This window comes from Mus musculus, chromosome 3, assembly GCF_000001635.26.
Source record: "Mus musculus strain C57BL/6J chromosome 3, GRCm38.p6 C57BL/6J".
Taxonomy (NCBI): Eukaryota; Metazoa; Chordata; class Mammalia; order Rodentia; family Muridae; genus Mus; species Mus musculus.
In genome coordinates, this window is record NC_000069.6 from 70758863 (window position 1) to 70830951 (window position 72089).

Here is a 72089-nt window from a genome sequence, read left to right on the forward strand (position 1 = left end):
CCAACATGGTCAAATGTGTTGTTTAAAATCTACCAAGTATAAAATTACTACTACGAAGGAGTTGAGCATGGAAGCAATTCTCATTGTAATTCCTGCTTTGTTTCCATTCTCCCTTGTGTTCTATGTGAACTTTATTAAAATTTCTTTGATGATCCTTGCACCAAGAGGGTGGGTGCCAGTGACCCAGCACTCCAGAAGAAAGATCGCTGATGTTACATGATCCGTGTTACAATTCTTGGCATATCAAAAGCCAGAAATGTGACAAGCAAAGAACATCAAAGACTAGCTGGGAAGGGATGAGTTCTCATGTCAGACCATATTCCATGCATCTGACTGTGGCAGCGAGATGAATTAAGGAGTGCTCAGAAAGAATTTTGTTAAGAAGCGCATGGGCTACATAAAATTCATTGAAACTTATTTCCCTGAGATGACTGTGAAGCATCGACTGACCCCTGGACACTGGTGTTCTCCACGCTGCCAGTAAAATCTAATCCCGAGATAAAAGAGAAATAATCTCTTCTAACTTGGCCCCTTAAACAAAGGCAGCTATAAATGCTAAAAGAACACTGTGCATGCTGGAGGAAAAGCGATGGTTGCAAGCCTTTGAGAACAAGAACTTTACTTCCTATAAAGAGTTTTTGATATCGTAGTGACCAAGCATGAGCAGCTGACTATGTCCTCAAGTTTCTGAAACCACAAGAAAAGCAAATCTTTTCTTCAGTACGTTCTTTCAGATTATTTGCCACAATGGAAATCATTCTACCACAGAGGTGGAATATCGACTCTTACTCTGTGAATCAGCAAAGGACTGAGAGAATGGTAAGTCTGTAGCAGAAAAACTGAAAACATTCCTTCTTGGTGTACATTGACCCTTCTCACAACTTTGAAATTTCTCATATTTTCTTAGATTTTACTTTTCTCTTCTGGTTAAAGGTCAAAATCACTCACGTAAGCATTCCCAACATACATGACAAACTTGTTTCTGTTATATTTTCCTTTAACCAGTTCACCCAGATCTGAAAACCCATAGACAAACATAATTCATCCCTTTTCAGCCCCAATTGTATTTATTTTGCTCAGAATATGTTGAAACACACGATTTATGGAAAGATGTCTAATTCAATAACATGTTTGTTTTATTGAGAAATAGACTGGTAAAGAGATATCCATAGAGAAAGGTAAACTTTCATTCTCAAGTGGTTATCAATTGTCTGTGTTAGGGATGGTGGCATGTGTGCACACATGCTTTAAAAAGTAGGTTCAGAGCCGTGCATGCTTCCTCAGTCTCTACGAGTTCATATGTGTGTTGCTCTCCTTATGTTTAAATTGCCTTGTTACCTTGGTGTCCCCCATTCCTTCTCACATCACACTCTTTCCAACCCCACTTCTGAGCCCTGAATGGAGAGATTTGGTGGAGACTTAGCATCTAGAGCCAAGGGTTCTAAGCTCTCTTGCTCTCTGCATATTTTCTAGCAGTGGATTTTTGTATTTGTTCCCATCTGTTTCAGGAGGAGGAAGCTCTATTGGATGATGTCTAAGGCGTCTATAATTGTAAAGCACAATGTTATTAGGAGTCATTTTATTGCTGTGTTCATTTAATACAACAGTAGTTATTTGGTTTTACCCCCGGATTCCAGCCTATCTAGTCTCAGGTTCCTGATCACTCAACCAAAGCTGTGTATGGGTTACATCATGTGTAATGAACCTTGTCAAATCAGATATTAGTTGGTCATTCACAAAAGCTTTATGCCACCATTGTAGCAGCATATCTTGCAGGCAGGACACCATTAATGATCTAAGGATTGTAGCTGGGTTTGTGTTTGTTTCTTTTTCATTAGCATATAGAGTACCTTCCTGTATCAAGGAAGGATCTAGAGTTAAGGATCTAGGAAGGCACCAGCTCAAATTCTGTGTGTTCAATACGTTTTGTGGGTATAATTTTCAACAATATTTCTTTCCATCAGTTTGTGGAGAGAAACTTACAATCACTGCAACAAGCTGGATTATTATGGAGTTCCAATGGGTCCCACTTGGCCAACTCATTTTCTTGATGGTAGTCATTCTCATATGACTGAGATAGAATCTCAAAGTAGTTTTAAATTCCTTTTCACTGTTTTCTAATACTGTCAAACAGGATTTAAAAGAATACAGTAGGCACTCATTTCTTTTTTCAGGAGCTCTGTCTCTCTCTCTCTTTCTCTCTCTCTATCTCCCACAAACACATACACAAGCACATACACACACACATGCATGCATGCATACATACATACATACATACATACATACACACACACACACACACACACACACACGTGCGTGCATGCGTGCGCACACACAATTTATTAAATTTATCACAATTTTTCCTTCTGTCAACCATCCCCAGATCCTTCTTAAATCCGTACCCACCCAACTTTATATTTGTTCATTCTCACAAAGTCTCTATCAAAACAAGTAAACAAAAACCCTAAAACAAAACACATAAAGGAAATAACATAACACAAAAATTTGCTAAACAAACAAACAAACAAACAAACAGCATGGAGTTTTCTTTATGTTGGCCAACTATCCTGGGAACAGGGCCTGCTATGGAGTGTGTTTAATACACCCAGATACACGCTATTGAAGAAAAATGATTGACACTCCATTGGAGAAAAATGATTTTTCCTTATGATCAGGTACATCTTTTTAGATCCAAGGTCTATTTTTTGGTTATTTGTTAGCTCATATTTTTAGTTCTTATGTACTAAAGATATTTTCACTCTATTTACAATATATCACAAATAAAAACAACATCATTGTCTATTAATTATTTTTTGTATTAAGACAATTGTGGTTTTCTATAAAGGTAGGAAAATGCCTGGGCCAGGAAGCAGGAGTGGGTGGGTTGGTAAGCACGGGGAGGGGAGAGGGGGTAGGGGATTTTCAGAGGGGAAACAAGGAAAGCAGATAACATTTGAAATATCAATAAAGAAAATATCTAATAAAAAAGAAGAAAACCAAACAAAACAAAACATATAAAAGCAAAGCTGAAAAGGTATGTTTGGGAAAAATGAGTATGTGTTAATTATTCTTTCCACATTTCTCACAGGTAAGTGAGAGGCAGAAGCTGACTTTGACAGTAGACAGAGACCTTTATAGAAAACCACAATTGTCATAATGCAAAAATTAATAATCATGGGGATGCCAACCCTAGTGGACATATTTATAACACAACTATAATAACAACTCGAGTCTCAGAAAATATCACAGTGTACAATAATTGTAAAAGCAAAAGAACCCGGAAATCTGCTGTGAGATTGTATCTCCTAGACATAATAGGGAGGCTATGCTTGGTGATCCTTAAAAAATATGGCTGCCTGAACAAGACCAAAACAATGAGCATACTAATAGATATGCTAACACAGAAAAGGGGAAGTCTCATGGGATCCTATCACTAGACAGAGAATTAAAGGCAACTAATCGCTGCTGAAATAAGAAGAATTAGTGTCCCAGAAAGAAGTCATAGCTAGCTGTTCAAAACAGTCATTATGAAATCACTTGTACTGAAGCAACACAAAGTTAATTCACCAATTTTTATTTATATATTTATTCATGTGCATTTTTGGTAACAATAATAATCAAAGAAAAAGAAGTCACCAGTGTTGGAGGATGGTTTGTGCAGTGTGTATTTCAGATGCTGATTTTTGTGCCCAGAATATGTTTGCAGTAGGGTCATTGGCATTGTTATGATTATTGGAGCATTTCCTGTCTCAATGATGTGGAAGAGTTGTTTTCCATCACCTCTGGTTGGCTAATAAAATGCTGATCAATCACTGGGCAGAAGAGGATAGGGCAGGACTTCTGATGAGAGACAGACAGACAGACAGACAGACAGACACACACACACACACACAGAGAGAGAGAGAGAGAGAGAGAGAGAGAGAGAGAGAGAGAGAGAGAGAGAGAGAGAGAGAAAGAGAGAGAGAACAAGAAGAAGGTCCAGGAGGAAGATTCACCTTGAAGTCACAATGTGAGAGTAGCCACAAGGACATACATGGACTAGAGCAAGCCAGGGAAAGATGCAAATGGCAAGTAATAAGGCTTGTGGCTGGAAAGTAGTCCAGAGCAGCCTAGCTGATAGAGAAAGCTTAGAACCTGCTCCTCTTAGTGCTGGTATCTTACTAATAAACACAAGGTCTCTGTCTTTTATTTGGAAACAAGGGGGGCATAGAAAAGCCCTGGAATTACCTTTACATATCAAGTTAAAAATAAGAATAAGATGGGGAACACTGTAGGTGTTGGAGAGAACAGATATCGGAAAAGTTGAAGGGAGGAAAAGGAAGAGGGAAGTGATGTATTTACATTTAATAAACAATTTTTTATGTTTGAAAAACTAAGAAAAACAAAATAATAAACAAAAAAGAAGAAGAAGAAGAAGAAGAAGAAGAAGAAGAAGAAGAAGAAGAAGAGGAAGAAGAGGAGGAGGAGGAGGAAGATGAGGAAGAGGAGGAGGAGGAGGAGGAGGAGGAGGAGGAGGAGGAGGAGGAGGAGGAGGAGGAGGAGTTAGATTGTTCACAGGGGCCAAATTCAGGCCTTCTAATACGTACCCAAAATACTGAAACATTTTAAGTACACCTCAACCAGTGACAGTGTTTTTGCTGTTGTTTGTTTAGTAGTTTGGATTATGAAAATGATCAATTTACAATAGGAATATGCTTTCTTTATGCTGTGTGCTGCCAATTCCCTTTGAATTCTTGTGGATAAGTCACATCTCTACATCTTTCAAGGGAACAAATATCTACTTTAAGCCTTTGAGAGATCATTATTAGTGGAATAGAATCTTATCTTGTTATTACTGTGTGTCTATAAGCACAGCTTTATATTCAGGAGAGAGATGTGAGCAGATATGTCACAGATATACCAATATTCTACTATGTATGGAAATATATAAAACAACTGAGATCAATATTTATTGTATGTTAAAAACAGTAAAGCCTATGGAAAAAAACAAGTAATGAAAATATATGAATTCTTGTAACTAGCCAGTTATGTCTCAACATGCTGAAAATCTACCTTTGCTTATCCAAATATTTGGTTTATCTCCATATATGCTAAATGTAGTCTTGAAACATCAAGAAAAGATGAGTTTCTGAATACTTCTTTAGTGGGCTTTCTATGTAGTTGGTTATAAACAAATTGTAGAAACTGACATGCAACATACATTCAAATGTTGGGCCTTGATTTCTGTATCCACTTAGTCAAGACTTAAGGATAGCCTATATTAAATCACTTTCCATTTGACTCTTTATACCACATATTAACATCTTAGATTAAATTTGATCTAAATATAAATTTATCCTCTGATATAAATGAATATTTTTATTTTTTTAAATTTAATTTTTTATTATTTTACACTCCATATTTTATCCCCCATCCACTCTCCAACTCTTCCACATCCCATACCTCCACCCTACCCTACCCCGTATCCACATGGATGTCCCCACCTTCACCCCACCTGACATCTAAACTCCCTGGGACTTCCAGTCTTTTGAGGGTTAGTTTCATCATCACTGAATGAACACAGACCTGGAAGTCCTCAACTGTATGTGCGTTGGGGCCTCATATCAGCTGGTGTATGCTGCCTGTTTGGTGGTCCAGTGTTTGAGAGATCTCGGAAGTCCAGATTAATTGAAGCTACTGGTTGTCCTACAGGGTTACCCTCCTCTTCAGCTTCTTTCAGCCTTTCCCTAATTCAACAACAGGGGTCAGCTGCTTTTGTCCATTGGTTTGGTTGCAAATAAGAGCACTGACTGCTCTTCCAGAGCTCCTGAGTTCAATCCCAGCAACCACATGGTGGCTCACAACCATCAGTAATGGCATCCAATGCCCTCTTCTGGTGTGTCTGAGACAGTGACAATGTACTCATAATCATTAAATAAGTAAATAAATAAATATATAAATAAGATAATATAAAATAAAAGGCTCCTGGATGTCCTGTTTTGGCTATTTTGTTTGTTTTCTTTTGTTAGTGGTGGTTTTGTCTTCAAGGATGACCTTGATATTCCTTATAAAATTATCTAATCTTAACAAATATACTTAAATAATAATCCCTGAAGAGCTTTAAGTCATATGTAAGAATAACTGTGTAGCTATCCTTTTATCTTTTTTTTCCTTTAATTCTTTTTTTTAATTAGGTATTTTCCTCATTTACATTTTCAATGCTATCCCAAAGGTCCCCCATACCCACCCCCCCAATCCCCTACCCACCCACTCCCCCTTTTTGGCCCTGGCGTTCCCCTGTACTGGGGCATATAAAGTTTGCAAGTCCAATGGGCCTCTCTTTGCAGTCTTGATCTAATCAGATATATGGTCACAAAGATAAAATAGGACACAAGCTAACATTTAATGAAATAAGGTTTTATACAATGAAATTATATATTAAAATTAAAGTAAAACTGTAGTGTACAAAATAAATTTTTTAAAAAAATTACATTTAATTCACAATCTGTCATGTAATAAATTTAAGAAAACGTATAAATACATGTATGAAAAAATAATTTCCTTGAAATTATAATGATCATTGCAAATGAAACAGAGATTTATGTAAGCCATAATTATATGAGAAAAATATTTTAGAAAATCATCTATAAACATTTTCATATTGTGTTGCAGAGAGAAGTAACCTGTAGCTTTTGAAGCTATTTTGAGTAGCTTTTAAAGTGAACTATCAAATCATAACACATAAAAATGTTATGGCACGTTCAAGGACAGCTCAATTCTCCTGGCGTTCTCATAAAGGGAGCAGAAAGCAGTCTCTTTGCTGAATATTTAAGCTGGGTGCAATATGAAGAAAAAATAAAGAGAAAAAAATCTATAACAAAGCTTTGTTAGGCTTTCGAGTTTAGGGTCACTGACCCTAAAATTTCTTTTCCATATAATGCTCTGATTTGAGAGCTGCTGTATTTTCAAACATTCAGAAATAACTTCCAACACAGATATGCTGTAGATACTCTGTACAGACACTTCTCTGAAGGTAAGATGAAACAGGACAGGGTATCCTTCTTTGCAGAACTCCCCTTGTGGTAGTGTCAGTCCTTAGCCACAAGAAAAGGGAACCAGTCCACTCTCCTACAAGCTGCCTGAGTATCTACTGAGCAAGGAATTTCATTACCTCTATCTAAAGGTGAATATGTGAAAGCCACAAATGTTCTGGTCCTCAAGAAGGGTAGTACGGTACCTCCCAAGCTTTCCCTCTTAAAGAGTCTTGCCTCATCTATATGTTAGTAGGAATTGCACTCATATTTTCTGTTCTTTTATTTTGATCATATCATACAATAGATTTTATAATCAAATTTCCCTTCCTCTGCTCCTCTCAGATTATTTCCCACCTTAATTCTCATCCCATTTTTATCTTCTTTCTCTCTCTTGAAATCAAGGAAACCATAGAGAAATCAAGGAAACCATAGAGTCTAGACATAGCAAGGCATTGCTCTTGGTTTGCCGTCAGAAGTATTTTATAATACCTTATTGCAGCATCCTTGAAGATAAAAAGAAATCAAGTAGATATTGAGCTGGTAGTTTCTTCCATGCTGAATAGCTCTCATATTTCATGAAGGTGCTAGAGATGGCTGCTGAAGGAGAAAGGCTGAGACAGTCTTTCCAGCTGGGAACTTAAATTGTCATTTAAGACATGCCCAGTAGTGATACACTGCTATGATTGCTGTAAGCATAAACAACTGTTCTCTGACTGGAATCCAGGCCAACATACAGGAGGAACTTCCAGCCTGTTACTGTAAAATAAAACAACATAAAACAAAACAAAACAAAACAAAACAAAACAAAAACCAAACAAACCAGCAAACAAAACAAAACAAAAAAGAATGTAAAACAACTTATGTGTCTAAGGAATACTTAATGTTGTGGTGTAGCTAAACTGACACAGCCCCAGTTGCTTTCTAAATATTTAGGTTGATTTCATACCCAATTATTACTCTCAGCTTTAAAGAGACACGTATCTTTGCACTTCCTGGTGATGATGCCAAACCACATTGTAGCTCAAGGTGATTTGAGTGACCATTGAGCATTGACGATTGGATGGGACATTTTACCAACTTATGTGGCCCTGAAAACATTGTGTAAGAGGAGGCAGAAGGAACATAGGATCTAAAAGATAAAAAGAAAGGCTGTGAAATATTATGTTGTGGTCATAACACAGTCAGTGCAATCGTGATCTCACAGCAAAGTAGAGGTGCTTACCTCTTTTGTACCCACCATTCAAGCAAGAATTGGTGAGGGTCTTTGCCATTCTTATTGATCTTAGTTACTAGTGGAATCTAGTTACTAGATGGAATTGTCACTGTCTTTAGTTGTATGCCCAGAGGTGATCCCATCTAAACCTATGATCATACAGATAGCTCTGGTTAAAGTTCTGTGAGTCACAAAACAAAACAAAAATATACACGTGTGCAATCAGCCTTGTAGAACATGGGGAGAGGGCTAACAGGTATTTACAGGAGGTAAAAGCAGAAAGCAATTAGAATAAGCAGATGGAATACATACATGTGCAGAAACATATATGAAATAGTTTTTTTTTTAAGTGTTCATGCTGCTGCTGCGGGCCATGTTGGTTTTATGTAGTCCAGTGCTGTGACTTGAAAGCCTGTGGATGTCCATAATCCATGCAGCAGTACCTCGTTATGGGCAAGGAAGCTTCCTTTGCAGTAGTGTCTATGACTGCAGAGTCAGTGTGGAGAATGACAGACATAGGAGGCTTCTGTGACAACTGCTCCCTCTGACAAAATCACCCCCCCCCACACACACACACAAAAGGATAAGAAAAGAAAAAGTCTAGATAGAATGCCATTGAAAAGCATACCTAAAGATTGTGTTAGGGGCTGAAATGTAGCTCTTCACAGTTGATGACTTCTGACAAGGTTGATGAATGGGCATGGGGGAAGAATTATATTTAAGGGGTTGGTGACTGGGAGTCTGGCCTTTCTCTTCTCCAGTGATTATATAGGCAACAGTAGCTGGACTTGGTATATTATTGAGGGTGGGGGGTGCACAAGGGTGGGAATGTGGATCTGGGAGGAATGGGAGGCAAATGTGATCAGGGTGCACTGTGTGCAATTTCCAACTAATCAATGCAAAGATTATGCTGGAAATTTAATACCAGTTATAATACTTTTAAACAAGTCCCATATCATAAACTGACTGTTGGACTATCTTAAAAGTGCTATGCATATTTGCTGGTCTATCATGTTTACTCAAACATTAAAGAATCTTATCTCTTAATTTGTTAAATTATTTGTTTTTTTTTTTTGGATATTTACCTTTACAAAGTAGAAAAAGAGCTTCATCAGGATGTTTTAAAATAAATTATGGATCTTCTTTACTCTGCTTAAAATTATAACGTTTATGGAACATGCAATTTGCTCTTAGTAAAAGAGTTATCACTATTTTGCAACTACTAATTTACTCACAAAATAAATTACTACAACATAATACTTATATAAAGTATTATAAAATACATAGAAGCATAAGAAGTAGAACCTAAAATCACAGATAAATAATAATATAAATGTAAATTTATACATATTGAGACCTTGACACATTTACATGTAATGGTTTATCACATATTATGATTAGCATTTTGAGAATATAAATGTTCAGCAGTTAAGCCCACATTTTACCATATGATTTGCGCATTTGCATTATTTTAGAAAATCAATGTAATGTAACATAAGCACATATTGTGAAGTTATATCCTGTTATTTTATTTTCATTTTTTGAAATATCTGAGCTTTAGTACTATGGACATAATAAAGTTCTGAAATAAATCTTCCATATTTATGTATTTATTTTAACATATTTTAAAAGAGAAAACAAACTTTCTTGTTTCTGATGACTTGATATGATGCCCTCATTGATGACTGAATTTCTGTATTCATTTGTCTAATTTCAAACACTTCATTATGTCAGAATAAAAAAACTACAATGGTTTTTAAAAGCATTTTTATCATTTATAACCTCAGTAGGGAGGAAATTCATTCTGAAAATTAAAAGTGCTCTTCTTACTAACAAATATATCACAATCCAAAATTTAGTTATTTGTTTAAATATAATTTTACAAAATGAGAAATGAAGCTGAAAATTTGCTTTCCCCTTTTGCTTAAAATAGTGAATGAACACCACAGCAAGCTTTATCTGATGGGGATCAAAAGTTTAATAAAACCTAGTTTAAGAACAGTGTATAAAACACTTCCTTTCTTGTGTTTTCTGAAGGACTCAGGTATCCTATACACTTTTTAAGAGACTGACAACATCTGAACTCCAGTTGGCAATTTTGTTTTATTGTCTCCGTATTTGAAATTTAGATATCTATAATAAGATACCCTTCTACTCAGCAAGCAGCAATAAATTTTAGTTCCAGATCATTGATAACCTAAAAATGAAGGGATGGCAGGAAGATTGTATTAAAAAACAAAACAAACAAACAAACAAAAAAACCAATAACACTGTGATCTGAGTGCTTGTCCAGTCTGCTTATTGTAATATGTATAGAGTGTGACATCATAGAATATGATATTGTAAATGTTTATGAAAGCATAAGCATTTCATTGTTTGTCAATTATAACTCATTGGTTAATAAAAATATAGCTCCTTAGAATAGGGAACAAAATACCCATGAAAGGAGTTTCAGAGACAAAATTTGGGGCGAAGATGAAAGGATGGACTATCCAGAGACTACCTCACTGGGGGATCCATCCCATAATCAGTCACCAAACCCAGACACTATTGCATATGCCAGCAAGATTTTGCTGAAGGGACCTTGATATAGCTGTCTCATATGAGGCTATGCCAGTGATTGACAAATACAGAAGTGGATGCTCACAGTCATCTATAGGATGGAACACAGGGCCCCCAATGGAGGAGCTAGAAAAAGTACCCAAGGAGCTGAAGGGGTCTGCAATGATATAGGTAGAACAACAGTATGAAGTAAGCGGTACCCCCAGAGCTCATGTCTCTAGTTGCATATGTAACAGAAGATGGCCTAGTTGGCCATCATTGGGAAGAGAGGCTTCTAGGTCTTGCAAATTTTATATGCCCCAGTACAGGGGAATGCCAGGGCCAAGAAGTAGGAGTGGGTGGGTAGGGAAGAAGGGCTACAGGAGGGTATAGGGAACTTTCAGGATAGCATTTGAAATGTAAATAAAGAAAATATCTAATAAAATTAAAAAATATAGCTTCATGAGTATGAAAAAATTGTCAAGAAAAAGAAAAAGGAAATCCTATGCATGGTATTGGTACAGTGATATGCAGGTAGATCAATGGAACAGAATTGAAGATCCAGAAATGAACCCACACACCTATCGTCATTTGATTTTTGACAAAGAAGCTAAAACCATTCTGTGGAAAAATGACAGCATTTTCAACAAATGGTGCTGGTTTAACTGGCAGTCAATATGTAGAAGAATGTAAATTGATCCATTCTTATGTACCTGTACTAAGCTCAAGTCTAAGTGGATCAAGGAACTGTACTTAAAACCAAATACACTGAAGCTAATAGAAGAGAAAGTGGGGAAGAGCTTCAAACACATGGGCACAGGGAAAAGTTCCTGAAGAGAACATATGGTTTATGCTCTAGGATCAAGAATTGACAAATGGGACCTCAGAAAATTGCAAAGTTTCTGTAAGGCAAAGGATGCTATCAACAGGACAAAACGGCAGCCCACAGACTGGGAAAAGATCTTTGCCAATCCTACATCTGATAGAAGGCTAATACCTCGTATATACAAAGAACTCAAGAACTTAGACTGAATAGAACCAAATAACTCTATTTAAAAAATAAGGAACAGTGCTAAACAGAGAATTCTCAACTGAGGAAACTTGAAGGGCTGAGAAGCACCTAAAGAAATGGTCAACCTAATTAGTCATCAGGGAAATGCAAATCAAAACAACCCTGAGATTCCACCTCACACCAGTCAGAATGGCTAAGATCAAAAACTCAGGTGACAGAGATGCTGGCAAGGATATGGAGAAAGGGGAACACTCCTCCATTGTTGGTGGGATTGCACTCTTGTACAACCACTCTGGAAATCAATCTGGTGGTTCCTCAGAAAATTGGACATAGTACTCTCTGAGGACCCAGCTATACCACTCCTGGGCATATACCCAAAATGTTCTCCAACATGTAACAAGAACACATGCTCCACTATGTTCATAGCAGCCTTATTTATAATATCCAGAAGCTGGAAAGAACCCAGATGTCCTTCAATAAATAAACTAATACAGAAAATGTGGTACAATGGAGTACTACTCAGCTATTGATAATGATGAAATCTTGAAATTGTTAGGCAAATGGATGCAACTAGAAAATGTCATCATGAGTGAGGTAACCCAATCACAAAAGAACACACATGGTATTCACCCACTGATAAGTGGATATTAGCCCCAAAGCTTGGAATACCCAAGATAGAATTCACAGACGACATGAAGCTCAAGAAGAGGGAAGACCTAAGTGTGGGTGCTTTGGTTCTTCTAAGACAGGGGAACAAAATACTCTCTGGAGCAAATATGGAGACAACATATGGAGTAGAGACTGTCCCACTTGGGAATTCATCCAAGATATGGTAACCAAGCATGGACACTATTGTGGATGCCAAGAAGTGCATTCTGAGAGAAGCCTCATATAGCTGTCTCCTGAGGGGTCCTGTCAGAGCCTTACATATACAGAGTAGGGTATTCACAGCCAACCATTGCACTAGTGTAGGGTCCCCAATAGAGGAGTTAGAGAAATGACGGAAGGAGCTAAAGGGGCTTACAACCCTATTGGAAGAACAACAATATCAGGCAATCAGACTGCCCCCCACCCCCTCAAGCTCCCATGGACTAAGTCAGCAACCAAGGAGTACACATGGCTTCAGCTGCATACTAAGCAGAGGATGGCCTTGTCAGGCATCAATGGGAAGAGAGGTCCTTGGTCCTATGAAGGGTCCATAGATGCCCCAGTGTAGGGGAATTGAGCACCAGGAGGCAGGAGTGTGTGGGTGGGTGGAAGAACACCATCATAGAAGCAGAGGGTGGTGGGATGAGATAGGGGGTTTCTGGGAGGGGGAAAACCAGGTAACAGAATAACCCTTGAAATGTAAATAATTTTTAAAAATAAAGAAAAAAAGATAAAATAAGACTATCCCATGCATTATCATTTGAAATAGTATCAAGCTGTGAATAGTCTTCTTTATCCCTATCTCTAAGAGCATCAATAGGTAAAATACTACCTTAGACCTACAGTCACATGTTCTCTCTCTCTCTGTCTCTCTTTGTCTGTCTCTGTCTCTGTCTGTCTCTGTCTCTCTTTGTCTGTCTTTGTCTCTCACATACATATACACACAGTTACATATACATACATGGACATTAATTGGAATGCAAACACAAATGCACACAACACACACACACACATACACACACACACACACACACACACACACACACACACACACACCGCAGAAAGAACCAAATAGTAAGAAAAATGATTAAACAATTTCAATTCTTTATTAATGGCTGGCTTAGACATTTTGATATACAAATATTGAATAGAGGCCCTGATTATTGAGTGTTGTTAGGAGTAATAATAAGCTTTACATTATGCTGTGGCCCAGCAGGACAACATTCTATTGAAAGCATGTAGTAAATGACTCACTATGTATTTGTGGATGGTCTATAACAGGTTGGAACATTTTGGTAGACCCATATTTTCTCTTTTGACCACATTTTGCCCAGACATTATATTCTGATTATAATTTTTCCTCTCTGAATTCTTCCCAAATTTTACACCTAGAAACCCACCAAAACCCTTAAAATTTTTCTCTATTATTTGAATACATATAGGTATTTATAAAGTAAAATTAAACACATTGAGAATAGGACAAAACAAACCGGAAAAAAAATACCCAAAGAAATAGCATAAGAAACACACATGTGCATAGACATAGTTACTCACACAAAATCCCATTAAAAAGAACAAGATTAGAAATATTTTCACAAAAGACTTGTCAGGTGAAACATACATATTCAGAACAAGTGTTATGAGACAAACAAACAAACAAAAGAAAAAAACAAAACAAACAAACAAAACAATCAAAAGATTAAAAAAAACAAAACAAAACTAAAAAAAGGCAGGTGAGTTTGTTTTATTTGGGGTATCAGCTTCTGGGCTTGGGCCCCCCTAAATGTGATTTATATATCCAGTGAGACTTCCTTGGAGAAAACTGACTTTACTTTTTAAGTTGTTATCAACTGCAGATAGATAGAATCTGCCATGGGGACAGGGACTTGGTTTTACTTTCACTCTCAGGGCTGGGGCAACATTTGGTTTGGGCCTGTGCATGCCCTGTGCATAGTGCCACAGTCTCTGTGTGTTTTTGTGCAATGGTTCTGTTGTCTCAAAGATGTTGTTTTCCCAATATATTGCATACCCACTGGCTCTTACAATATTTCTGCTTAATCTTCATCACAGTTCTCTGAGCCCTGAAGAGGGTATTTGGTAAAAACATCCAATGTAGGGCTGAGGGTTCTCTCACATTGTCTGGTGTGAGGGTGATTCTTTGTATTTGTTCTCATCTGTTTCAGGATGAAGTTTCTTTGATGATGGCTGAGAAAGACACTGTTCCATGAGTGTATCAGAATATTGTTAGGAAGTATTTCATTGCTGTACTCGTTTAACAGAACGGTCATATTTATTTTTCCATATGTCCATGGCATATGTAGTCTCAGGTTCTTGACTACCTGAGCAGTATCAGAATAAGTTCCGGGTCATGAAGTGAGCCTTAAATCCAATCAGATAATGCTTGGTTACTTCCATAACTTTTGTCCCACTATTTCACCAGCATATGCTGAAGATGTCACCACTGGAGATTGAAAGATTTGAAGCTGACTTGATGTTTATTTTTCTCCTCTGGTAGCCTGAAAAATTATTGCCAGAACCACGAACATTAGTCTGTAGAGGTGAAGACCCTAGGTAGACACCAGGTTCTTTTCTCTGTGTTCAATGTCTTCTAGATGTTGTCATAAGTAATAAGGCCTTACCATAATTTTGCAGAGAGCAACCTATATCCTTGGTAACAGCCTGATTTGCCTAGGTGAGTCTATGGGCCCCTTTGGCCAACAACTCAATTAGATTAACCCATTCTAGGCACTAAAGGTTTGATTTGGTGGCAAAATATACCTAGTTGGGGGTTTCACTCCCCTGTTATCTGGTGATTTAATTAAGATTTTTATAAAGAAACTTCTACTGTAGTAGGTTTCTATCAAAACACTTAAATGGTAATTGGTTTTAGCTCTCTCTTCCTGTATTTTCTCTCTTATTTTCTCTTTGGAAAAATCTTTATCTCCCCCTAATCATTTCTGATACACCTAAATCTGTGACTATGTGGATTGCAGTCTGATTATCAGAGACATAACAGCTAACATTCACATATAAAAGATACACTTCATATTTGTCTTTTGGGGTTAGGTAGGCTCACTCAAGATTTAAGGAGGTCCCATCCTCATTGGCCTATTAACCTTTTCCTTACACTACTTCTGGTGGATCATGGGTTAAAAGAGCAGTTAAAGCATTTAAGTAAAGTTATTACAGTAGGTTTTTAAATATATAAGCATATGTAGCTGAGGATGGCCTAGTCGGTCAATGGGAGGAGAGGCCCTTGGTCCTGTGATGATTATATGTCTCAGTATAGGGGAAATGCCAGTGACAGGAAGCAGGAGTGGATGGGTTGATGAGCAGGGGAAGAGGGAAGGGATAGGGGGTTTTGGGAAGAGAAACTAGGAAAGGGGAAAACATTTGAAATGTAAATGGGACCTAATGAAACTCCAAAGTTTCTGCAAGGCAAAAGACACTGTCTATAAGACAAAAAGACCACCAACAGACTGGGAAAGGATCTTTACCTATCCTAAATCAGATAGGGGACTAATATCCAACATATATAAAGAACTCAAGAAGGTGGACCTCAGAAAATCAAATAACCCCCTTAAAAAATGGGGCTCAGAACTGAACAAAGAATTCTCACCTGAGGAATACCGAATGGCAGAGAAGCACCTGAAAAAATGTTCAACATCCTTAATCATCAGGGAAATGCAAATCAAAACAACCCTGAGATTCCACCTCACACCAGTGAGAATGGCTAAGATCAAAAATTCAGGTGACAGCAGATGCTGGCGAGGATGTGGAGAAAGAGGAACACTCCTCCATTGTTGGTGGGATTGCAGGCTTGTACAACCACTCTGGAAATCAGTCTGGCGGTTCCTCAGAAAATTGGACATAGTACTACCGGAGGATCCAGCAATACCTCTCCTGGGCATATATCCAGAAGAAGCCCCAACTGGTAAGAAGGACACATGCTCCACTATGTTCATAGCAGCCTTATTTATAATAGCCAGAAACTGGAAAGAACCCAGATGCCCCTCAACAGAGGAATGGATACAGAAAATGTGGTACATCTACACAATGGAGTACTACTCAGCTATTAAAAAGAATGAATTTATGAAATTCCTAGCCAAATGGATGGACCTGGAGAGCATCATCCTGAGTGAGGTAACACAATCACAAAGGAACTCACACAATATGTACTCACTGATAAGTGGATACTAGCCCAAAACCTAGGATACCCACGATATAAGATACAATTTCCTAAACACATGAAACTCAAGAAAAATGAAGACTGAAGTGTGGACACTATGCCCCTCCTTAGAAGTGGGAACAAAACACCCATGGAAGGAGTTACAGAAACAAAGTATGGAGCTGAGATGAAAGGATGGACCATGTAGAGACTGCCATATCCAGGGATCCACCCCATAATCAGCTTCCAAATGCTGACACCATTGCATACACTAGCAAGATTTTACTGAAAGGACCCAGATGTAGCTGTCTCTTGTGAGACTATGCCGGGGCCTAGCAAACACAGAAGTGGATGCTCACAGTCAGCTAATGGATGGATCACAGGGCTCCCAATGGAGGAGCTAGAGAAAGTACCCAAGGAGCTAAAGGGATCTTCAACCCTATAGGTGGAACAACATTATGAACTAACCAGTACCCCTGAGCTCTTGACTCTAGCTGCATATGTATCAAAAGATGGCCTAGTCGGCCATCACTGGAAAGTAGGCCCATTGGACACGCAGACTTTGTGTGCCCCGGTACAGGGGAACGCCAGGGCCAAAGGGGGGGAGTGGGTGGGTAGGGGAGTGGGGGTGGGTGGGTAAGGGGGACTTTTGGTATAGCATTGGAAATGTAAATGAGCTAAATACCTAATAAAAAATGGAAAAAAAAAAAAAGATAGGAAACCAAAAAAAAAAAAAAAAAAAGAAAAAAATATAAGCCTATAGTAGTAAATGTCAAAAGTTGTCAGGAGCCCTTTTTTTTCTCTTTTTTTAAATTAGGTCTTTTCTTCATTTACATTTCCAATGCTAACCCAAATGTCCCCCATACCCCCCGCCACTCCCCTAACCACCCACTCCCACGTCTTAACCCTGGCATTCCCACTTACTGAGGCATATAAAGTTTGAAAGACCAAAGGCCTCTCTTCCCAATGATGGCCAACTAGGCCATCTTCTGATACATATGCAGCTAGAGACACGAGCTCTGGGGAGTACTGGTTAGTTCATATTGTTGTTCCACCTATAGGGTTGCAAATCCCTTTAGCTCCTTGGGTATTTTCTCTAGTTCCTCCATTGGGGGCCCTGTGATCCATTCAATAGCTGACTGTGAGCATCCACTTCTGTGTTTGCTAGGCACTGGCATATTCTCACAAGAGACAGCTATATCAGGGTCCATTCAGCAAAATCTTGCCAGTATATGCAATGGTGTCAGCATTTGGAGGCTGATTATGGGATGGATCCCCGGGGCAAGGTAGTCTCTAGTTGGTCCATCCTTTTGTCTCAGCTCCAAACTTTGTCTCTGTAACTCCTTCCATGAATGTTTTGTTCCCAATTCTAAAAAGGGGCAAAGTGTCCAAACTTTAGTCTTCGTTCTTCTTGAGTTTCCTGTGTTTCCCAAATTGTATCTTATATCTTGGGTATTCTAAGTTTCTGGGCTAATAACCACTTATCAGTGAGTATATATCATGTGAGTTCTTTTGTGACTGGGTTACCTCACTCAGGATGATGCCCTCCAGGTCCATCCATTTGCCTAGGAATGTCATAAATTCATTCTTTTTAATAGCTGATTAGTACTCCATTGTGTAAATGTACCACATTTTCTGTATACATTCCTCTGCTGAGGGGCTCCTGGGTTCTTTCCAGCTTCTGGCTATTACAAATAAGGCTGCTATGAACATAGTGGAGCATCTGTCCTTTTTACTGGTTGGAACATTTTCTGAATATATGCCCAGGAGAGGTATTGCGGGATCCTCTGGTAGAATTATGACCAATTTTCTGAGGAACCGCCAGACTGATTTCCAGAGTGGTTGTACAAGCTTGCAATCCCACCAACAATGGAGAAATGTTCTTCTTTTTCCACATCCTCGCCAGCATCTGCTGTAACTTGAATTTTTCATCTTAGCCATTCTGACTGGTGTGAGGTGGAATCTCAGTGTTGTTTTGATTTGCATTTCCCTGATGATTAAGGATGCTGAATTTTTTTTCAGCTGCTTCTCAGCCATTTGCTACTCCTCAGGTGAGAATTCTTTTTTTAGCTCTGAGCCCCATTTTTTAATGGGGTTATTTGCTTTTCCGGAGTCCATCTTCTTGAGTTCTTTATATATATTGGATATTAGTCCCCTATCTGATTCAGGACAGGTAACGATCCTTTCCCAATCTGTTGGTGGCCTTTTTGTCTTATTGACGGTGTCTTTTGCCTTACAGAAGCTTCGCAATTTTATAAGGTCCCATTTGTTGATTCTCGATCTTACAGCACAAGCCATTGCTGTTCTATTCAGGAATTTTTCCCCTGTGCCCATATCTTCGAGGCTTTTCCCTACTTTCTTCTCTATAAGTTTCACTGTCTCTGGTTTTATGTGGAGTGTCTTGATCCACTTAGATTTGACCTTAGTACAAGGAGATAGGAATGGATAAGTTCGCATTCGTCTACAGGTAGCAGATTAATTAGCTAGTAAAACTGATGCACATCATAAATGCTGGGGTGTCCTTTGGGAAGAGTCATGGTTCACACTGGCTGGCATAATTTAGTCATGGTTAGAATACTCCTTTGGATATTGACTAGCAACCAGGAAAGAATAGTTCAATATTATCTCATAATGAAAGTCAAGCTAATGCACAATTGTTTGTTCTTACATAACTTTGACCATGAACAATGATAACTAAAACTCTGGCTTTTTCTCCTTCTCTTATTTAACACAGCCCATGATAAATTCTGACTCTTCCCAACATCATTTCTTATTGTAATGCCTTCTTACTGTCCCCTGAGCTGCTCTCCACACCATGCTATTCAGGTTTCACAGCAGATTCATCCATTCTTGTAGGACATCAGGCAGTCTTTGTTATTTCTCTGTAGAGAACTCTTCATTAAAAATATTATTTTAACAAAATAAAAATTGAAGCACAAGTTATGACAGAGTTCCATAGTGCCCTGTACAATTGGTCGCAGACCTATCCAAGTGGTGACCACTAGAAGTTTTACCCCTTCCCTGCTTCTAACATGTGCCTTACAGTGTTTTGTATACCTATTATCTATGTTTTAAAATCACTTGACTTGGCCTGTATAAGTAAGACTCTAGGAGCCTATCCCTGTATAAAATCACAATTCCTTATTGTCTTGTCCTCACTATTCCTCATTTTTAAAATTTTTCTACAGGTAATATCTGCTAGCACAGGATGTATAACATTGCATTTATTTATTAGTGCATTACATGCCTCTCCCCCCTAGGTTGCAAATACATGGAAAAAGAATTAACACCTATATTGTTCACTGATATTATATCCACAGAGCCTATAGGTGTGATTAGAACTTAGTAAAATTTAACAAATATTTTTGAAGTTAATGGGCAAATTTTGTTATGAATAACTAGAGATATTAAAATGGGTTTTGCTGAATGTAGAAGGTGGTAAGCACTGATACAGTTCTTCAATATTGGTAGATTTATTATCAGCTCTTTAGATAAGAAAGTAGAGTTCTTTCTTTTGCAATTCAAGAGCTTTTATTATAAGTGTTTGGAGTTATTGCAAAACCACTGGGGTCCATCTCCCACATGTTTCTCATACTTATCTTTGTCTTTCCAGTATTGTGGCAATTGCCCTAGATTCTAGCCTCGTTAACTCTCAGCTTCATTATCACAGTAACTTCATAACTGACTTTCCTATCTGCCTCATCCCTCTAGTCTATCATGCACAGTCCTACTTAAGTAATCTTCATAAAGGGTATGCTAATTTTGTCAGCCCCTTGCTGATGTGCAACTTCATAACATCTTAAACCTCTTTATGATCTATTATTTCTGCCTTAACTACTAGGAGTGATTTCTCATTAAATCCCTTTCCTTTGTTGCAAATGGATTCTTTATCTTAATTCCTAAATACATCGGATTTTTTTCATTATCTATGCTTTCTTTCAGTCTTCTGCCTTAATATTTTATTTTAATTTGTTCTCTCATCCAAGTATTCCTAATTTTTAACTGAATATAACAAATTGAAATAGGTAATAGTGTCCTTTTATGAGGCCACCACATCCAGAGATGTGTCATATCACTCTTAGAACATGTAGATGAATGGTCTGAAAATATTTGTGGTCTCAGCTAAGCTATTTGCTGTAGATTGCCATCTATTTTCCAATCCCTGAAGAATTTTTAAATACCATGATGCCTCTTGCATGAAAAGATACAGACGGAAGGATAGGCATATCATCAACTTTACTATTATTTATATTGGTATTTAGTTGGTACTGATCTGAAACAATTCAAGATTTCTTCCAAGAAGAATCATTGAAGAATTTATCTTCATCACATGAAAAACATAGTAAAACTTTATGTACAGTGCCCTCCTTTGGATGTCATTGAGAGCAACTAGTATGTCTCTAGTAAGGGGAGGGGAGGTTTAAAGAACGTTACCATAAAATTCAAACCCCTACTAATCCGTAATTTTACAGCATGTATTCCACACAGGATGGTGTGATCTGCTCTGTTGAAGAGACTGTAAGAAAGCCTGGAGGTGCTGGTGCATGCCCTTAATCCCAGCACTCAGGAAGCAGAAACAAATAGATCTCTGTGAGTCCAAGGCCAGCCTGGTCCTCAGATCAAGTTCCTACCAGGGCTACACATAAAGAAACCTTATCTCAAAAAAGCAAAACAATTTTTTTCTTCTTAAAATTATTTTAAATGTTTATTTATTTATTATTTTATGTGTATGTGTATTTTGCCTATATGCACGCCTGTGTACCACATACAAGCAATGCCCTTGGAGGCCAGAAGAGACTATCAGAGCCCCCTGGGTGCTATAACCAAATCATAGTCCCTTGTCTCTTGCAAGAGTAATACCTGCTTTTAACTACTATGTCAACTCCTCTGGCTTTTCCCTCTTTCCTTCTTTCTTTGTGCCCCTCTCTTTCCCTGTCTGTGTGCTAGTATACATGTAGAGGTTACAATGTGAAATGACTAGAGATATAGTTAAAGTGGATTTTGTTATTTTTCTTGGGAAGCTTGGGTAGTTAAGGAAAAGTGTTGGGTTTGGCAAATATCTTATGATTTATGTTTCTAATGAAGTTTTTGGTTTTTTTTCCCACATAAAATGAGAGTTAGTGTTTTAAGTCTGCTGCCTAGCTCAGAGGCCTATTGTCATCATGGAATGATAATATTTGTCAAAGCATTTTGAAAAACTCATACATTTTAGACAGATTAAGGTATTAGGGACAACATTTAAAAACTCATTGCAGTTGCTTTATCAAGGTATTAGAAGATAAAGTTCTTAATCTCAAAATTAAATGCCATGGGTGCTATAGAGTTTATAGACTATAAGAGAGGTTTATGAGATTCCGAAGGCTTGGTTGGAATCTATGAGTTTAAAATATGGGCATGAGGCTGAGCAGATGACTCAGCATGTACACAATGTGTTAGCAAGCATGAGAATCAGACACAGTCACCAGAATTCATATGAAAGAATGAGAGAAACAGCTCCACAAATGTGTTTCCTGACATCCACAGGCATGTTCCGGCATGTATGTGCTCACACATACATCATACATGCAAACAACGATAATTACATGCCTTAATTTTAGAATGAAAAAATGTGGGCTGTTCTTAATCTCCATGTAAGACTCTTAAATTGAGCAATTCTGCCAATGGCATAAGTCAGTGTCCTGATGCATTTAACCATGCCTGTAAGGCTTGGTAAATCAGCCCCAGGAGTCATTATAAATGAGTCACATGATGCTCTCTTCTTAGCCTACTGTCTTAGTCAGGGTTTCTATTCCTGCACAAACATCATGACCAAGAAGCAAGTTGGGGAGGAAAGGGTTTATTCGGCTTACACTTCCATGCTGCTGTTCATCACCAAAGGAAGTCAGGACTGGAACTCAAACAGGTCAGGGAGCAGGAGCTGATGCAGAGGCCATGGAGGGATGTTCTTTACTGGCTTGCCTCTCCTGGCTTGCTCAGCCTGCTCTCTTATAGAACCCAAGACAGCCAGTCCAGAGATGGTCCCACCCACAAGGGGCCTTTCCCCCTTGATCACTAATTGAGAAAATGCCTTAGAGTTGGATCTCATGGAGGCATTTCCTCAACTGAAGCTCCTTTCTCTGTGATAACCCCAGCTGTGTCAAGTTGACACAAAGCTAGCCAGTACACCTACCTTGAACAATCACAGATGGTATAAGGATTTGTTATGTATTTTGGATAATAGCAATTTTTTGGATCTAGGGTTGATGAAGATGTTTCCCCAGTCTGTAGTCTGGCATCCTGTCCTGTTGACAGTGTTCTTTGTATTACAGAGGCTTTAAGGTTTCAGAAAGTCCTATTTATTCACTGTTGCTCTTAGAGCCTGAGACATTAGTGTGCTGTTCAGGGAATTTTCTCCTGTGCCAATGAGTTCAAGGCTATTTCCCACTTTATGTTTTATTAGATTCAGTTTATGTTGATATCCTTGATTCATTTGAATTTGAACTTTTTAAAGGGTAATAATTATGGATCTATTTGCACTCTTCTACATGCATACAGTTAGACCTGTACCATTTGTTGAAAATGTTTTCCTTATTACATTATATGGTTTTGACTGGTATGTCAAAACTCAAGTGTCCATAGGTGTGTAGGTTTATTTCTGGGTCTTTGATTGCATTCCATTAATCAACTTGTCTGTTTGTGTACCAACACCATATGGATTTTTTTCACTATTGCTTTGTAGTACAGCCTAAGGACTGGGATGGTGATTTCTTTAGGATTCTTTTGGCTATCTTGGGATTTTTGGTTTTTTCATATGAATTTGAGAATTGCTCCTTCAAGATCTGTTAAAAAGAATGCTGCAACATTAAAATTGCAACATTTTGGTGGAAATTGCATGGAATCTGTAGATTGCATTTGATATGATGACAATTTTTACTATGTTACTCCTACCTATCCATAAACATGGGAGTTCTTTTTATTTTCTGATTTCTTCAATTTCTTTCTTCAGGGACTTGAATTTCCGGTCATACAGATCTGTCACTTGATTGGATAGAATTACACCATAATATTTTATATTTTTCCTGGATATTGTAGAAAAGGGTGTTGTTTCTCTATTTTTTTTCTCAGCTTCTTTTTCATTTGTATAAAGAAGGGCTACTAATGTCTTTGAGTTAATTGTGTTTACAGCCAATTTGCTGAAGTTATTCTCTTAATTAGCTGTAGTTCTTCTCTGGTAGAATTTTGGGAATCACTTATATACACTATCATATCATGTGTGAAGAGTGATACTTTGACTCCTTCTTTTCCAGTTTGTATTCCCTTGACCACCTTTTATTGTCTACTGCTCTAGCTAGAACTTGAAGAACCATATTGAATAGATAGGAAGACATTGGAAAGTCTTGCTTTGTCCCTGATGTTAGCCAAATCACTTCAAGTTACTCTGCATCTAATTTGATATTGGCTATTGGCTTGCTATATCTTGCTTTTATTATGTTTAGGTATGTGCCTTGAATCCATGACCTCTCCAAGACTTTTAATATGAAGGCATATTGGATTTGTTGAAGGCATTTTCAGCATCTAATGAGATGAGCAGGTGATTTTCTTCTCTGAGTTTGTTTATATTACACTGATGAATTTTCATATATTAAACCATTCCTGCATCGCTGAAATGCAGCATACTAGATTGCAGTGAATGGTGCATTTGATGAGTTCTTGGATTTGGTTTGTGCGAATAATTTTATTGAGTATTTTGGTGTTGATGTTCATAAGTGAAATCGTTCTGAAGTTCTCTTTCGTTGTTGGGTCTCTGTGTGGTTTAAGTATCAGGGTGACTGTGACCTCATGGAATAAATTAGGCAGTGTTCCTTCTGTTTCTGTTTTGTGGAGTAGTTTGATGTGGGTCTGTGTACTGGAGGCTTTCCGTGGAGATTTCTGGCCCAGCCAGGTGCAAGGGTTCAGGCAAAGGGGAGAGAATATGATCAGGGAGGGAAAGTCCCCTCCCCTGTCTCAACTGCTGCAGCTGCTTTGACCTCTGCCATTGCCTCCTGAATTGGTCCAAGATGCTGCACTGGTTGCCCTGCACCAGGTGCCCTGCACTGAGCTCATAAAAGTCCTACTAGCCAGTGAGGAGTGATGGGGAGCTTCCGGCTGTGTTTCAGGAGAGAAGATCTCTTCCCAAGCAGCAGTGGTACAGCTCTTATGACAGAAGCTCTCAGACGACAGAGTAATTCTCACACCTTCGTTCCTTCCAGATAGGATTCTTATATGCAGTTTTGGGGTGGGTCAGGGGCTGAGAGCAGATACTCCTTATCTGAGGTCTTGGGGATACCTTATCTGCATGTGGGAGGGCTTGGTGCTGCTCCTAAGTGACTGATGGCCACAGACCTTTCTACAGGGTGCTATGGGAGGCTATAGCTATGTGACAAGTGCCACAGGCCCAGGAGAGTGGCAAAAACACCCTCTGTCCCTTCAGGGTCATTGTGTTTTCAACCAGGAACCAGGCTGGCTCTCACAGCCCACTGCCCCACAGTTTGAGGAGTATTGTCACTAGCTCTTCTTTCAAAGTCTGGTAGAATTCTGCACTAACATCATTTGGCCCTGCACTTTTTGAGGGCTGGGAAGTTTTTAATCATCGCTTTTATTTCTTTATATGGTTTATGGGACTGCTTAGATGGTTTACCTAGTCTTGGTTTAACTTTTGTATGTGGTATCTTTGGTTTATATTTTTCAGTTTTGTTGAGTGCAAACATTTGAAGTAAGAGCTAATAATTTTTTGAATTTCCTAAATTTCTGTTATGTTTCCCTTTTCATTTCTGATTTTGTTAATTTGGATACTGTCTCTGTATCTTTTAGTTAGTTTGCCTAAGAGTTTGTTTATTTTGTCGATTTTCTAGAGGAACTGGTTCTTGCTTTTGTTGATTCTTTGTATTGTTCTCTTTGTTTCTAATTGATTGATTTTGGGCCCTCAGTTTGATTATCTCCTGCTGTCAACTGCTCTTGGGTATATTTGCTTCTTCTTGTTCTGAAGCTTTCAGGAGTGCTGCTAAGTTGCTAGTATAAGACTTTTCTAATTTCTTTATGAAGGGATTTAGTTTTATGAATTTTCCTCTTAGCAGTGCTATCATTATGTCCTATAAATTTTGGTATGTCATACCTTTGTTTTCATTGAATGCAAGAAAGTGTTTAATTCTTTTCTTTATTCCTTTACTAAGTGATTATTGAGTAAAGAGTTGTTCAGTTTCTCTGAGTATGTGGGCTTTTTCATTGCTTCTGAATTTGTTCAAGTTCAGCCTTAATCTGTTGTTGTCTGATAGAATGCAAAGGATTATTACAATCTTCTTGTATCTGTTGAGGCTTGCTTTGTGTCTGTTTATATGGTCAATTTTGGAGAAGGTTAATTATGGTGCTGAGAAGAATATGTATTCTCTTGTATTAGGGTAGAAGGTCCTATAATCTATTAAGTACACTTGGTTCACAATATCTGTTAGTTTTATTGTGTCTCTGTTTATTTTCTGTTTCAATGACCTGCCCATTGATGAGAATGGGGTGTTTAAGTCTCCTAATATTATTGTGTGGGCTTCAATGTGTGTTTTGAGGTTTAGTTAATTTCTTCTGTGAATGTATGTGCCCTTGCATTTGTGGTGTAGATGTTCAGAATTGAGACTTCATCTTGGTGGATTTTTCCTTTGATAAGTATGAAGTGTCATTACATATCTCTTTTGATTGCTTTTGGATGAAAGCCTATTTTATTAGATATTAGAATGGGTTCTCCAGCTTGTTTTTTGAGTCTGTTTGCTTGTAAAACTTTTTTCTAGCCCTTTACTTTGAGGTAGTATGTACATTTGTTGCTGAGATAGTTTTCTTGTATGCAGCAGAATGGTGGATCCTGCTTACATATCCAGTGTGTTTGTCTGTGTCATTTCATTGATGAATTGATCCCATCAATCCTGAGAGATATTAATGACCAATGGTTGTTAGTTTCTGTTAGTTTGTTGTTAGATGTGATACTGTTGATTTCTATGATTCTCTTCTTTGGGGTTTGCTGTGAGATGATTACTTTCTTGTATTTTCTTGGGTATGGTTATACTCCTTGTGTTGGAGTTTCCCTTCTAGTGACTTCTGTAGGGCTGGATTAGTAGAAAGATATTGTTTAAATTTGCTTTGTCATTTAATAACTTCCTTTCTTCATTTTAATTGAGAATTTTGTTTGGTATAATAATCTGTATTGGCATCAGTGGTCTCTTAGTGTCTGCAAGATATCTAATCAGGATCTTCTAGCTCTGTTTCTGTTGAGAAGTGAGGTGCAATTCTCATAGGTCTGCCTTTATATGTTACTTGTTTTTGTTTTTTGTTTTTTCCCCTTACGATTTAATGTTCTTTCTTTCCGCTGTACATTTACAGTTTATTATGTGACAGAAGGATTTCCTCTTCTGGTCTAATCTGTTTGGTGTTCTGTAGGCCTCTTGTATGCTTATAGGCATCTCTTTCTTTATGTTAATGAAGTTTTCTTCTATGATTTTGTTGAAGATAGTTTTTGGCCCTCTGAAGTAGGAAACTAGGAATCTTCACTCTCTTAGGTTTTGTTTTTTTATTGTTCCCAAATTTTCTGGATGTTAATCACTTTGACTCTTTTTTTTTTTTTTTTGACTAATGTATCAATTTTTCCTGGTATCTTCTATACCTAAGATTCTCTCTTCCAGTTTCTTGTTTTCTGTTAGTAGTTCCTGTTCTCTTTTATAGAAAATTCTCTTTTATAGGTTCTCTGTAGGCTCCTGTGCTACTCCACAGGTCACAGCCACTTGGGGAGGCAGAGTGCAGGGAGTTTGACTATGTTTATCCCACACTGTCACTGGGGCATGTGATGTGCTAATCAGAAGCACCAAAGCACTGGGTGGGGGTGGGGGTAGGAAAGTGTAGTCTGAGATGTGGGAAAGCTGAACCTGGCTCAGGAGTCCCCAGGCCTGTGGAACAGCCAGGCTGTGGGATTCACTAACTCTTGGACATACAGACAACTCTGACAGTCACTGAAGAGCAGAGAATGGAGTTGGAGGCCTGTGGGATATGGGTGGAGTGGGGAAGGGGAGCTCGAGCTTGTTCTAGCAGGGTGATTGTCCTTAGCCTGGTGGAGGCAGGATTGGTGGCAGTTGTGGCTGGTATTGCAGAGAGGTCTTCTCCATGGTTACCTCCATTTATGTTTTCTTTATTGCTTCTACTTCCACTTTTACATCTTACAAATTTTTGTTCATTTCCTTCAACTGTTTGACTGTTTTTCGTAAAGAGATTTATTTGTTTCCTCTTTAAGGGCTTCTAGCTATTTGACTGTATTTTCCTGTATATCTTTAAAGGAATTATTTGTGTCCTTTCTAAAGGCCTCTATTGTGGGCTTAGATTATTTAAAATCTACTTTTAATAAGGATTCTCAAATGATTTGAGTCCCCTTCTAGCCAACCATCCAAATGTAGAGGAGAAAAGAATGGTAAATAGGACAAGGGATTTGAACCAGTTTAGGAGAAGTTCCTTGGTGTGATTCTAATTTCAGTTTGTCAGGATACCACAGTCCAGTTCAGTAGTGTCAGAATGCCAAATATGAATCAGCATCAATGGCATGATCTAGCAGAATCTACCAGTGCTCTGCCCAATCAGCAGGAGCCAAAGGGAGCTATCAGGACCAGCCAGCACACCAGGAGAAGCTCTCTGCCTTGCCTCTCTTAAGGAAGTTAAGATCAGCAAAGATGAAGATGAGAGACCAAACCAATGACTATGCAAGCATGTCATCATTGTCTGTTGAGTTCTATTTATACTTTCTCCAAATATCATGTATCCTCCCATGGTCCTTGCCTCAGCAAAACACTGCAAGAGTCAGCCTCACAATGTGAGGCTGTATCAGCAAGGCACCATGTTAGCCTGTATCACCTGACATGTCTAGAAACTTTCATTTCACATTATCATCTTCATAAGATAGGAATTAAGTTAACAATCTTGCTCTTTGGGTGTGTTCAGACATCCAGGGCTTGCTGTAGCAGGAAAGCTGGGTCCTGAAGGTGCTGTGTTGCATTGGCTTCTGTTGATTATGTTCTAGTGTTTGCCTTTCACTATTGTTGTCTCTGGTATTGGCTAGCCTGGGAATTCTGGGTTGGAGTAGGCATCCAAGAAGGCAAATAGAGCTGTGTGTCCCAGGTTAGACCAGTGTCCTGGGGGCAGATAAAGCTGTGTCCCTGGTTACAACAGACCTCCTAGAAGGCAGACAAGGCTGGGGTTGGGGGTTGGTGAGCTCCATGAGTGGAGAAGGAGGTGTGAACTGAAGGGGAGCCTATATTTTATTTTTAAGTTCTAACTGTAGAAATGTGCCATACATACCTATCTATTTTACAAAAACAATCACAAGAGATATTCCTATTTTTAATAAGATTTTATAAAAAGTACATTCACCAGAGGTCTGTGCTGCAGCCTGAAGCCATGCCAATGTCCATAGCCTGGAGCTTCCACCATACTGATTTAAATGGCCTTTGATGAAACCATGGTGATGTCTGGGCTTTGCTTCTGCCATGTCTGAATCTGGGGTCTGTGTTGGTGTTCCTGGCCCATGTTGTTGCCAAAAGCCGTGCTGAGGTACATGATCTTTGCTGCCATCTGAAGCCATGTTGATATCCACGGTCTAGACAGCCTCTGAGGGCCTATCTGTGTCAGGAGTCCTATTGTGGTAGGGAACCATGCTGGTCTGTACTGTTACCAGAGACTGTATAGAGAGACCTATGATTCATGTTCCTTGTGACTTTGCAAAATCAAAGAGGCTACTTTTGCTGAGATTGATGGCTACATACCTATGGTTGAGAGGGAGAGACAGGGAAGGCTTCTGAGACAATTTCTAGTGCAACAGTCAAAAGAGGAAGCCACTGAAAAGAACTCTTACAAAGTGTGACTAAGATGCAAAGAGTAGCTTTCCACAGTTGATGGCTTCAAGGGGAATTTGTGGGAGGGGAAGAACTCACTTCTATTTAACAGGCAGGCTACTGAGAATTTGACCATGCTCCAGTGAGTATATAGACAACACAAATATACTTGGATTGGAGGGGGGGTAGTTCATAAGGAGGCAGACATAAAAGGGATTGCCATCAGGCTAAATGATATGAAATTCCCAGATAATCAATAAAAATGGCATGTGGGAAAAGTTACATTCTTTTCTTATTGACACTCACAATGACTGTGTCTCCCAATGACTGAGACTAGTATTTTGCCAGAATTTTGAGACCCTCTACTAAGAAGAAAGTGTAAACCTTTGCCAGAATTTATAGAGCTAGCAAACTTGGGGTTATACTGCTTCTAAACACACTGGCATCAAATCCATCAAACTGCAGTCAGTTATTAGAAATTGATTTCATGCCTGACATTTTATGCTGTGGTTTATTAGTAAATATTCATGAAGGACTAATCTACTTGTCTTCTTTTAATACAACAAAGTACTCTTAAGTTCACCTGGTATAGGTGGCATTTGTGTAAATGGCTGTATTAGTTCTTTATAATTCTATTTGAAGTTATTAGGCTTTATGAATCACTTAATAGTTCTCCTAAATGTATTTAATCTTACTGGACAGAGTAAGAAAAACTTCATTAATCACTGTACACTCATTTTGCTACTAGTGCTTTAAAGTTCAGGTCATAAAAACACAATTAAAAAGGAAAGGAGAGAATGAAAAGAGGAATATTTCAAGTATTTTTTGTGAACATTTGCACTGTGAGATAACTGGTAACAAACCCACAGAACCAATTAGCAGATCTTTATTTTTCTGTATCTGGCCAAGTTAGTTTGAGAGAATATGGGATGCCACACCAATTAACAGAGCTGAGTCAGCCTCTCTTTTGACAAACACTTAATAAGCAATCAAATACAAACTTGAGATTTCAGAAGCTCACTGATGGGAAGGAGAGAAACTCCATTGCTTATCTGGAATAAAGAAGGGGCTGAATTAAACCAACAATGTGGGAGCAAGATGAAAAATAAATAAATAAAGAAGTAAAGCAAGAAAGCAGCATTTTACTTTAGCACTCAGATAACAGAAGGAAGGTATTTTGTACTTCTTTTCTTACCAGCCTATATTAAAGCACAGCTACAGAATCTAGTGCCTTCTTTTTTGTAGAGTTTCTTTTGAAACAATTGATGCCTGTGATATTCTTGATATTTATATTTAAAATCCTGATTCTCAAGTTTTTTTTATGACTTCAAATTCAGCAAGTCTCTTATAATCATTTTTCATCATTTGATGTAGTTGATGATGACTGTACCTCTTGCAACCCCCTTGCTAGATCTATAGGTTTATGAGTCTAATGCTATTCTAACCGGCTCACCAAATCTGAAATTAATTTGCCTTCCTCAAACATGGCATAATGAAGCCACATTTCTCATTTTTCTCTGGTGAAGAGGTTTCTTATTTAAAAAGTTATTAATAAGAAAATTAAATAAAAACAAACCACTGCAATGCAAACACAATGATTTAAATTGTAGAGAATAATCAACTGTAGTATGCTCAATGAAAATGAGACAATTACATTACAATAGTTATCAAGCTACAAGGAGAATAATGGGAAACAAAACAGAATAATTTTAGAACCAAATGTTCAATAGAGTGTCTTTAAACAGTACAGGACCATTGCACTATAAACTCACAGCAGCTATGGATGCCTGTATAAGATTAGCACAAGATCTTTAGGTTAGAGAAATTTTCTTTTATAATTTTGTTGAAGATATTTTACTGGCCCTTTAAGTTAAGAATAATTTAGTACAGAAAGACATTCTTTTTTTTTAAATATTTTTTATTATTACGTAGTTTCCTCAATTACATTTAGAATGCTATCCCAAAAGTCCCCCATACCCTCCCCCCCACTTCCCTACACACCCATTCCCATTTTTTGGCCCTGGCATTCCCCTGTACTGGGGCATACAAAGTTTGCGTGTCCAATGGGCCTCTCTTTCCAGTGATGGCCGACTAGGCCATCTTTTGATACATATGCAGCTAAAGTCAAGAGCTCCAGGGTACTGGTTAGTTCATAATGTTGTTGCACCTACAGGGTTGCAGATCTCTTTAGCTCCTTGGATACTTTCTCTAGCTCCTCCATTGGGGGCCCTGTGCTCCATCCAATAGCTGACTGTGAGCATCTACTTATGTGTTTGCTAGGCCCCGGCCTAGTCTCACAAGAGACAGCTATATCAGGGTCCTTTCAGCAAAATCTTGCTAGTGTATGCAATGGTGTCATCATTTGGAGGCTAATTATGGGATGTATCTCTGGATATGGCAGTCTCTAGATGGTCCATCCTTTTGTCTCAGCTCCAAACTTTGTCTCTGTAACTCCTTCCATAGGTGATTGTTTTCAATTCTAAGAAGGGGCAAAGTGTTCATACTTTGGTCTTCGTTCTTCTTCAGTTTCATGTGTTTTGCAAATTGTATCTAATATCTCGGGTATACTAAGTTTCTGGGCTAATATCCACTTATCAGTGAGTACATATCATTTGAGTTCTTTTGTGATTGTGTTACCTCACTCAAGATGATGCCCTCCAGGTCCAACCATTTGCCTAGGAATTTCATAAATTCATTCTTTTTAATAGCTAAGAAGACCTAATACCAATACTCTTCAAACTATTCCAGAAATTAGAAACATAAGGAACACTACCCTGTTCATTCTATGAAGCTGCAATTAAATTCATATCTAAACCACACAAAGGCCCAACTAAGAAAGAGGACTTCAGACCAATTGACCTTATGAAAATTGATGCAAAAATACTCAATAAAAGTCTCACAAACAGCATCCAGGAACATATCAAAACATTCATCCATCAGGATCAAGTAAGTTTCATGCCAGGGATGCAGGGATAGTTCAGTATATGGAAATCCATCAATGTAATCCACTATATAAACAAAAAACACATAATCATCTCATTAGATACTGAGAAAACATTTGACAAAATTTAACACCCAATCATAGTAAAAGTCTTGTAAATATCTACAATTCAAGGTCCATATCTAAACTTAGTAAAAGCAATATAGAACAAACCAGTAGTCAACATCAAATTAAATGGAGAGAAACTTGAAGCAATTCTACTAAAATAAGGGACTGACATGGCTGCCCATTCTCTCTCTACTTATTCAATATGGTACTTGAAGTCCTAGCCAAAGCAATTAGACAACAAAAGGAGAATGATACAAATCAGAAAGGAAGAAGTCAAATATCACCATTTGCAGATGATATAATAATATATTTAAGTGACACCAAAAATTTCTCCAGAGAACTCTTATAGCTAATAAACAACTTCAACAAAGTGACTAGATATAAAATAAACTCAACCAAATCAGTAGCCTTCCTCTACTTAATGGATTAACAGGCTGAGAAAGAAGTTACAGAAATGATACCCTTCACAATAGTCATAAATAATATAAAATACCTTGCTGTAACTGTAACAAAGCAAGTGAAAGACATAGGTGTTTCCTGAGAAGCTCTGCCAGAGCTTGGCAAATACAAGGGCAGATAACAATTGGACTGAGCACAGGGTCCCCAATGAAGGATTCAGAGAAAGGGATGAAGGAGCTCAGGGGGTTTGAAACCCATAGGAAGAACAACAATATCAATCAACCAGACCTCTCCCCGAGAGCTTCCAGGAAGTAAACTACCAACCAATGAGTACACATGGAGGTACTCATGGCTCCAGCTGTATATGTAGCAGAGGATGATCTTGTTGGATATCAATTAGAGGAGAGGCCATTGGTCCCAGTAAGTCTCTATGCCACAGTGTAGGGGAATAACAAAGAGGGGAATCAGGAGTAGGTGGATGGATGGGAGAGCATCCTCATAGAAGCAGGGTGAAGGAGGATGGGATATAGGGTCCCGGAGGATGATCTACAAAGGGGATATATATATATATATATATATATATATATATATATATATATATATATTCACAGTGGACTCGAAAGGGTTCATGATCTCCCACACTGAACTGATAATGTATTGGAAGTTAAAGTCCTCTGTGAAGAGAGAGTCAATTTTATTTAAGTATGTAGCTTCTGGTCAGTGGATCCACACCCATGGATATATAGACAGCACAATTGTAGTTCATAGTTCATTGAATTGAGGAAAAGAGAAAGGGGAAAATTACAAATAATTAATATATGTGCTTATTAGAAGCCTGTAACCAAATTAGTAATGTTAGAAGTAAGGGAAAGGCATCATCAATCCATTATCTGTTTCTGAGTTCAATTATCTATAGAAAACTTCTTATAATCCTAAGAAGAGCATAATTCTTTATTCAGAATATTCAGTCTGTGCATTTTCATTTGTTGAAAATAATATTTTATGCATTTATAAAATATGTGGGTTATAGATGTATAAGAAAGGTAACTAAATTGTTAATTATTAAAAATGTGTCACTCACTGCTGTGAAAGACAATTTTTTAACCTCTTTTGATCACATAATTTTACTTGTAATATATATATATATATATATATATATATATATACATATATACATACATATATATGTGTGTGTATACTAATGTATAGCTATAATTCTTCATTATGAGAGACATGTAAATCTTTAAAAACTTGAAGATTAAATGGATTAGAATTTATTTTATTTGTTGAGGAAGCAGAGTTCTGACTACCTCATCAGTATGTATATAATAATCTTACCTCAATATCCATCATAATTTTTCTATGCTATTATGTGATAGATTTTATTATGTATCATTATTATAATTTTATTGAATCAGTAACTTGTTTAGCTGCTATTTGTAGCATAATATCCCCCCAGAAGAGTATTTATGAAATAAATCAAGTAGAATAATAATAGCATATTTTAAAATAAAATTTAAAATTAAACTTACTTTGACAATGGGATACTTCATGACTTTATATAGATTACAGAACAAATTACTGGAGTTTTATATATATATATATATATATGTGTGTGTGTGTGTGTGTGTGTGTGTGTGTGTGTGTGTGTGTGTATGTATATATATATATAACTATAATTATTTTTCATTCATTCATATACCAAATGAATCATGACCAAATATACATAAATCACATTCTAGTTTACTTTTTTTTCCTATAAACTTCCTTTCCATATCTGTGGTGACTTGAATATGCTTGGGTCAGGCAGTTGCAATAATTGAAAGTGTGTCCTTGTTAGCATAGGTGTGGCCATTTTGGAGGAAGTCTGCCACTGTAGGTGTGTGCTTTGAGACCCTCCTCATAGCTGTCTTGAATTCCGTACTCTCCTGTTTGTCTTCTGAACAAGATGTAGAATGCTCAGCTCCTCTAGCACCTTGCCTGCCTGGATGATACCATGCTTTTCTGCCTTGATGATAATAAACTGAACCTCTGAACTTATAAGCAAGAGCCAGTTAAATGTCTATTTTAGGATTTGTCTTGGTCATGGTGTCTGTTCTCAGCAGTAAAACCCCAGCTAAGACAATATCACAACTGGTTTTGAAGATTTGAAACTATAATAAAATGTTTTCTTATGTTCTGACTAGTTTCATATGATCTAGTTAAAAAGATAAATGTACTGTCAACATGATATAAATTACCCAGATACTAAGACTTAGCTACTGTTTAGCAAACATGTAAGTCTATTAATTTGTATGTATGTGTGTATATACAGAATGACAAATAATCAAAAGTAACCACATTGAATTGATTTTTTTCTCAAATATTGTTTTATCTTTTCTTTTTAGTAAGTTTTTCTTGTCTGATCTTTAAAAGGCCACTTACAATTTCTCACCTTTGTGTATTTTTTATCCAGATTGTCTAGTGTTAATAAAAAGAGAATAACATTATAATAAGCAAAACTATTACCAAGGACAACAAAAGATGCTGAATGCTTCATTTATGAAATACAAAAATTAGCTGTTGACATTTTCATCTTTTGACAGTATCTTTAGATAACTTTATAGGATTCAGAGTGGTTTTTTTTTTTTTGGCCTTTTAGTGAAAAGAATTTTTCCTGCTTATTGATTTTCCAGGTGCAAGAATGATCTCAAGTTCATTAACATTAATATGAGACAGAGTGGCTTGCTAAAAATCAAAGCATTATTACTTTCTGAAGGCAGGAAATTTCTTTCAGAGTGAATTGGGAGTGTTACCACAGCAAAGGGTTTCCAATTAAACATTATTGTTTACCAAATGCTATCTTTTCATCTACTGTGATAAGCTTTGGTAATTGCTAAAACTGTAAGAAATTAGCTATGCAGTGTACAGAGTCTTTGCTTTGCCATCTAAGAACTGAGAAATGTGAACTCGTATTTAAATATTGAAAGAAAAAGCTTCACAGTTTGGTACAGAACTGATTTTGGAACTCAAAGCTCTGTTTTCTTACATTGATTTCCTCTTTAAATTCTGTTAATACTGATCTGTACTGTTTAGATATGTATGTTCACTAATAGTTCAGTAAAATAAGGTTTATGGACATAAGAGCCATAAATAATATCAAGAAGGAAAAGAGGAAACAAAAATGAAATTTGTAGTTTAACAGTTTCTTTTCCTTTCTGCTTTGTTGGAATGGGGAGTAAGACAGCTTCCCGAAAATGAAAACATGGCCAAGAATCACGCGGAAAATTGAAAGAGTTACACAGAGCCTGTCAGTGAGGATGCTAACTGCAGTGGTCAGAATCCATAAATGAAAGGGGAAGCAGGAAAATATCACCCAATTATAAGGAAATTCATGCTTTTCAAAGATTTAACAGACAGCAAATCTTGGTATGTGGCAGTCTCATTCCTTTAATCCCAGCACTCAGGAGGCAGTGGCAGGTGGATTTCTGAGTTCAAGGTCAGCCTGGTCTAAAAAGTGAGTTCCAGGACAGCCAGGGCTACACAGAGAAACCCTTTCTCAAAAAACAAAACAACAACAACAAAACCAAAACAAAACATAACAAACAAACAAAAAAGATGTCAGGGTCCAGATGTATGCCTAGAAGTCTGTGTGGTTAAGCAAAACTTACCAGCCACACTAGCAACTACACAAGGTTACTGGTACATTCTGTTGGAAAGAAACAAAATAGTTTGAAAATTATCATAGAATATTATTTGTGTTCTGTTGTTTACACATTTATTAGTAAATCCATTATTGAAGGTAGCAAAAAAATCACACGCAGTGTCGGACATAATTAATTTTTCATCTGGAGAGGAGATAATACATAAAAGTTCATCATAAAAATTTTCATTTTTAATAAGTGCCTCTAAAATGCTGTTCCAGAGATCCATCCCATGATCAGCTTCCAAACGCTGACACCATTGCATACACTAGCAAGATTTTGCTGAAAGGACCCAGATATAGCTGTCTCTTGTGAGACTATGCCAGGGCCTAGCAAACACAGAAGTGGATTCTCACAGTCAGCTATTGAATGGACCACAGGGCCCCCAATGGAGGAACTAGAGAAAGCACCCAAGGAACTAAAGAGAACTGCAACCCTATAGGTGGAACAACAATATGAACTAAGCAGTACCCCGGACCTCTTGTCTCTGCATATGTATCAAAAGATGGCCTAGTCGGCCATCACTGCAAAGAGAGGCCCATTGGACTTGCAAACTTTATATGCCCCGGTACAGGGGAACGCCAGGGCCAAAAAGGGGGAGTGGGCGGGTAGGGGAGTGGGGGTGGGTGGGTATGGGGGACTTTTGGTATAGCATTGGAAATGTAAAGGAGCTAAATACCTAATAAAAAATGGAAAACAAAATGATGTTCTGTCATTGATTACATACAATTTTGTACTAGAATATTACATACTACTTCATAAAAAAACAAGTGCCCAAGCAGTGACTCTAGATCTTTTGAATAATAAATGAGAAAGAAAATTTGAAGTACAGGATTGTAGTGGCAGATACTTCCTCTTCATTGGACAGTTCATTTGAAATGGATGCCCATACATCCCTTAAAATTAATGATGCCACAATGCTAATTGCAGCATAAACTAAATATAAATTTAAGATTTTTCTTCAATTGTGTGAATAAAGAATTGTTTATTTTAAACATTTTAATTCAGCTTTTGTTTTGTGGATTATATTTGACTTTGAGTTATTAGTAAGGTAACCTCAGCAATTGATAGAGCATTTACTGACAAAGACATGTAGTTCTTGAAATGACATTTTAAAAAATTAAATAATATTGAAGCTATTTGCAGTAGAGACAGATAGCAGGACAAAAATTAAAAGTTTATATGTTAAGAATATTATGCTGAGTTTACAAAAGCTCAGAATTAAATAGGAAAATATTTTCAGTTAATCCTAGCAGTCAGAAGGCTGAGGGAGGCAGATCTTTGTGAGTTTGAGGTCAGCCTCATCTACACACAGAGTTCCAGAACAGCCAAGAAAAACACTGACTGTCTCTCCCTCTGTCTGTCATTCTGTCATTCTGTCTTTCTGTCTTTCTGTCTTTCTTTCTTTCTTTCTTTCTTTCTTTCTTTCTTTCTTTCTTTCTTTCTTTCTTTCTCTGTCTCTCTGTCTCTGTATATATATAAAACACACACACACACATATAGTCTGTAAGAGTTTGAGTTGAACTTAAGGATCACCACTGAGTCTTATTCAAAGGTATTAGGGAATTTTATTAAAAATATGAAGTGGTTTATTTTCATATAATATACACGCAACAGCAGTGCAGAGGCTATAATCAACATAATCATAAAACAAAATGCACATTTTATTTTATTACACATGCTTGAATTTTTTCCTCCTCCTCTTCCTCCTCCTCCTCTTCCTCCTCCTCCTCTTCCTCCTCCTCCTCCTCCTCCTCCTCCTCCTCCTCCTCCTCCTCCTCCTCCTCCTCCTCCTCCTCCTCCTCTTCTTCTTCTTCTTCTTCTTCTTCTTCTTCTTCTTCTTCTTCTTCTTCTTCTTCTTCTTCTTCTTCTTCTTCTTCTTCTTCTTTGGTTTTTGAAACAGGGTTTCTCTGTGTAGCCCTGTCTGTCCTGGAACTCACTCTGTAGACCAGGTTGGCCTCAAACTCAGAAATCCATCTGCTGCTTCTGCTTAAAATTTTTTAATGTGTAATCATCAGTTAATCCCTTTATTTCACCTACTTTTTGGAATGTTGTCTAGTTGGCAAAAAAAAAATCGCCTAAAACTCTGTTTTACATAGGTGTATTAATGATAACTTATAGAGTGTTTTTACAGGCCAATTAGATGGCTTAGCAGTTTAATGAGCCTGTGGTCAAGCATGGAGACCTGAGTTCATCTGCAGGGGCTTGTATGTTAGAAGATGAGAAACAACAGCTGAACAGCTCCCCCCTCCCTTGCACACATACATACTAACTCCTATGCAAACATACACAGTCACACATGCACATAAATGTGCATAATATGTAATAACATATTTAAAGTTAAAATGTAACTTATAAATATAAGATATAAAAATCTGAAAGCTACCCAAATATACAGAATCTGGGGTTATTTGCCATTTTATAAGCATTTTCAGTTTATATTTGGCTAAGTTTGTTTATTTCACTTAAAAGAAAATTATAAAATAAGTTAGGCTTAAAAAGTTCCAGTGTAGAGGAGGGGAAATGGTTACAAATTCTCACCTTTAACCAAGAAGCTAGTTGAAAGTGATAACTTCTGGCAGAGGAAAAATCCATTTTCTTCAATGAAGTGACACTGGGTATTTAAACCACAATCCAGCACAGGTGCCATCCGTGCTCAGAACTAGTCAACCAACACAAACTGGACTATGTTTTCTATTTAAGAAAAAGAAAGGGCATAAGGGTTTGAGCTGTAGAGATGTAGGAAAGAATCTAGCAGTTCAGGAAGGAAAAAGATTATGACATAAAAGTATTTTATGAATTTCTCAGAGATAAAAATTAACTTCTTTATGTCTGTATCAAACTGTTAAGCAGATAGTTTTTTAAAAATTAATTAATTTTTTTTACCCTATATACCACTCATTGTCCTCCTACTGGTCACTGATTCCTGCAAACTTTCCCCTATTCCCCATTCCCTTGTCCTTTGAGCAGTCAGCATCTGTTAACTCAGACAGATGCAGATACCCACAGCCACATAGTGAATGGAGCTTGGGAACTATGGAAGAATAGGAGGAAGGATTTCAGCCTTGAAGGGGATATGAACTCTACAGGAAGACCAAGAGTCTACTAACCTGGACCTTTGGGGGCTCTCAGATTCTGAACCACTAAACAAAAAACACACAGGCTGGACCCAGGCCTTCCAGCACATGTGAAGCAGACAGTTTTAAGTGTCTTTGATACACCCATTCTCTCTCTCTCTCTCTCTCTCTCTCTCTCTCTCTCTCTCTCTCCCTCTCTTTTTTTTGATGTGTTTTAGTACAGCAACAGGAAGCAAACTAGGACATATATCAAACAAATGTATCATATATATAATAATATATATTATAATATACAGCATAATATATAAACATGTATAATATACTTTTGCTTCTTTATATAAACTAAATTAAAATGCAAATGTTTGTTTTTCTTAGGACAAAAGATAAAAGAACAACTTTTATACAGAATATATAATTTTGGTAATAAGCTTTTGCGAGCTGACAAATATTGTTATTATTTTTTCATTAAAAACCTCCAAAACCTAGTGGGGAAACATTCTGCTGACAAGTCTCCAATGAACAAGAGAAAAATTTGGGGTTTTAACTTTGGTAAGAAAAAATTATTCTAAACTAAAATGTTACTTTCTCAGATAAAATGACAACAATCATAGTATATTATAAATGATGATTTTATGTGCTGGGAAATATCCAAAACTGAAGAAAATGTACTATTTTAGAACTGATATAACAGAACAACATGTACTGACTGATTCAAACAAATCAGAAACAAATGTGTGTGTGTGTGTGTGTAAATATAAACACGTAGATTCTAGGCTAAATACCCAACATAAGGTTACCTGTAGGGATATTTCCTCATGTATATTAATGGGAAAAGAGAATCTTTTTTGATCCCATTTGTAGCTTCTGACAGGCTAGAGAAGAACATTGCCATTCTTTTTTTTTAAATATATTTTTTTATTACGTATTTTCCTCATTTACATTTCCAATGCTATCCCAAAAGTCCCCCATACCCTCCCCCACACTTCCCTACCCACCCATTCCCATTTTTTGGCCCTGGCTTTCCCCTGTACTGGGGCATATAAAGTTTGTATATCCAATGGGCCTCTCTTTCCAGTGATGACTGACTAGGCCATCTTTTGATACATATGCAGCTAGAGTCAAGAGCTCCGGGGTACTGTTTAGTTCATAATGTTGTTGCACCTACAGGGTTACAGATCTCTAGTTCCTTGGATACTTTCTATAGCTCCTCCATTGGGGGCCCTGTGATCCATCCAATAGATGACTGTGAGCATCCACTTATGTGTTTGCTAGGCCGAGAGACAAAGTTTGGAGCTGAGACAAAAGGATGGACCATCTAGAGACTGCCATATCCAGGGATCCATCCCATAATTAGCCTCCAAATGATGACACCATTGCATACACTAGCAAGCGTTTGCTGAAAGGACCCTGATATAGCTGTCTCTTGTGAGAACATTGCCATTCTTTTGCTAGCAGAAACATCACTCTTAGCTCTACATCATCTTTACCTACCTCTCCCTGTGTATACATCTACCTCTGAATTTCCTCTTTTAAACAAAGACTCAAATTATATAACTTATCTTCTAGTAAAATCATTATCACTTGACTCTTATAAAGATCTTATCTATCACTAAGATCTCATTCTTTGATCCTATGCATTAAGATTTCAAAATATGAATTCTCATATGACAGTTCAACCTGTAACATTAGATCACCAATTAAAGGCGAATCAGCATTCCAAAAATAACCAATCTCAAAACAGCAGTAAAGAGATTGCCTGGATATATTTTATTAAGAGAAATGATTATTTAGAAGTAGACTTCTGAAACTGTTATCATTTTTATTTCTGAGAATGATGATTAATTGATTTATGTGACACATGTTCTATGCATGGATATCACTGTCTGTGTCACTCGGCTTTGTAAGTGGCAGCTGCAAAGATGTTTTCGAACTGCCATCAATATAGTACAGAAGACAATTTTCTAAACTTGAAACTTTGAAGTTTTAATTGAAATTTAACTATATACAGCAGTTTTAATGACTTTGGGGTTTAATGCAGGAGATCAAAGACCCCCACTACCTACAGCTATCTCAAATGGCTTTACTTAGCATACATGCTGCTAAAGAGAAAATTATTGGCAGGATGTCAAGTGACAAAGAACTAATTCGCTAAATTATATTTTCTATTTGTTCTTTTTTCTTTAGTTTTATATTTGAACAGTATGTGCTCCTGACTAGATAACTGAAATTAGGGAAACCGCTATCATGTTCTTAATTGTATTTAAAGTTGTATTCTGATAATATTTTGTTGAAAGTTACGGAACAGACTCCGTAGCGTTTGCTCTTCAACCTGAAGAATAAGCCTTGAATGTGATTATAATTCCCACGTGAAATCCTTCTAATATTTTCATTCCTGCCGCTATGGAGTCTTTGGAGATGTATTTCACCTCTCAGGCAGTGATGGAGCTCTTAATATTTCCTTCCATAGCTAAAGCCGAGCGAGATGAGGTGCAGTAAGCCAGGCTGCCTGGGGAAATAGCATCATAAAACATGGGAGCCCAACTCCTGTTCTAGTCTGTGGTATTTTGAAAGACTCTATTATTACAGTACAAGAGAGTTGTACTTAACACAATATTGAAATTCACTGACACAAAGGCAATACTGCAGGAAACGGCTGACTGGGGGATAGGTGGCTTTTCACTTTGTATTTCTGTCTTTCCCATTCTTAAGTATCATGTGTTTTTCTTTATTAATCTTCCCACAAATGCTTTGAATGACAGAACAATTAGAAAGAAACCAGACTGCAGTATCTATATCTGTCACTTTAACTGCGTCCTTGCAGACACAAATTCCCTGCTGATTTTGCTGCAATGTTTGATATGAGAAGCAAACTAAACTTAACCTAGCTTATTTTTCTTCAGGGTAGCAATGCATTGTAAGGAATGCTCTCTCCATCGTGTGAAAGCTGCATTTCCCCTTCCTAGAATATGACAGATTGTTGATGGATAAAACCTACTTAGTTTGCTATAGAAAGTTTTCACTGGAAAAATAAATCTTACAGAACTACAGACACAGGTAAATATTGCCTAGACAGTGGGCTGAGTGTATGGGCTAAGGGGTCTCCTCATAACTTCAGAGGAACTGAAGAACAGCTTTAAAGGGCCAGTACTCTCCCTGGTACAAGGATCACTTTAATCTGTAAAGGCACTGGATTTATTGACTCTTAGTGACAAGGTTTATCGGCTTCTGTAACCTTCTAGTAGCCCACCATATCCAAGTGAAGTATATTTTAAATAAATATAAATAATTCTCAATCTATAAGAAAACATGGTTTTCTTGTCAATATAAACCCAGAAATATATGGTCTCAGGAAATACCATAAGGTAAAATTGTAATTAACCAGCAAGAGCTATCACACATACTTAGGAAATTTATTGCCTTCACTTAAGTGCAAGCATGTCCTTTCCTTTTTTCACTATAAGTTTGTTGGTGCAAAGAGGAAGGTGAGCCCTTTATGACATAATATAGAATTGTGGGTATAAAACATCATGCATCAAAGTGACCAATGAATGTTTTTGACCCAACCCATTGGATGCCCTCAGATAAAGAGATTTCTCCAGTTATGTAATTAAGAAAGTAACAGCAGTCCACAGTTATGCATAACTGATATGCCATCAACCACTTTATCCTTTAGTTGAAAGTATTTGTTGCTTTCATTTCTCTCAGGTTCTTTGAATTGAATGGGTTCATATGTTATAGCCTTGATCAATATTTCCTATCTCATTTTACAAAATGGCAAATAGAATTTCCAAGCACTTTGCTGTGCTGCAGAGAGCCCAGCCATCAGCTGCAGCAAGGACATTTGCATTCAGTTAATTGGTACAGATGGTCGCAGCACTGATTTCCTTGTTTCATTCAGCAGAGATCTGGAGACTGGGGCTGGAACACAGATGTCAGAACAGAACTTTTTTGGTGTTTGCTGGTAGCGCTTTCAAATATCATATTCTCTCCTCCCCCGCCTCTCTCTTCTCCTGTCATATTCTAATAAATCCTTCTGAATTAAAAATATAAGGCTTAGAACACTGTATATTAAGCGATATTTCAAACATGCAGTGGTTTCTGTATTGCTGTACTTCAATTTAAAATATTGGAATTAAGATACAGTAAATAAAGCAATTATGAATTAATAACACTTTTAGTGTTAGTTAAAGATCCATATTTAAAAGAAGATGACTACAAATTATTGCAACAACATACAATAATTTGGAGATTAGACATATACATTTATAATGTTGAAATCACCCAAAAAGTACTCAGCATGTAAGTGTTTTGAGGAATAAATCTGGAAAGAAGATGGAGTAGAACGAAGAGAGGAAGGAGAGAGGAGATGGAGAGAGTGGGGCCAGAAGAAAGAAAGAAGAGTAAGAGCGAGAGAGTGAGAAAGATAGCAAGGGAGTGAGAGAGCACAGAATGAAAGAGCACTAATTAGAGAGAGAGACACACACAAAAAACACAGACACACCCAGACATGCACAGACACACACATACACACACACATACACACACACACACACACACATACACATACATAGAGAGAGAGAGAGAGAGAGAGAGAGAGAGAGAGAGAGAGAGAGAGAGAGAGAGAGAGAGATAATGCCCTGAAGTTTCATGGCTTCAGAATGGATATTCTAACTATATAGAAAGAAGTTCATGAAGATATTTAGGACTGGGCAAGTGTCTTAATTTACATTAAATCGCATATATGGCATTTCTGTTTGTGAGTTTATTTCAATAAAATGGTCTTTATATTAAAAAATAGGAACAGACATGTCACTTTATTATTTTGGCCTAGAGTAAAATACAGACTCCTGAGAAACATATGTGTTTGCCTAAGGAATGGGGAAGAGAGAGTGGGATGCTGGTGACAGGAGAAACTAGAAATCCCAATGTGGTTTTTGGGTATGAAGAGAAGCAGAATGATCATCAGAGAAGCAAGGAATTCGTCCCACAGGAATCCCAGTGCAAAGGTAGATTAGCACGAGATTCAAGGCTAGAAAGCTCCACTCCAGAGACTCGAATGCGTTTCTGATGCCATTAGTGAGTCATCAAGTTTATGCAAGGAACTGAAATAGATACAAAGGAAATGGGAGAATGGGGAGGAAGAGAAGGGGAAAGACTGCATAAAACTATGTTGCATAGTTTCATTTCTCCTGTATTTGGATCAAACATCTGAAAGAGTGTTTATCAAAATTTTCACCTAAAGCCCTAGAAGGCTTTAGGTTTTGCTGACAACAGTCTTCATTATAGCTTCTTACCTCAATATTGAGACAGGAAGTCAGCTGAAGCCACAAGAAAGAGAATAAACAGGAATGGCGATATTCAGTAATAAAATTATAGTAAACATTAAACATTTAATATCTGGGAATGTTCACTTAATCATAAATGATTTTCCTTCTTTTTTTAACTACTTAAACATTTCAGAATCCTTTACTGCATGTGCTGTGTGCCAGCAGACTGTTCTAGCTAATGCCATGCTTTTGTTTGTGTTGAAGATGCTTTGGCTCTGAGTCATTTTCTACCAGTATCGTGTGAAAGAGTAAAGCCCTTGCTAAAAATGCTCTGCTAGACAAATCAGAGAATTCAACACTGCTCCATGTCCATAACCAGGGACCTCCATCTCCAGCGACTGGAGAGGAGAGGACTGCAATAAAGAAATGGATAGGAGAGCTGCACCTGTCAGAGTCATGGACACAAACATACTCAGGCAAGTATTAAGTGTAACCGCTGGAAATACAGCTAGGTGAGAAGAGAGCAACCACCACCCCAAGGCGAATACAAGCTAGAGTCATCCAGCATTCCCACTGAGAACTTCAGACATGGAAATATTGTGCGGAGACATGATAACCCATCATCCCATGGAGAACAATGTGGTATGGTGGGGAAAGAGGCAAAGTACTAGAAGTGGCAACCCAAATAAGGACTGTAAATCTGCTACAGAAAGTTGCCATTTTTTGTAGGGAATTAAGTTATTTTGAACTACATGTCTTCTTGTAGAGTGATCTGTAGAATATAATGTGTGAAGAGAAATATTTTCATTGCGGCAAACCAGAAGTACTCTTCCATTGATGGTATCAATTTTCTATTCTATTTATCTTGTACTTGAATTTTTCTTTGTTTCTAGGTTTGTATTTCAATGCTTTGTTTTGTTTTAGCTTTGCCTTGCTGAAATAGGCTTTACTAGATTCTTTTTTCTGCACCTACTTCAAGCTGTACCCTCTGCTACTTCCAATGCCTCTGTGGTCATTAAATAATCAATTAATTGATTAATAGCCTCTGCAACTGCAAGCAATTGTATGTACCACAGGTATGCAGGAGCAGGCTGGGGTCAGAAGACAGTGTCAGACTTCCTGGAGCTGGAGTTATGATTCCTGTGAGACACCCTATTTGTGCTGAGAACTGACATTGGGTCCTCTGCTAGAGCATGAAGTATTCCTAGCTACAGAGTCATCTCTCCCACCTCATTAGCTTAAAGAACAGCTTTAAAGGCATCTAGTCTAACTAACACAGTTCCTCTAATTCCAAACCAACCTTGAGTTTAAGTGAAATACAAACATGCATTTTACTGCATTTTGATAGCAGGATTGTCACATCAGTTTTCTCTTATTGTTCCCCGATCCCTGTCTCTAAATATTAGTGGTAATCATAAGCCCAAGTAACAGTTACAAACAAAGAAGAGCCACATAAGGTAAGGCAAGCAGTAACAAAAGTGGGAAATGAAAGCCAGAAAGCACAACTAACCCAACAGATACATAAAAATACCAGAGAAACAAACAGAACATATTAGAAAATAAGCTCTTATGAGACCTCTTCAATAACCAAAGACAAAACTAATCAAATAGCTGAAGTGCCACAGAAAACTTCTAAAATCCCACATAGAGGACTCAACAGCAATTGAATGTAGGAAGGGAAGCGAATAAGAACAAGACACTTAAAAAAAAATCTGAAGATGTCAGAAGGAAATTCACTGAATATGCTAACTAAAGACATTGGCAAAATAATTTAAAAAATGCATCTTTACTATTCTATAATAAACTTATAATACTTAAAGTCTTTGATTTAAATAATTTGGAGAAATTTCAATAATTATTTTTAAGTTTATTTTTATGATGAATGTAGTCTATATACAAACAATTGATTAAAAATGATCACTAGAAGTTATTAGAAGCAATCTGTAGTAATGGATACCATAAAATGCTTACTTAAACACACTTGCCTTTTATTTTATCATAAATTATAATAACTTTTGAAGTCAAGTATAATAAAAAATTAAAATCTTCTGTGATTAATAATGTGATTATAGTTAATTAGGTCATCATCTCCTAACATGTTTAGTTGAGGACAGACCTTCCTTCAATGAATGTAGGTAGCACTGTCCCATAGAATGGGGTTCAAATGGGAATGCAAAGAGGAAAAAATCCAGAAAATCCCAAAGAACAAACAAGTAAAACACTAATATATTTCCTCCCTCTCCCTCCTACCCCCTCTCACTCTGTTCATCCCTTTACTCTTTCTTTGTTAGAGTGAGATCAGTAGCTAGGAACATATACCTACTTCATATCTCATCCAGAAACAACTGAGTAAAGATAGAGGACTGAAAATTTTTAAGAAAGCATTTGTCACTAAGAAAGAAAGTCTGACTGATATAATATCCTTTATAAAAGTACATATAATATATGGAATGATATGTAAAATAAAATGGTCTGGAAAGAGGTGGTATAATGGCAGACTTAACCCTAATTTTTAGTTACAGATCAATGACCAGAAAGGACACGTCAAACTATCATGTAAACCACAATCCCATAATATCGTTGCATTTAAAAATAGAAAATAAAACTGGGCCGGGAGAGATGTCTCAGTAGTTAAGGGTTCTTATTGTTCTTGCAAATGAGCTTAGTTCTGTTCACAGCACCAATGTCAAGCAGCTCAAAACAACCTGTAATTTCAGGTAGGTGGGATTTTACATATTTGGCTTCTGAGAATACCGTCACTTAAGTTCACATGCTGACATCCAGACACACAAATGCATACACATAATTAAAACTGAAAAGTAAATCTTAAACCAAAAGCAGAGAAAAACACTCAGGGCAGGGTGAGGGGAGGGTATATGGAACTTTCAGAATAGCATTTGAAATGTAAATAAAGAAAATACCTAACAAAATAAAAAAATAAAGACATTTTCATACAAGTAAAAAAAAAAAAAAAAACAAAAAACAAAAAACTGTAACACAAGAAATGCTAAGCAATGCTTCAACTCCAGGTTCAATAGTGGTACTCTACCCAGAGTATGTCATTGGTTTCCTTTGCAGTCTAGCTTTCATAGAATTATGAATAACTCATAAGAGCAGAGATGGGTCACACATTTTACTGTTATTTAATAAGTTCAGCATTCGTGTCTAGATGCAAAGCTAAAACTGTGTTAAGATCACTTATTGATTGGAAAGTATAACAAGGATGAAAATGAACTTGTAAGGGTAACACTGTGACAAAATTACTAAAAAAACCAGAGAATTATTAGATGCTCGTATATCCCCCAAACAATACATAACTCTTTGAAGATCACATTATGTAATTCCCATATGGTGAAAATGTAGTAGTCAGTCATGCCATCCCTATCAGAAAGACAGAGAAGATTTTTATTTTAAATACCTTGATCGATACCAGCCGTGGAGAGTCCTTAAGCCTGGATAGAAACAGTTTTCGCAATGACATTTTCAAGTATCTGAATTAGTCAGAGGAAGTGATGTGGGATAAGAGGGGCTTTGAAAACACTGGCAGACTAATCCTGTGAGCTCAGCAGGAAGTGGCTGGGCAGCTGATTCACAGCCTTGGTTTCCTCACTAACTGGCTTCATATTTCCTGCATTGGATCATTGGAGAAAATAAAAATTGAGGCCTAGCTAACTGCAAGCACATTATTAATCACAGAAGAATTTAGTTTTTTATTTTACTTGACTTCAAAAGTTATTATTATTTCTGATAAAATAAAAGGCAAATGTGTTTAAGTAAACATTTTATAGCAATTACTACAGATTGCTTCTAATGACTTCTAGTGATCATTTTTAATCCATTGTAAGATTATTTATAGACTACATTCACAGTAAAAAAAAAAAAACGTTAAAAGTAATTATATGGAAATTTCCCCAATTGAACACATATGTACTCATTCATTTTGAAAACCATGAATAAGTTCACTTGTTCCCACTCAAACACCTCTTCTTAAACCAAAGCATACAACCCTAGTCTTCATAGGCATGTTCCATTCCATATTGAAAAATGATTTTAGTCTATTGGCAATATTCTCTGTAGCTTTAGTTTACTCCTCAAGGCCCATTTTAAAGTTTAATCTGAGATACTTGTAAGATCCTGGAGATAAATGAAAAAGAAAACCACATATTTAAAATGTATAGCTTTATCCAACAGAATAAGCACTCCAAGAGGTATATAAAGGGGATCATATAAAGGGAGAATGAGACCAAAACCCAGAAAAATCCAACAGCTGTGTATGTACCCCTTAAGTCTTAATTTAGATTTTAGTGAACTTGAATAGTTTAGACTCAGTGATTTTGACTCATGGCTTTAGAGTTTTCATTCTTTGTTCCTCTGTTTCTGACCTATGGTATGGTAGAATATCTCAGTGGAAGGAATGCATAGCAGAAACCATACAGCTCACAGTGAACAAGAGAGACTGCCTGTGCTAGCTGGCTTTCTACTCTTCATGTATTCTGTGTGAGACATGGAGCCAGTGTGAGATCGGTCTTCCCTCATCAGGTAATCCTCTCTGGACATTCCTTAACAGACATACACGGTTTATATAATATGCTTTGTTGTCCTCTTGACACCTTTAAATATAATCTAGTTGGTGACAAACATTAAACTTAAGAATGACTACATTGAACATGCTTCTAATACATATGTGTAATTATTAAAATATTACACACATATATGTGTATATATTACACTCATTGCAAACTTGATACTCTAACATCTCTTATTTCAAAACACGTAATGCTAATCTTTAAAGATTTGTGTACCTTTCATCATGAAGAACAGATTAAACTTATTGCCTTTAGTACCTATAGTTTTAGCTTCTTCCTTAATTATATGTATTTATGTATACTTTACAGACTGCATGGTCTCACCCTAGAGTTGACTTCTCTCACTGCCTTTACCTTTCCTTATCAAACATATACTACACATTTGCAACATCTCTGACATCTTGGCGTCTCAATTGTAGAGTGTAGAGTGGGCTTATACCTATTTTTCTTTTGGCCTGCCTTAAGAGACTCTGGCTTTGTCATACTTTGTTTAGCCTTTAAAAAGTCATTTCTTTGAAATCTGTTGAAAGGTTCCATGATCCTATATCTCTAGTATCATGTATGTCTACAAAAGCCTAACATCACATGAACAATATTAAGATCTGACACAAATTTAAGCTGAAACTGAATATACATTGGGTAGCCTGAAGTAGCCTCTGAGAACCTCAGAAGATGATCAGAGACTCTCTCTAGACAACTTCTCTTTCCAAAAGAATATAAAGAATTCATACTTTCATGTGTTTAGGAAATTGTATCTTATATCGTGGGTATCCTAGGTTTTGGGCTAGTATCCACTTATCAGTGAGTACATATTGTGTGAGTTTCTTTGTGATTGTGTTACCTCACTCAGGATGATGCTCTCCAGGTCCATCCATTTGGCTAGGAATTTCATAAATTCATTCTTTTTAATAGCTGAGTAGTACTCCATTGTGTAGATGTACCACATTTTCTGTATCCATTCCTCTGTTGAGGGGCATCTGGGTTCTTTCCAGTTTCTGGCTATTATAAATAAGGCTGCTATGAACATAGTGGAGCATGTGTCCTTCTTACCAGTTGGGGCTTCTTCTGGATATATGCCCAGGAGAGGTATTGCTGGATCCTCCGGTAGTACTATGTCCAATTTTCTGAGGAACCGCCAGACTGATTTCCAGAGTGGTTGTACAAGCCTGCAATCCCACCAACAATGGAGGAGTGTTCCTCTTTCTCCACATCCTCGCCAGCATCTGCTGTCACCTGAATTTTTGATCTTAGCCATTCTCACTGGTGTGAGGTGGAATCTCAGGGTTGTTTTGATTTGCATTTCCCTGATGATTAAGGATGTTGAACATTTTTTCAGGTGCTTCTCTGCCATTCGGTATTCCTCAGGTGAGAATTCTTTGTTCAGTTCTGAGCCCCATTTTTTAAGGGGGTTATTTGATTTTCTGAGGTCCACCTTCTTGAGTTCTTTATATATGTTGGATATTAGTCCCCTATCTGATTTAGGATAGGTAAAGATCCTTTCCCAGTCTGTTGGTGGTCTTTTTGTCTTATAGACAGTGTCTTTTGCCTTGCAGAAACTTTGGAGTTTCATTAGGTCCCATTTGTCAATTCTCGATCTTACAGCACAAGCCATTGCTGTTCTGTTCAGGAATTTTTCCCCTGTGCCCATATCTTCAAGGCTTTTCCCCACTTTCTCCTCTATAAGTTTCAGTGTCTCTGGTTTTATGTGAAGTTCCTTGATCCACTTAGATTTGACCTTAGTACAAGGAGATAAGTATGGATCGATTCGCATTCTTCTACATGATAACAACCAGTTGTGCCAGCACCAATTGTTGAAAATGCTGTCTTTCTTCCACTGGATGGTTTTGGCTCCCTTGTCGAAGATCAAGTGACCATAGGTGTGTGGGTTCATTTCTGGGTCTTCAATTCTATTCCATTGGTCCACTTGTCTGTCTCTATACCAAGATACAATTTCCTAAACACATGAAACTTAAGAAAAATGAAGACTGAAGTGTGGACACTATGCCCCTCCTTAGAAGTGGGAACAAAACACCCATGGAAGGAGTTACAGAAACAAAGTTTGGAGCTGAGATGAAAGGATGGACCATGTAGAGACTGCCATATCCAGGGATCCACCCCATAATCAGCATCCAAACGCTGACACCATTGCATATACTAGCAAGATTTTATCGAAAGGACCCAGATGTAGCTGTCTCTTGTGAGACTATGCCGGGGCCTAGCAAACACAGAAGTGGATGCTCACAGTCAGCTAATGGATGGATCACAGGGCTCCCAATGGAGGAGCTAGAGAAAGTACCCAAGGAGCTAAAGGGATCTTCAACCCTATAGGTGGAACAACATTATGAACTAACCAGTACCCCTGAGCTCTTGACTCTAGCTGCATATGTATCAAAAGATGGCCTAGTCGGCCATCACTGGAAAGAGAGGCCCATTGGACACGCAGACTTTGTGTGCCCCGGTACAGGGGAACGCCAGGGCCAAAGGGGGGGAGTGGGTGGGTAGGGGAGTGGGGGTGGGTGGGTAAGGGGGACTTTTGGTATAGCATTGGAAATGTAAATGAGCTAAATACCTAATAAAAAATGGAAAAAAAAATGTTGACTATAAAATGATCCTATTCAAAATTAAAAAAAAAAAAAAAAAAGAATTCATACTTTCATTTGATTGAAACTATGATGGATAAAGTCTAGCTGTTTTCTGAGTTGCCTTCAAGATATTTTTCCTACAGTGCCGATGCAAAGATCTTATATTGCCTTATGTTTGTTTGCTTATAAAAATTTGTAATCATAGACAAATTTATTTAGATTGAAAATTGGATTACATAGTTTGTGTTTTCCCTGATTGTATTCATTCTTTGAAAAATTCATGTATTTTAACCATATTCATTCTCACATCCATATCCTCTCAGATCCATTCCCCTTCCCTACATGAGTACGTATCTTCTTTTATATCCATCAGTCACAGTGTTTATTGTATTTTTGCTCTTGAATATGTGCTCTTAACTGGATCATGGTCAACAATACATAAACACATTCTCTTTTTTAATGGTTTTAGAGCTTTATTGTAGAAAGGCAGGGAGAAAGGAGAGTAGGTAGAAAGAGAGAGACTGGCAATGGCCACGTGGAGAGAGGGGGAAAAGGAAAGAGAGAAGGAGGGCTAGAGAGTAAGAAAGGTGAGGGCTTAAAGAGATATAGCCACATTCTTAAAGAATCCTTTCTCTCTCTCTTTCAGCATTGATCAATCACCAACATATCCTTAGGTAGGCCTGGAACTTTTTCAACCACTCACCCTCCTTGATAGGATTTTGCCTGGGTTGAGCATGCTGTCAAAATCAATGCAAATTGATATCTGTAACTGCCCCACTGTACCCAGAAAACACTGTTTCCTTGTAGTTACCTATAACTCTGGTTCTTGCAAGATTTCCATCCTATCATCTACCATGATTCTTAAATCTTGATCTTTTTATCCTGTTATTTTTCCTAGATATTAAGGCTGTAGGGTCACACCATTCTTTACATATCTGTGTGACTTCATGTATGGTTATGGTAATATTTGAAACAGATCTCCTAGGCTAATCTCTTAGTTATGATGGATTGCCATTCATGTAGTGGTAAGGTTCCAATCCAAGACCTCATGAATAGTAGACATGTTCCCTATTCCTGTGTTACATTTTCAGACTCTAATATAAATTTGTATTGTATCTGATATTCGATCCGAATCTCTTCTTCTTCTTCCTTTTTTTTTTTTTTCTCAAACAAAATATAGTTCTGGATAAAGCTGTGTCAATGTGAGAAAGAAAAATCCAACAATAAAATAGACATGGAAAGTGCAGTTCAGCCAAAGAAAGATAATTTTCTTCCTTCAATTTATATATATATATGATGAATAACCATATACTGACTGTTACTGATATTGAAGGAAATTTTTGTTAAGGACTTTTGTTGATCATTAGGCTTCTAACTGCAGTAAGATACCCTACAGCAGTTTACACAATCCATCCCTCCTGAAGTCTTCATCCTTTTATAGAGATCACAGGAACCAGTTCCCTACCCCAATCATTTCATGCAACTGAGATTTAGGTAATAACTCTACATGGAGAAGGCTGCAGTCAGAAATGTCTAATCACATACTAACTATGCTCATTTTCTTGAAGCTGCTTCTTATCTTATAAAGTCTCTGGGCAGATATCATTTCCTTCTTTCTGACTTGGACCAGTTATTCCCTAGTAGGTGTACTTGATCCTTGGTTTCATCTCTCCAAGACATCTCTTTAATTGTTTCTCCTGATAGGAGATACAAGAAGGATGAAATTTCTTCTATTCCAACATCTTGGAAGTATTTACTGACAATAACCCCTTTCATTAAATTGTCTTAGTCTCAACTAAAGCAAGGCTAGAGATTGCACTCAGAAGAAACTGCTCAGAACAACTGGTCAGACTAACTGGTCAATTATACAGTTCTGGTCAAATAATGACCACTGTGTGCTTGGTGATTACAGCTTGCAAGTAAGTCTTCTGTGCACTTCATTATCCCAGTGGAGGGAGATAATACTCCCTGGGGAGAGAGAGAATCAATGAAGGCCACACACATAGCTCAAATCCAAGACCTTTGTCTTTAATCCTATACACTTTCCCCAATCCAAGAGGGTGACATTACTTCTTAGCTAGAAAATATACAAAAATGACATTATTTTGATATTTTAAGTGCTAGAATTTACATGTTAATCACTGCTGATATAGAATGAATTCTTATTACTGAGTAGCATATACTGAAAAGGAATCATTAAATTATAAATAACTGGGCTATATATAAATTTATTTTATGTGAAATGTAAATATCTAGTTCTTTAAAATGAAATGATTCAAATGCCAAACATTCTATAGTTTGATATATCTTCAAATAAACATAATTCTGCTGTTGAGAGAATAAAGAGATATTTCACAGTTGAAAAAGCCACTCTAAAGGCGGTTTTAATTTGTGAACTTATATTCATTATTACTATTTCTAAGAATACTTCAAAATGACTTATTCGTCACCTTAGAAGGGTTTTGTTTCATGTGATAAATTACGTTTTCTGATTGTAAATATATTCCATTAAATTTTAGTCACCTATAAATAAAAATGAAACTATGATGTTTATAGAAAAGATGAAATTGGAAATCATATTAAGTGTAATAAGCTAGACTCAGAAAGGGTATAATATTTTTTAATCATGAAGAGAACCTAAGTTTAAATTATTATAATATGTATGAGTGTGTGTATATATATATTGTGTGTGTGTGTCCATGTTTTTGTATAGGTCAGGATATTAAAAACAGAAGTGTGAAAAAGCAACACATTATCTTAGGGAAGAGGAGGAGATAAAGGAAAGTTAAAAATGAGTGTGACAAGAAAGAAGAAGTATACTCTGATGAATACATTTGGTTGTCAACTTGAATAAATTTCTAACATCTGAAAATGGCTAGGCACATTGTTGGAGAGTTCTTTTTTGACTAATTGGATCATTTCCAATGGTACAATCCACTCTAATCAGGATCATTGAGATGGGAAGATCTTTAATCCACATATTTTGAAGTGGGAAGCCATATCTTTAATCTTGGTCACACGTTCTGCTGAAAGTTTATACAAAACACAGACAAGAAGCAAAATCTCTTGTCTTTGCCTGTCTTCTCTTGTGCTCCTTAGCAAGTGCATTCCCTCAATGAAATTAGAGAATACCTTTTTGGGGGATTCCAGTGTATACTGAAGACCAGCTGAAATATCCAGAACCATGGACTGAAAAGTTACTAGATTTTTGGATTTCCTATTCCTAGGCAGTCATTGGAGGATTAGTTGGATCACAGCATGCAAGTCATTCCAATAAATGCCACATATATATGTTCCTATAAAGTCTGCTACTCTAGAGACCCTGATTGATATAGATGTATATTAGGAAGGCACATGTAAAAATAGAGCATGGGCCAGATAAAGGAGTTGAGAAAAAATAAATAAAGACAGGCTAGAATGATATATATGCTTAAGCATAATGAAACCCAGTACTTGGTAAGCAAATTAAAAAAAAAAAAAAAAAAAAGCAAATGCTAGTTTATAATTGTACCCAGTCATTTCACTGGGTCTTTTGATTGCCATGTTTGCCTTTTCTTAGCAGTCCTAATCATGTAAATGTTTGTATTATGTCTGGCAATTATCCTCAAATATGTGAGCATCTAAATAAATATTATAAAATAAAATTCAAGATTTAGTTAACTAATGGATTTATTAATATTAAACATCTATATTTATTTATTTATTTATTTATTTATTAGATATTTTATTTATTTACATTTCAAACTCTATCCCTAAAGTTCCTTATACCATCTCCCCACCCTGCTCACCTACCAACCCACTCCCAATTCTTGGCCCTGGCATTCCCCTGTACTGGGGAATATAAAGTTTGCATGACCTAGAGGCCTCTCTTCCCAATGATGGCAGAGTAGGCCATCTTCTTCTACATATGCAGCTAGAGACACGAGCTCTGGGGGTACTGGTTAGTTCATATTGTTGTTCCACCTATATGGTTGCAGACCCCTTCACCTCCTTGGGTACTTTCTCTAGTTCCTTTATCGGGGGGCCCTGTGTTCCATCATATAGATGACTGTGAGCATCCATGTCTGTGTTTGCCAGGCACTGGCATAGCCTCACAAGAGAAAGCTATATCAGGGTCCTTTCAGCAAAATCTTGCTGGCGTATGGAATAGTGTCTTGGTTTGGTGACTGATTATGGGATGGATCCCTGGGTGGGGTAATCTCTGTATGGTCCATCCTTTTGACTTAGCTCGAAACTTTGTCTCTGTAACTCCTTCCATGGGTAGTTTGTTCCCTATTCTAAGGAGAAATGAAGTATCCACATGTTAGTCTTCCTTCTTCTTGAGTTTCTTGTATTTTGCAAATTGTATTTTTGGTATTCTAAGTTTCTGGACTAATATCAATTTATCAGTGAATGCAAAACAAGTGACTTCTTTTGTGACTGGGTTACCTCACTCAGGATGATGCCCTCCAGATCCATCAATTTGCCTAAAAACTTCATAAATTCATTGTTTTTAATAGCTGAGTAGTACTACATTGTGTAAATGTACCACATTTTCTATATCCATTCCTCTGTTGAGGGACATCTGGGTTCTTTCCAGCTTCTGGCTATTATAAATAGGGCTGCTATGAACATAGTGGGGCATGTGCCCTTACTATGAGTTGGAACATATTCTGGGTATATGCCCAGGAGAGGTATTGCTGATCTTCCAGTAGTTCTATGTCCAATTTTCTTAGGAACCTCCAGACTGACTTCCAGAGTGGTTGTACAAGCTTGTAATCCCGCCAGCAATGGAGGAGTGTTCCTCTTTCTCCACATCCTCACCAGCATCTGCTGTCACCTGAATTTTGGATCTTAGCCATTTTGACTGATGTGAGGTAGAATCTCAAGGTTGTTTTGATATCCTGATGATTAAGAATGTTGAACTTTTTTTTTTTTTTTTTTTTTTTTTTTTTTTTTTTTTTTTTTAGGTTCTTCTTGGCACTTCGGCATTCCTCAGTAGAGAATTCTTTGTTTAGCTCTATTACCCATTTTTAATGGGATTATTTGAATTTCTGGAGTCCAGCTTTTCAAGCTCCTTGTATATAGTGGATATTAGTCCCCTATCAGATTTAGGATTAGTAAAATTCCTTTCCGATCTGTTGGTGGCCTTTTTGCCTTATTGACAGTGTCTTTTGCCTTACAGAAGATTTGCAATTTTATCAGGTCCAATTTGTGAATTTTTGATCTTACAGCACAAATCATTGCCCTTTTAAGAATTTTTCCCCTATGCCCATATCTTCGAGGATTTTCCCCACTTTCTCCTCTATAAATTTCAGTGTCTCTGGTTTTATTTAGAGTTCCTTGATCCACTTAGACTTTAGCCTTGTACAAGGAGATAAGAATGGATCAATTCACATTCTTCTACATGATAACCTCCAGTTGTGCCAACACCATTTGTTGAAAATGCTGTCTTTTTGCCACTAGATGGTTTTAGCTTATTTGTCAAAGATCAAGTGTCCATAGTGTGTGGATTCATTTCTGGGTCTTCAATTCTTTTCCATTGATCACCTGTTTGTTGCTGTACCAGTAGCATGCAGTTTTAACACAATTGCTCTGTAGTACAGCTCGAGGTCAGGCATGGTGATTCCACCAGAGTTTCTTTAATTGTTGAGAATAGTTTTTGCTATCCTAGGGTTTTTGTTTTTCCAGACGAAGTTGCAAATTGCCCTTTCTAATTCAGTGAAGAATTGAGTTGAAATTTTGATGGGGATTGCATTGAATCTGTAGATTTTTGGAAAGATAGTCATTTTTACTATATTAATCCTGCCAATCCATAAGCAAGGAGATCTTTCCATCTTCTGAGATCTTCTTCAATTTCTTTCTTCAGCGACTTGAAGTTCTTATCACACAGATCATTGACTTCCTTAGTTAGAGTCACACCAAAGTATTTTATATTATTTGTGACTATTGTGAGGGTGTTGTTTCCCTAATTTGTTTTTTTTTCCTTTTTTAATTTCCTTTATTTTTATTAGATATTTTCTCCATTTACATTTCAAATGCTATCCCTAATGCCCTTGTATGCTCCCCAGACCCTGCTCTACAAAGCACCTACTCCTGTTTCTTAGCCCTGGCACTCCCCTCTACTGTGGCATATAATCTTTCCAAGACTAAGGACCTCTTTTCCCATTAATGACCGGTGATGCATTCTCTGCTACATATGCTCAGCCTGTTTATCCTTTATGTAGAGAAAGGCCACTGATTTGCTTGAGTTAATTTTATATCCAGGCTTTGCACTGAAGATGTTTTTCAGGTTTAGGAGTTCTCTGGTGGAATTTTTAGTGTCACTTATATATATTATCATATCACCTGCAAATAGTGATATTTTGACTTCTTCCTTTCCAATTTGTATCCCCTTGATTTCCTTTTGTTTTTGAATTGCTCTAGCTAGGACATCAAGTACTATATTGAATAGGTAGGGAGAAAGTGAGCAGTCTTGTCTAGTCCCTGATTTTAGTGGGATTGCTTCAAGTTTCTCTCCATTTAGTTTGAAGAGAACATGTTGGCTACTGGTTTACTGTATATTCCTCTTATTATGTATAGGTATGGGCCTTGAATTCCTGATCTTTCAAAGACTTTTATCATGAATGAGTGTTCGATTTTGTCAAATGCTTTCTCAGAATCTAAGGAGATGATCATGCTGTTTTTGTCCTTTAGTTTTTTTATATAGTGGATTACAATGATGGATTTCCATATATTAAACCATCCCTGCATCCCTGGGATGAAGCCTACTTGATGATGGATGATCATTTTAATGTGTTCTTGGATTCAGTTTGCAAGGCTTTTATTGAGTATTTTTTGCATCGATATTCATAAGGGAAACTGGTTTGAAGTCCTCTTTCTTTTTTGGGTCTTTATGTGGTTTAGGTATCTGAGTAACTGTGGCTTCATAGAATGAATTGGGTATGGTACCTTCTGTTTCTATTTTGTGGAATAGTTTGAGGACAGTTCGAATTAAGTCTTCTTTGAAAGTCTGATAGAACTCTGAACTAAACCCATCTACTCCTGGGCTTTTATTGATTGGGAGACTATTAATGACTGCTTCTATTTCTTTAGTGAATATGGGACTGTTTAGATCGTTAATCTGAACCTGATTTAACTTTTGTACCTGGTATCTGTCTAGGAAATTGTCCATTTCATCCAGGTTTTCCAGTTTTGTTGAGTATAGCCTTTTGTAGAAGGATCAGATGTTTTGGATTTCCCCAGTTTCTGTTGTTATGTCTCCCTTTTCATTTCTGATTTTGTTAATTAGCATACTGTCCCTGTGCCCTCTAGTTATTCTGGCTAAGGGTTTATCTATCTTGTTGATTTTCTCAAAGAACTAGCTCCTAGTTTGGTTGATTCTTTGTATTGTTCTTTTTGTTTCCACTTGTTTGATTTCAGCCTTGAGTTTGATTATTTCTTGCTATCTACTCCTCCTAAGTGAATTTGCTTCCTTTTGTTCTAGAGATATTAGGTGTGTTGTCAGGCTGTTAGTGTATGCTCTCTCTAGTTTCTATTTGGAGGCACTCAGGGCTATGAATTTTCCTCTTAGGAATGCTTTCATTATGTCCCATATATTTGGGTATGTTGTAGCTTCATTTTCATTAAACTCTAAAAAGTCTTTAATTGCTTTCTTTATTTCTTCCTTGACCAAGTTATCACTGAGTAGAGGGTTGTTCAGCTTCCATGTGAATGTTGACTATCTACTACATATGTTGTTATTGATGATCAGCCTTAGTCGTGGTAATCTGATAGGATGCATGGGATAATTTCAGTATTTTTGTATCTGTTGAGGCCTGTTTTTATGACCAATTATATGGTCAATTTTGGAGAAGTTACTATGAGGATCTGAGAAGAAAATATATCATCATCATCATCTTCTTCTTCTTCTTCTTTTTCTTCTTCTTCTTCTTCTTCTTCTTCTTCTTCTTCTTCTTCTTCTTCTTCTTCTTCTTCTTCTTCTTCTTCTTCTTCCTCTTCTTCTTCTTCTTCTTGGATAAAATGTTTTGTAGATATCTGTTAAATCCATTTGTTTCATAACTTCTGTTAGTGTCCATGTGTCTCTGTATAGTTTCTGTTTCGATGATCTGTCCAATGATAAGAGTGAGGTTTTGAAGTCTCACACTATTATTGTGGGAGGTGCAATGTGTGCTTTGAGCTTTACTATAGATTCCTTAATGAATGTGGATGCCCTTGCCTTTGGGGCATAGATATTCATAGTTGAGAGTTCATCTTGGAAGATTTTACCTTTGATGAGTATGACGTGCCCCTCTTTGTATTTTTTGGTAACTTTGGGTTGGAAGTAGATTTCATTCTATATTATAGTGGCTACTCCAGCTTTTTTCTTCAGACCTTTTGCTTGGAAATTTATTTTCTAGCCATTTACACTGAGATAGTTTCTGTCTTTTTTGCTGAGGTGGGTTTCCTGTATGCAACAAAATGCTGGGTCCTGTTTATGTAGCCAGTCTGTTAGTCTATGTCTTTTTATTGGGGAATTAAGTTCATTGATATTAAGAGATATTAAGGAAAAGTAATTATTGCTTCATGCTATTTTTGTTGTTAGAGTCGGAGTTCTGTTCTTGAGGCTGTCTTCTTTTAGGTTTGTTGAGGGATTATTTTTTTTTGCTTTTTCTAAGGCGTACTTTCTGTCCTTGTGTTAGAGTTTTCCCTTTATTATACTTTGAAGGACTGAATTCATGGAAAGATATTGTGTCAATTTGGTTTTGTCATGGAATACCTTGGTTTCTCCATCTATAGTAATTGAGAATTTTGTTGGGTATAGTAGCCTGGGCTGGCATTTGTGTTCTCTTAGGGTATGTATAACAACTGTCCAGGATCTTCTGGCTTTCATAGTCTCTGGTGAGAAGTCTTGTGTAATTCTGATAGGTCTGCCTTTATATGTTACTTGACCTTTTTCCCTTACTGCTTTTAATATTCTGTCTTTATTTAGTGCATTTGTTGTTCTGACTATTATGTGTCAGGAGGAATTTCTTGTCTGGTCCAGTCTATTTGGAGTTCTGCAGGCTTCTTGTATGTTCATCTCTTTCTTTAGGTTAGGTAATTTTGTTCTATAATTTTGTTGAAAATATTTACTGACCCTTTAAGTTGAAAAAAAATCTTCATTTTCAACTGCACCTATTATCCTTAGGTTTGGTCTTCTCATTGTGTCCTGGATTTTCTGGATGTTTTGAGTTAGGATGTTTTTCTTGCTTTTTCTAGGGTGTAGTTTCTGTCCTTATTTTTGGATTTTGCATTTTCTTTGATTGGTGTGTCCATGTTTTCTATGGAATCTTCTGCACTGAGATTCTCTTTTCTATCTCTTGTATTCTGTTGCTGATGCTCGCATCTATGGTTCCTAATTTCTTTCTTAGGTTTTCTATATCCAGAATTGTCTCTCTTTGGATTTTCTTTATTGTTTCTACTTCTATTTTTAGATCTTGGATGGTTTTGTTAAATTCCATCACCTGTTTGGTTGTGTTTTCCTATAATTCTTTAAGGGATTTTTGTGTTTCCTCTTTAACAACTTCTACCTGTTTAGTAGTGTTTTCCTGTAGTTCTTTAAGGACTTCTACCTGTTAACCATGTTCTCCTGTATTTCTTTAAGTGAGCTATTAATGCCCTTTTTAAAATCCTCTACTAGCTTTATGAGATATGGTTTTAAATCTGAGTCTTGCTTTTCGGGTGTGTTGTTGTATCCAGGATTTGCTGTGGTGGGCGTACTGGGCTCTGATGATGCCCAGTCGTCTTGGTTTCTGTTAGTAAGATTCTTATGTTTACCATCTGATAATCTCTGTTAGTTGTTCTAGCTGTCTCTGGCAGGAGCTTGTTCCTCCTGTGATTCTGTTAGCCTCCTGGGAGTCTAACTCCCTCCCGAGTCCCAGTGGTCAGAGCACTCTCTGCAAGCAAGCTCTCCTCTTGCAGTGAAGGTGCCCAGAAGTCCAGAGCTCAGATCTACCTCCTGAGCCCTGGGGTCAGATCCCTCCCTGGAGGCTGACTCTCCTCTGGCAAGGAAGGTACACAGGGGTCTGGATCTCAGCTCCACCTCCTGGCTGAGGATGAAGGCCCAAAGGCACCCTGTCTAAGAAGCTCTGTTGCTTCTGCAGCCCGTGTGCTCTCCTGGGTAGACTGGTCTCAGTGATCCCAAGATCCTGGGTGTGCTAGGGTGCCTGTGGCGTGGAGAGTCCTCTGGGGACCTTGGGACCCTCTGCTGAGTTCATGCTGAAGATGGTGAGGGGCTGTCACAGACCAGGAAAAATCCCAGCCCCTGGTTGGGTGGAATTCCTTTGTCCCTGTTCCTGATGGCACAAGACCTTCTGGGATTCTTTGGAACAGATGTTGTGTTCCACTCACCAGTGATCCCAAGATCCTGGGTGTGCTAGGGTGCCTGTGGTGTGGAGAGTCCTCTGGGAAACTTGGGACCCTCTGCCGAGTTCACACCCAGGATGGTACAGCCTTGACTTTATTTTTTTAATAGCTTCATTAGTATCCTTCTAATTAGAAGAACTTCAAAGAAAAAATAGTGAGTTTCTTAAAAGCTTTAATATTATTAATATACAAATTATTCTTTCATTAAGAAATTCAATTGTGCATTGGGCTATCACTTTTAGAAATGGCTAGATGCTTTGGATAACTTGGGGTAATATAAAGTATTAGATAATGAGAATGTTTTAATTTTCATTAATTTTTGAGCATATTAAACATTATATGGAAATGGTTGATAAGGAAAAGTGTATGCACAGGTTCTTCATGATAGGGGTTTGTCTGACTGGATAAATCTGTGAAGTGGTCATTAGGAAAATCAGAAATGAAACTTTAGATGGCTTTCTCCTGTATTTCTAATCCACATACATTTAAAGCTATAAAGAAAAGAGTAAAATTCATCCCAGCTTTCTAAGTATACATAAAAAGGTTGGAGATCATTGTTTTTGAATGAAGTTCTTGCATCAGAGTAAAATAGCTACATCATTAAAATAAGGTGGAAAAGAAGCCGAGCATTCTGCCCTATTGTTTTTCTAGAGATTTGTTGTTCCTAGTGGTAGACTGGTTTATACTTTTGAATTTTGTTTTTGTCGTTGTTTGATTTTACATATTATTTCCAAAGTCTATGAGTCTCAAAATAAATCTCTAAGGTACTTCCGAGTACTATTTTATAAGTTAGAAACCAAAAGTTTTAACATAATCTTAAGTAGCACACTGAAATAAATGCTTTTAATATAGGGAGCTATTATGCTGAACATTTTCAATAAAAGATACTTGAGGTTTTTCATACACTATTGACCCACCCTGCAATATATGGTACATTTTTTAACATGCTGTTAAGGCAGCTTTATTTTCTCTTTGTCTTTACTTATGTGCACTTATGTCACTGTAGGCATGGGTGCCTGTATGTGGTGGATGAAATGGACCTAACTTAAATGTATAGTTCAACACAATAATCAATACCCATATCTGTTAACAATAGTACAATCAGACTTCTCTTAAACGCTAACTGTTGTGCTAGCTTATCCTACCAGTATGACCTAGCTTTCAGACGATTAACCTGTTTCTGGAAGTATCTACCAAATTCCTTGTCTTCACTAGAGCGACATGCAAATAACATTTTATCTTATGTGTCTTTGGTACTTGTTTATATTTTTGTTTTTGTTTTTTCATATCAACACGACAAATTTGAGACTCCTTTTAGTTTCACTCATGAATGTATTTAACTGAAAAGATGAGGTATAATTTGGTCTTCTTTTCATATGATAGACCTTTGGAGTATTGTTAGGGGGTATTATTTAGGTTCAACTACTATGGGCATTTCTGTTATATACAATAGTATATATAAGAAAAGATTTTAGTTTCTTTATGGGTAAGTAACTCATGGTGGAAACATCAGGATATATGTATATAAATATTTGTGTATATTATGCTCAAAAAAGAGCATTTGATCTTCCACTAGCAGGGTTTTTATGAAAATGTACCACATTCAACAATGCATGTATGTTTTGGCTTATTTATAAAACAGTGGCTGTCTGTCTCAACTTATAATTATGATTTATTAGCATATATTAATTGTACAAAGAGGTTCAATTGGTGGTATCTATAATGCATGGAAATATATTAATCATAATTGTCCTCTATATTATTCTGCTTCATGCTATGTTCCTTCTATGATTCTCACTCTTCTCCGATGCTAGTGGTGGGTATTGGTAATTCATCAAGATGTAAAATTACTCTCCCTTTATGGTTGAAATATTGAGTGTCACATGCTTCAGGACATATTAGAAGTTAGGTCAAGAATATTTTTCAGTGATATATTTCTAAATACCAGAATCTACTCTCTAGACCTTGAAAATTTATGTTCATCCCAAACGTTTAACATGTGTAGCCTATTCGTATTTCCATTGATACTCAATTGCTGCTCTAATTTAAATCATCTAATCTGTCTAAATATAATAATATCTTTTAAAATATATATATATTTTATATATGTAAATTATCTGGATTACACATAGGCTAGAAGTATTCTATACATAGAATATTTCCTTGAAGAAATTTCCTTTCCATCTTTTGAACTATTGAAGTGTAAAAGTATCTTCTTACCAAGTATAAATAGGGTAATAGATGTATAACCCCCCACATGAACAAAATATGAGGAAAGCTGATGTTTCTGGCCCCAATTAATTTTAAATAGAGCAAATGAAACAACAGCAGGATTGTAATATACCTCTGTGGTTTTAGGTGATTCCCTCTTGAATCTACAGCTCTGCTCTCTGTGTCAAGAAGGTATCTTAGTCAAAAGAGATAGATCTGTCTTTTGAATTCATAGCTATGTCTCAAATAATCTTTCTTCTTGAAGACTTGTCTACATTCTCATGGGGGATGTTATAACTTGTTTCCCTTTGACATTGTAGAATTTTGCCTTTTGTTTTCTTTGGCAAATTTCTGTTCCCTTCATTTTGAGTTCAAGGTTGATGTGGGCATGACCTTTTCCCCAAATTAAGATATTCCTGGCCTATCACCAGCAGAAGGCATATGGTAGACAGTGATGAGGTAATACCATTCTGTTCCTGGTATCCCCTTTTCAGAGCCTATCTCTATCCTGGAAGATCATCTTACAGATTTCACCTTCCTAAGAGTAAACTGTATTCCCTCTGAAGTTGTGAATGGATCACCTAGGGCAACCCTGTTCAGTGTTTTCATGCTAGTTTGCAAAGGCTCTTTGTTAACAAGATAACATAGATTATTTAAAATCAGATATCTCGATATCTTGCTGTGACTAATTTTCACTCTGTTAAGAAATTCTATTGGTTTGGATCAATCAACTAGAAGTACAAATTTTCCATTTAGTAAAATGAAGACTATTACAATGAAAACCTAATTTTATTAAAAGTTTATTTAAAAGTAAATATTTAATTCAGCGCAAATAAATTTTTCCAAAATAATAATTCCTTATTAATTAATTGTATTTTATATATAATGGGAAATCTGCCAAAAAAAAAAAACAAAAACAAAAAACAAAAACTATAGCAGACCTCATTTAAACACATATTCTCTTCCTCAGATTTTCTAAAATAAAAAAATGTATTTAAATCAATTATTTTGTGAATATTACTTTCATCTTACGAGTATTCTAATAAAAGATCCCTTTCCAATATTATAATTTTTATTTTATCCTCCTTTGAGAAAAGTCCAGAATAATTATCCTTAGAATTTAGGTGGTAGAGTTTCAGATTTCTCTTAAACTTCAAAGATTCTTTGAAGGATGAGTGTATTAATGTTTAATTGTCAAAAATATGAGCAACTTCTTGTCTAAAAACAGAATGCAATCTTCCTTTGAGAAATCCCACTCACTGAAAAATCGGCTGAGGAATTTTTCAATTTAACAATTCCTTTATTTAAAAAGTGAAGAAAAACTTAAAGTTTAAGTCCAGACCACCTTTATATCAGTGTAAAGCTATGTTTAATACATTTGATATTTTACCTACTTTGTATTACAAGGGGGAATGGACATAATATGCTAATGATATTTTTTTTCAGGTGATTGCTGTCATCTACCAATGAAGCACTGTATGAATTGAGGCTGTAAATATTAAATGCAAACATGTTTGCATTATGTTATAGAGTTAGTTATTTGCTCTCAAGTCTAAAAATAGTGTCTACAAATATGTAAAAACCAGTCCTGTGTGGTTCACATATCAAAATAAATATATTTCAAAAGTGGGTAGGAAATCTCAGTGGTTAAAACACTTGCTGACTGAGATTAAGATCTGCAGTTCAGATTTCCAGACAGAAGAAGCTCTGAGTTTCATTAAGAATCTTTGATAATGTCCTTGGTCCTATGAAGGTTTGATAGAAGCCCCAGTATAGGGGAATCTCAGGCAGGGAGGTGGGAGTGGGTGGGTGAGTGGAGAAACACTCTTTTTGAAGCAGGGGGGGAGAGGATGTGTGATGGGGGAAACCTGGAAAGGGGATAACATTTGAAATGTAAATAAAGACAATATCCAATAGAAAAGAAAAAAATCTTTGAGGATTTGATGATGATGATAATTACGAGAAAAGTAGATCTTTTTTTCTCATACAATACATGCCGACCACACTTTTCTATCCCTCGATTTCCCACAAGCTTTACCCAGATCCACTGCCCTCTGTTTCAACTTCAGAAAACTGCAGGCCTTCAACAGACTAGAGTCACATAGTACAAAACAAGATACAGTTTGACAAAACAAAATTCCTCTCCTAAAAAAAGAAAAAGAGAAGCTAGGTCAGGCAAAAGAGTCAGAGACATACTTGCTCCCACTTTTAAGAGTCCCACAGAAATACCAATATTGATTCAATGATTAAGATAAAAGTGGATGACTCCTGGTATCTACCACAGGCCTCTGCATATACATGTTCCCACACATATGTATGACCACACTCATAGAACTATGTCTTCATACAGCAACACACAGGTACACACAGTCATACATACATACACACGAAAACACAAGCAAATAGCAGAATAAAAAATAGAATAACTCATTATAATAATATAACCTTACAATAAGAAAAATGCCTATCATAACCATGGAGCAGATTTTTTTTCTCTCTTTTTTTTATTAGGTATTTTCCTCGTTTACATTTTCAATGCTATCCCAAAAGTCCCCCATACCAACCCTCCCAGTACCCTACCCACCCACTCCCCCTTTTTGGCCCTGGGTTCCCCTGTACTGGGGCATATAAAGTTTGCAAGTCCAATGGGCCTCTCTTTGCAGTGATGGCCAACTAGGCCATCTTTTGATACATATGCAGCTAGAGACAAGAGCTCTGGGGTACTGGTTAGTTCATATTGTTGTTCCACCTATAGGGTTGCAGTTCCCTTTAGCTCCTTGGGTAATTTCTCTAGCTCCTCCATTGGGGGCCATGTGACCCATCCAATAGCTGACTGTGATCATCCACTTCTGTGTTTGCTAGGCCCCGGCATAGTCTCACAGGAGACAGCTATATCTGGGTCCTTTCAGCAAAATCTTGCTAGTGTATGCAATGATGTCAACGTTTGGAAGCTGATTATGGGATGGATCCCTGCATATGCCAATCACTAGATGGTCTATCCTTTCGTCACAGCTCCAAATTTTGTCTCTGTAACTCCTTCCATGGGTGTTTTGTTCCCATTTCTAAGAAGGGGCAAAGTGTCCACACTTTGGTCTTCGTTCTTCTTGAATTTCATGCGTGTAGCAAATTGTATCTTATATCTTGGGTATCCTAAGTTTTATGCTAATATCCACTTATCAGTGAGTACATATTGTGTGAGTCCCTTTGTGATTGGGTTACCTCACTCAGGATGATGCCCTCCAGGTCCATCCATTTGCCTAGGAATTTCATAAATTCATTCTTTTTAATAGCTGAGTAGTACTCCATTGTGTAAATGTACCACATTTTCTGTATCCATCCCTCTGTTATCACATAATTTTAACCATATTTGCTTAAGTCAGAATTTAAATGCATTTATTAGCTCAGCACATTTTTCTTTCATGTAATATGCCAGAGATGGTTCTGGGTAGTAAGGATAGAGTGCAAAGATGAACAGATCTGGAGGTATGCTCAAAGACATTGCACTCTAGTTGAGGAGAACCAACAGACAAACAGAAGAAAAAAAATTTCAAAACTGACCAACTACAAAGGAGGAAAACACGAGAAACAAGATAAAAAAATCAGTGGGTAGAAGTACAACCACAGTTTTAAATAATGTAGCTTTATTAGGTTATTGTAGAGCGTATACTCAAGAAAGTCATGGAAGGCACAAGTCCCTTCCGCTCGACTCGAGCCCCGGGCTTCCTTGCCAGCAGAGTCTTGCCCAACACCCGCAAGGGCCCACACGGGACTCCCCACGGGATCCTAAGACCTCTGGTGAGTGGAACACAGCGCCTGCCCCAATCCAATCTCGCAGAACTTAAGACTGCGGTACATAGGGAAGCAGGCTACCCGGGCCTGATCTGGGGCACAAGTCCCTTCCGCTCGACTCGAGACTCGAGCCCCGGGCTACCTTGCCAGCAGAGTCTTGCCCAACACCCACAAGGGCCCACACGGGACTCCCCACGGGACCCTAAGACCTCTGGTGAGTGGAACACAGCGCCTGTCCCAATCCAATCGGGGGGAACTTGAGACTGCGGTACATAGGGAAGCAGGCTACCCGGGCTTGATCTGGGGCACAAACCCCTTCCGCTCCACTCGAGCCCCGGGCTACCTTGCCAGCTAAGTTGCCTGACACCCGCAAGGGCCCACACAGGATTCCACACGTGATCCTAAGACCTCTAGTGAGTGGAACACAACTTCTGCCAGGAGTCTGGTTCGAACACCAGATATCTGGGTACCTGCCTTGCAAGAAGAGAGCTTGTCTGCAGAGAATACTCTGCCCCCTGAAACTAAGGAGAGTGCTACCCTCCAGGTCTGCTCATAGAGGCTAACAGAGTCACCTGAAGAACAAGCTCTTAACAGTGACAACTAAAACAGCTAGCTTCAGAGATTACCAGATGGCAAAAGGCAAACGTAAGAATCCTACTAACAGAAATCAAGACCACTCACCATCATCAGAACGCAGCACTCCCACCCCACCTAGTCCTGGGCACCCCAACACAACCGAAAATCTAGACCCAGATTTAAAAACATTTCTCATGATGATGATAGAGGACATCAAGAAGGACTTTCATAAGACACTTAAAGAATTACAGGAGAGCACTGCTAAAGAGTTACAGGCCCTTAAAGAAAAGCAGGAAAACACAGCCAAACAGGTAGAAATCATTAAAGAAAAACAGGAAAACACATCCAAACAGGTGATGGAAATGAACAAAACCATACTAGAACTAAAAGGGGAAGTAGACACAATAAAGAAAACCCAAAGTGAGGCAACGCTGGAGATAGAAACCCTAGGAAAGAGATCTGGAACCATAGATGTGAGCATCAGCAACAGAATACAAGAAATGGAAGAGAGAATCTCAGGTGCAGAAGATTCCATAGAGAACATCGACACAACAGTCAAAGAAAATACAAAATGCAAAAGGATCCTAACTCAAAACATCCAGGTAATCCAGGACACAATGAGAAGACCAAACCTACGGATAATAGGAATTGATGAGAATGAAGATTTTCAACTTAAAGGGCCAGCTAATATCTTCAACAAAATAATAGAAGAAAACTTCCCAAACATAAAAAAAGAGATGCCCATGATCATACAAGAAGCCTACAGAACTCCAAATAGACTGGACCAGAAAAGAAATTCCTCCCGACACATAATAATCAGAACAACAAATGCACTAAATAAAGATAGAATATTAAAAGCAGTAAGGGAGAAAGGTCAAGTAACATATAAAGGAAGGCCTATCAGAATTACACCAGACTTTTCACCAGAGACTATGAAAGCCAGAAGAGCCTGGACAGATGTTATACAGACACTAAGAGAACACAAATGCCAGCCCAGGCTACTATACCCGGCCAAACTCTCAATTACCATAGATGGAGAAACCAAAGTATTCCACGACAAAACCAAATGCACACAATATCTTTCCACGAATCCAGCCCTTCAAAGGATAATAACAGAAAAGAAGCAATACAAGGACGGAAATCACGCCCTAGAACAACCAAGAAAGTAATCATTCAACAAACCAAAAAGAAGACAGCCACAAGAACAGAATGCCAACCCTAACAACAAAAATAAAAGGGAGCAACAATTACTTTTCCTTAATATCTCTTAATATCAATGGACTCAATTCCCCAATAAAAAGACATAGACTAACAGACTGGCTACACAAACAGGACCCAACATTTTGCTGCTTACAGGAAACCCATCTCAGGGAAAAAGACAGACACTACCTCAGAGTGAAAGGCTGGAAAACAATTTTCCAAGCAAATGGACTGAAGAAACAAGCTGGAGTAGCCATTTTAATATCGATAAAATCGACTTCCAACCAAAAGTTATCAAAAAAGACAAGGAGGGACACTTCATACTCATCAAAGGTAAAATCCTCCAAGAGGAACTCTCAATTCTGAATATCTATGCACCAAATGCAAGGGCAGCCACATTCATTAGAGACACTTTAGTAAAGCTCAAAGCATACATTGCACCTCACACAATAATAGTGGGAGACTTCAACACACCACTTTCTTCAAAGGACAGATCGTGGAAACAGAAACTAAACAGGGACACAGTGAAACTAACAGAAGTTATAGAACAAATGGACCTGACAGATATCTACAGAACATTTTATCCTAAAACAAAAGGATATACCTTCTTCTCAGCACCTCACGGGACCTTCTCCAAAATTGACCATATAATTGGTCACAAAACAGGCCTCAATAGATACAAAAATATTGAAATTGTCCCATGTATCCTATCAGACCACCATGGCCTAAGACTGATCTTCAATAACAACATAAATAATGGAAAGCCAACATTCACGTGGAAACTGAATAACACTCTTCTCAAAGATACCTTGGTCAAGGAAGGAATAAAGAAAGAAATTAAAGACTTTTTAGAGTTTAATGAAAATGAAGCCACAACGTACCCAAACCTATGGGACACAATGAAAGCATTTCTAAGAGGGAAACTCATAGCTCTGAGTGCCTCCAAGAAGAAACGGGAGACAGCACATACTAGCAGCTTGACAACACATCTAAAAGCCCTAGAAAAAAAGGAAGCAAATTCACCCAAGAGGAGTAGACGGCAGGAAATAATCAAACTCAGAGGTTAAATCAACCAAGTGGAAACAAGAAGAACTATTCAAAGAATTAACCAAACGAGGAGTTGGTTCTTTGAGAAAATCAACAAGATAGATAAACCCTTAGCTAGACTCACTAAAGGGCACAGGGACAAAATCCTAATTAACAAAATCAGAAATGAAAAGGGAGACATAACAACAGATCCTGAAGAAATCCAAAACACCATCAGATCCTTCTACAAAAGGCTATACTCAACAAAACTGGAAAACCTGGACAAAATGGACAAATTTCTGGACAGATACCAGGTACCAAAGTTGAATCAGGATCAAGTTGACCATCTAAACAGTCCCATATCACCTAAAGAAATAGAAGCAGTTATTAATAGTCTCCCAACCAAAAAAAGCCCAGGACCAGATGGGTTTAGTGCAGAGTTATATCAGACCTTCAAAGAAGATCTAATTCCAATTCTGCACAAACTATTTCACAAAATAGAAGTAGAAGGTACTCTACCCAACTCATTTTATGAAGCCACTATTACTCTGATACCTAAACCACAGAAAGATCCAACAAAGATAGAGAACTTCAGACCAATTTCTCTTATGAATATCGATGCAAAAATCCTCAATAAAATTCTCCCTAACCGAATCCAAGAACACATTAAAGCAATCATCCATCCTGACCAAGTAGGTTTTATTCCAGGGATGCAGGGATGGTTTAATATTACGAAAATCCATCAATGTAATCCATTATATAAACAAACTCAAAGACAAAAACCACATGATCATCTCGTTAGATGCAGAAAAAGCATT

At 37.3% G+C, this 72089-nt stretch overlaps 1 long non-coding RNA gene across 1 annotated transcript; it reads right to left on the reverse strand.

The window, feature by feature from the left end:
- Positions 1–13516: 13516 nt before the first annotated feature.
- On the reverse strand, positions 13517–48429 carry Gm6634 (predicted gene 6634). The gene is made up of 4 exons (NR_040556.1): positions 48355–48429; positions 39134–39286; positions 32321–32469; positions 13517–14943 (listed from the first exon to the last, which is right to left on the reverse strand). It is a non-coding gene; the product is annotated as a predicted gene 6634 (long non-coding RNA).
- Between the last annotated feature and the right edge of the window lie 23660 nt (positions 48430–72089).